The sequence below is a fragment of the Helianthus annuus genome, chromosome 13, assembly GCF_002127325.2.
Source record: "Helianthus annuus cultivar XRQ/B chromosome 13, HanXRQr2.0-SUNRISE, whole genome shotgun sequence".
NCBI lineage: Eukaryota > Viridiplantae > Streptophyta > Magnoliopsida > Asterales > Asteraceae > Helianthus > Helianthus annuus.
The window spans coordinates 44489308-44561396 of NC_035445.2; the positions used below are offsets into that span (position 1 = coordinate 44489308).

Here is a 72089-nt window from a genome sequence, read left to right on the forward strand (position 1 = left end):
TTTTCAAAATGAGTCAGTTAAGTTGTATTTACCAGTGCAAACTGACGTATTTTCCAAAAAGGCTAAGTGCAGGTACTAGACGAAATAGGCTGGCTACTCCAGGCATCAGTACTCAAGTCTCGTAAGCTTTAGATGTCAAAGTCTGTGAACAGTTTTCCTTTTTATTTTGATCCGCCTGTGGATCTGTTTCGACTGTTTTGTGATACTTAATATTACAATTTATTCAGTTGAAATAAATCTATCTCTTTGCTTCCGCTGTGCATTTATATGTTGTGTTGTTTTACTATGATGATATCAATTACGTCACGATACTCCCCATCGGGCCCACCGGTGACACGTGAAAAATAGGGGTGTGACAGGTTGGTATCAGAGCCAAAACTGAGTGAATTAAACACTAGCTTCTTTGTGTTTAATCTCAGTTACACAATTGCACACTCTCGAGTCTAGACAAGAACTTAGGACTAATCCTAATTTGTTTTGTTTTTTATTTGTTTTCCTTTCTTATTTTCCTGATTTGCCCTTGCATGGTAAATCATTTCGGTTAGAAGTCCCGTTCAGGGCAACCATGTACTTGTTTAAAATTTTAAAGAAATAGTTAGATTTAAAATAACATTCCTATTATAAGATCTACCATTGTGATAAAATGGCAAAATCTAAAAAGGACAAGACCTAGCTCAAGTGTCGTTCTAAGACAGGGCCAAGATGGTAGTTCCTCGATTAGATTCAGATCCTTGTTAACATCTCAATTTAGGATTTCTCTGCGTTTAATATTAGAAGAATCTTAAAGGTAAAACTTAGCCTAAATGTCGTTGCAGACATGGCCAAGATGGTAAAACCTAGCCTAATTGTCATTGCAGACATGGTCAAGATGGTAAAACCTAGCCTAATTGTCATTTGCAGACATGGCCAAGATAGTACAACCTATTCAAGAGATTCAAAACCTTGTTCACATTAGAAAGCATGAAATGATATGCTTGACAAATGTGATTCGATAAAATCACATAAGTCATTATTGAAAAGGGATATTCTGAATTCCCTTGTTTATATAATCGTCCTTTAAGGATGAAGTGCCCACGGGCTATGATTAACGTCCTCTGGGACTAAAGACAGTGGTAGCCTACAACTCCCTGTCTAGAAAAGGGAATGAACTTTGATTCAGACCTTAAATATCTCGATTCTGTAAAATCCTGGTTATAAATTAAACTTGTCTACGTGACTAGGCCTTTATGTGCCATTATTAACTTATAACTTAGGATTATGATAAAAATCCTGAATAATTAAATGGGTATTATAAACCACGATTAATAAATCGTTTAAAACGATAAAACTGTATAAGCTTCCGTATAAACCTTGTCCTTGTTTAATTTTATGTAGCAATTAAAGCTACATGGCTAGGTCGGAGGAAGTGAACAGTCATTCTCTGGAAAACCACGATGATAATGATAGGGTTAATATAACCAAAGGAGAGCTCTGTGCCCTGATTGATACAGCTGTATCTAAAGCTGTAGCGGAGCAATTCAAGGAGTTTAGTGGAACTCATAGTAGAGCTCCTTCGGTACCCCACTCTAAGTCTGTTCCTAAGACTCATTCAGAAGCTCATAGTAAACCACCCTCTAAGAAAGATGAACCTAAGAAAGAGGATGTCGAACATTCCTCAAACCAACACAGTATTCCATCCAAAAGGATAGTGTTCGATGATGAACCACCCAAGTCCTGTACTTATAAGTACTTTGTTTCCTGCAAACCCCGGGATTTCACTGGGGAGAAAGGGGCAATTGATTGTATGACTTGGTTGGATGAAATGGTCACTGTTGTTGATATCAGCGGTTGTGCTGAAAGGGATATAGTGAAGTATGTATCCCAATCGTTCAAGGGAGAAGCATTAGCTTGGTGGAAGTCTCTCATTCAAGCTGTTGGGAAGATCCCACTCTACAATATGTCATGGGAGCAGTTTGTTGTTCTCATTAAGGAAAATTATTGTCCACAACATGAATTGGAAAGAATTGAGTCAGATTTCTTATCACTGGTAATGAGGAACCTAGATTGCCAAGCTTATCTTACAAGCTTTAATACCATGTCTAGATTGCTTCCCTATCTTGTGACACCAGAACCCAAGAGGATTGCTCGTTTCATTGGGGGTTTGGCCCCAGAAATCAAAGCCAGTGTTAAGGCTTCAAGACCAGCTACTTTTAGATCAGCAGTTGATCTATCTCTATCCCTCACCTTAGATGCAGTCAGGTTAAGATCGCTCAAGAACTCTGAAGAGAGTAAGAGGAAGCGTGAGGAGGATAGCTCACGAGGGTCGGAGAAGGAGCATAAGGGAAACACTGACTCTAGAAAGTTTGGGTCTGGAAAGAATAGTCAGCAAACTGAAGAAAAGCCAAAATGCACAACTTGCCAAAAACGCCACTTTGGAAAGTGCAGGCTTGAGACCAAGTCTCAATCAGGACCACCTGCATGTGGGTTGTGCAAGTCTAAAGAGCACAAGACTATTGACTGTAAGAAAATCAAAGATGCTACCTGTTTCAATTGCAATGAAAAAGGGCAAATTAAGACTAACTGCCCTAAATACACCAAGAAGCCTGAGGAAACAAAGAAGACTAATGCCAGAGTCTTTCGGATGGATGCACGGGAAGCCGTTCAGGACGACAATGTGATCACAGGTACTTTCCTCATAAATGATGTATATGCTAGAGTATTGTTTGATTTTGGCGCTGATAAGTCGTTCATAGATAATAAGTTTTGTGAATTGTTGAAGTTACCTGTTAAAACCTTAAGTGTGAAGTACGAGGTGGAATTAGCTGATGGTACCTTAGAAACAGCCTCTACCGTGTTAGATGGATGTGTCATATCCATTAGGAACCACTCTTTTCCTCTGTCCTTGCTTCCTTTGAAGTTAACCGGATTTGATATAGTATTGGGCATGGATTGGTTATCGCATAACCAAGCCCAGATCATCTGCAACAAGAAGCAAGTGGTGATTAAGACTCCGTCTGGTGAGTCACTTACCATTCAAGGAGATACCCAGTATGGATTGCCTGAGCAAGTGGCTATGCTCAAGGCATCTAGATGTATGAAGAAGGGTTGTGTTATTTACATGGCACAAGTAATGGTCGACGAGCAGAAACCCAAGGTCGAAGATATTCCAGTCATTTCTGAATACCCTGAAGTCTTTCCTGAAGAACTACCTGGTTTACCACCAGATAGGCGAGTGGAATTCAGAATTGACATCATCCCCGGGGCAGCACCTGTTGCTAGAGCGCCTTATAGGTTGGCACCAACAGAGATGAAGGAATTAAGGACACAGCTAGATGATTTGCTAGCCAAGGGTTTTATTAGACCTAGTTCGTCTCCTTGGGGAGCACCAATCCTATTTGTTAAGAAGAAGGATGGTTCGATGCGTCTGTGCATCGATTACCGAGAACTTAATAAGGTCACTATCAAGAACAAGTATCCCTTGCCCAGGATCGACGATCTATTCGATCAATTACAAGGGGCAAGCTACTTCTCTAAGATCGATTTGAGGTCAGGCTATCATCAACTGATGGTTAAAGATGAAGATGTACATAAGACTGCATTTAGAACTCGCTTTGGTCATTACGAGTTCCTAGTGATGCCTTTTGGGCTCACTAATGCACCTGTCGCATTCATGGATCTCATGAATCGCGTCTGCAAGCCTTATTTGGATAAATTTGTTATCGTCTTCATTGATGACATCCTCATCTACTCGAAGAATCAAGCTGACCATGAGAAGCATCTCCATTGCATTCTGAAACTGCTTCGTCAAAAAAAGCTTTATGCCAAATTTTCTAAGTGTGAATTTTGGCTTCGTGAAGTCCAATTTCTTGGACATGTTGTTAGTGAGCGTGGTATCCAAGTAGATCCCGCTAAGATAGAAGCTATTATGAATTGGCAAGAGCCAAAGACGCCTACGGAGATTCGCAGTTTCCTAGGACTGGCAGGATACTATAGGCGATTTATAGAAAACTTCTCAAGAATTGCAGCACCCCTGACTTTACTCACTCGCAAGAATAGCAAGTTTGACTGGGGGCCTAAGCAGCAAGAATCCTTCGATGTTTTGAAGAAGAAGTTGAGCAATGCTCCTGTGTTGACATTGCCAGATGGGATTGAGGAGTTTGTGGTATATTGTGATGCATCACACACTGGTATGGGTTGTGTGTTAATGCAAAAAGGCAAGGTTATTGCCTATGCTTCACGCCAGTTAAAGGTGCACGAGAAGAATTACACCACCCATGATTTGGAGTTGGGTGCCGTTGTATTTGCACTAAAACTGTGGAGGCATTACCTGTATGGAACTAAGTGTGTGATCTATTCTGATCACAAGAGCCTTCAACATTTGTTTAATCAGAAGGACTTGAATATGAGGCAGCGACGATGGATGGAAACTTTAAACGATTATGATTGTGAAATAAGATACCATCCAGGCAAGGCAAATGTGGTTGCTGATGCCTTAAGCATAAAGGAAAGGGTAAAGCCTATAAAAATCAATGCCAAGAGCATCGAGATAAAGAATAGCTTGAATGAAAGGTTGTTAGCTGCGTAGAAGGAAGCTGTGCTAGAAGCTAACTACCCTGATGAAAAGCTAGGAGTAACTGAGGAGCAGTTATCCTATGGCAAGGACGGAATCCTAAGGTTAAATGGACGAATATGGGTTCCAGTTTATGGAGGACTTCGGTATGTTATCCTGCAGGAAGCCCACAGTTCCAAATATTCCGTTCATCCTGGAGCTGATAAGATGTACCAGGATTTAAAGGCGAATCATTGGTGGATAGGCTTGAAGAAGTCTATAGCTGCCTATGTAGCTAAATGCTTGACGTGTGCTCAAGTCAAAGCTGAGCATCAGAAACCGTCAGGTTTGCTACAACAGCCTGAAATTCCCACTTGGAAATGGGAAATGGTGACGATGGATTTCATCACCAAGTTGCCAAAGACTAAGAAAGGAAATGATACTATTTGGGTGATAGTAGATAGATTGACTAAGTCAGCACATTTCCTACCTATTAAGGAAACTTACAGCTCTGACATGTTAGCCCAGTTGTATGTTGACAAGATTGTATCCTTGCATGGCGTACCAGTATCTACTATCTCTGACAGGGATACTAGATATACATATCATTTTTGGAAAAGTTTCCAACAGTCTTTGGGCATGCAATTGAATTTTAGTACAGCTTACCATCCTCAGTCGGATGGGCAGAGTGAGCGTACTATCCAAACTTTGGAAGACATGCTACGTGCATGTGTAATTGATTTAGGCGGTAGCTGGGATAAGCACCTGCCATTGGTCGAGTTCTCCTACAATAATAGCTACCATACAAGCATTCAGGCTGCGCCTTTTGAGGCATTATATGGTAGGAAATGCAGGACGCCCATCTGTTGGGCAGAAGTAGGAGACACTCAATTATCAGGACCTAAAATAGTTTTCGAGATAGCGGACAAGATTGTCCAGATTTGTGATCGCCTGAAAGCTGCTAGGGATAGGCAGAAAAGCTATGTTGATAAAAGGCGAAAACCCCTCAAGTTCGAGGTTGGTGATAAAGTTTTACGTAAAGTGTCGCCTTGGAAAGGGGTGATGCGATTTGGTAAGAAAGGTAAGTTAAGCCCAAGGTATATAGGACCATTTGAGATCATCGAATGTGTAGGATCAGTGGCTTATAAGTTGAATTTACCTGAAGAGCTCAATGGTATTCACAATGTGTTCCACGTCTGCAATCTGAAGAAATGTCTAGCTGATGAATTGCTAGTCATACCACACACAGATGTGCATATAGATGAGAGCTTGAAATTTGTGGAAAAACCTTTGTCGATTGAGGATCGACAGGTAAAGAATCTTCGAAGGAAGTATATACCTATTGTAAAGGTCAAATGGGATGCCCGTAGAGGTCCCGAATACACGTGGGAGTTAGAATCCACGATGCAAGAAAATTACCCTCATTTATTTCAGTAAATCTCGAGGGCGAGATTTCTTTTAAGGGGGTGAGGATGTAACACCTTGAAAATTCATGTCCAATATTATATCGACACGTGTCATGGACTTTAAATGTATAAAGGACCGAATTAGAAGGGCTAAAGTTGACAAACAAGGAAACTGTGTGAATATAAGGATCCAGAATGTCAACAATGGATAAATATATTTTAAAATAGCCCTACAAGATGTTTATACCTTCAAACGAATAAGTCATGGATCATACGAAGCTAATTGTGAAAGAAAGTGAGGAATTACAAACTACAGGAGCTAAATGTGTCAACATGTTTAAAGTATACCTCTGAGTGATCTTTTAGCAGACCCGAAGTTTTGTAATGATAAATTATACTCACAAGAATGTGTGATAAAAATTTCACAAGGTTTCGATAAAGTATGAGAAAGTTACGACAATATTCGTATACGAGGGGTTAAAAGCGTCAACGTTGAAATTCAAGGCTTTTCGGTGAACGTTTCAGTAACCGGGGACTAAATAAAGTTGGTTTATAACTTGGAGTCCTTAAAAGTCAAGCTTGGGGGTTTATAGTGCAAAAAATGAGCCAAAAATCAAGTTTGGAAGGACCAGGGACTGAAATTGCAATTTTTAAAACTTTGTAACCGGATCAGAGTGCCCAAGCGGGGCGCATAAGATCCTTATGGATCCTTACGCGGGTCGCCTAAGGTCCCCAGATGCTGAAAATATGCACAGCTGCCTGTACAGCCGGTTTAACCGACTTAGAAGCGTGGTTTTTCATTCCTGGAGCTTGTTTGATGGTTTTAAAGGATCTAGGGACACTTGGAATGATCCCATAACATCTATAGACCTTGTTGGCATGATCAAATTGATCCAAGAAACCTATAAAAGGGGCATGAAGTTCATTGTTCAAATGCTCATTCACTTGCAACTTCACAACTTGGTTTCTGGAGCTACCTGGCTTTAGGAGAAGACTTGGAAGTGTAGAAAAGATAGCAAGGACCCTAAGTAAGAGCCTTAATCCCTGCTTAGTCATTTTAATTAGCTTATATTCCTATTAGTCAAACCGTCGTAATTAAGGTTTGACTTCGTCATTAATCTTAATTGCTCCAGTCAATTTTCATTATGAAAGTACCTATGAGTTGGTAATTATGTGGGCATTAGACCCTTAATAGGGCACCCTCTGATTTCCACTCCAACTAGGTCAATTGTCGAGTCAAACTTAGTTACAAAAAGTCAACAGGACACTATTTTATAAATAAATGCATAATTATCAATGTGTAAGCTATGGAACCTGTTTGACACTCATATAACTTGGTAATTAATATAAGAACATGTCAAAACATGTTCAACTCGACAATTTTCGGCTTAGGCTCGGTTCGGGACCGAAAGTCGCGTAGTTTGACTTATGCATTGACTTTCAATTCTGACCCGTTTGAGCATGAATTAGGAATGCCTTAGAGCTTTAATAGGACCAAGTTACCTATAAGTATAATCCTCTGTGATTATACAACTTGGTTCATTGGTTATCCAATTCATATGCATGATTCCGTTAAATGCTTAAATGTTGACTATTATGCCCTTATCACCTTAAAATGTGATTTTTGAAAAAGTGAAAGGATAGAAACCTTCACTACTGATTTATAAACTTGTCCCTAGAATTTGACATCAGTTTGAGGTCTAGATTAAGAGTTATGCTCATTAGCGTAATTAAGAAGCCTTTAAGTGAATAAACCGCATAATTAGCATATAGCCTATTTAAACCTAATTTTTAATACCAAACTTATTACCCACTGATGTAATATAATATTTTGGGATTTTTGAAGATTTTTATTTATTTTTAGGCTGAGCATAACTTAGGATTCTAAGCTTGATTCGGTAATTGCCGGTTTTGCCCTTTTAGGCTATAAAATGAGTTTTACACATCCTTTTGACCCCAAACCTTTTTCTACTAATCTAATATGATAAATAAAGTATTTTGAGCCTTCCGGAATAATAAAATTATCAGCTTTCCTTTGAAAACCCGGAAATGGCTCCAAATCGTCTTTTTAAGCGTTTTTAACGCATAGTATTTATTAAAACCATTTTATAAATATAAGGTTTGATACCTACTGATGTTCTAAGTAAATTTTCATACTTTAGCAGTAAGCAAAAGTCTTAAACTCAGGATTCTAGATTTGACCTTTTAAACCTATGTGAAATTACCAAAATGCCCTTAAGAGGCATAGTTTGGTTATAAGTGATAAATTTCACATATAAGTTATACCCTACTGATATAACTTAGTAAATTGAGTATTTTTACTGATTACATCAGACTCAAAACTCAGAAACGTATTTAAACCCTTTTATAACCTTTTAAATGACCAAAATACCCTTACGAGGTGTAATTTGGGTTTAAAACCATTTTGGGCATAATAGAAGACATCCTACTGATGTCACAACATATTTAAAGCATATTAACTTGTGGAACATGTTCATGACTCTTATGGTTACCCGTTACGCATGTTTCGCGTTCGGATCGGTCTATGTAACTAGTTTACATATATTAGCCGAAATGGGTTAAACCATATCGTTTTTGTCTCAAAATTCAGAATGTGTTTAAGTTACCCATATTAAGCAAGTATACAAGCTTGTCGGGTCAAAACCACATTCTAAGCCGGTCTTCGCTTTATCATGCATTTGAACCGTGCCTTCCTTTGAAAACTAACTGGTCTAAAGCTTAGGCTAAATTAAAGACCCGTTAGGATTCTAATAGGTTATTAAAACCTTCGTTCCAGATTAGGAGCCCAGTAAAAGCTACGTGCACTTGCTGTATTTGAATTATACTTTGCTCAGGTAAATACGTTAACTTATTTTCCCTATACGGGCTTGGGATACGATATATAAAATACCGCTTGGTCGGGTTTGTGTAGTCATTTAAATCGGAATGTGATTAATGTATTTACATGACCCGTTTGATATGTATTATTTGGTGTATGGCCTTTGGGGGTTAAATGACCATGTCCCGGATATCCTTGGCATCATTTATGAAATGGCCACGACCTAAGCACAGGGTGTAGGCGTACACCTGACAGCTGCCTTATGTAAAAACTGGTATCCCACTATAAGGAATCAACCTTGTGGGCACTATACCTGTGGCGTGTCAGTTAACTTAAGTCCGGCCCTACAAACCGGCCCTAATGGACGACAAATGAGTAAATCTGTATACAAGATTATTTTTAAATAATTGTCCCAAGTTATAAAATATTTTTGCCGAAGTGCATCTAAATCAATTTTCAAACTCTTTTCAAAATGAGTCAGTTAAGTTGTATTTACCAGTGCAAACTTACGTATTTTCCAAAAAGGCTAAGTGCAGGTACTAGACGAAATAGGCTGGCTACTCCAGGCATCAGTACTCAAGTCTCGCAAGCTTTAGATGTCAAAGTCTGTGAATAGTTTTCCTTTTTATTTTGATCCGCCTGTGGATCTGTTTCGATTGTTTTGTGATACTTAATATTACAATTTATTCAGTTGAAATAAATCTATCTCTTTGCTTCCGCTGTGCATTTATATGTTGTGTTGTTTTACTATGATGATATCAATTACGTCACGATACTCCCCACCGGGTCCACCGGTTCCACCGGTGACACGTGGAAAATAGGGGTGTGACAGTAGCTTACGGCACCGACTGGCAAATTTTGACCCCCGTAGCCCAGTTCAGGCCCATCGTAGCATTTTTATTACTGTCGTAGCCTACGGCGGGTGCCGTAGGTTACGGCGCTGACCAGCGTGAAACTTGTAACTGCCCCTTTTAATGACTTTTTATGGTGCCTCTTGACTTCCCATCATTCCCATTCGGTTATACATCAGTTTAGGGGCGATTTTTGGAGTACTTCTTGGTTGGAGAACAATTGGAATCATTGTTTTTTCGTTTTGTAACTCCCAGGGTCAAATTAGGGGTGTTCTAAGGTGTTCATGAGTGATCGAAACATGAAGACTTTGTTTTTGATTCCAATGGACAAAGATTTGATTGTGATGATGGTTCATAACACTATGAGCGGCTAGGTTTGCTTGGTGATCGTCTCAGATGTAAGGTTTTATTTGTGACAATTATGTTTGTTCTTTAATTTCTGGAATATTAGACTCTACATGTGTTGTTAGTTTATTATGGTGTTTGATTGGTTGTTTGTAAATTGTTGATGTATGTTTGATCATAGTTCTAAACCATACGTTATTGGTGCCGTTGGCAATCGAGATATCATGGGAGGGATTTGGGTTGGATATATGTTGATTGGTCATCGGGTAACAACCTCGCGATCTAGGAATCCGAGTACTTAGTACCCTTTCATCACAAACAATTGATCTTACATGAGCCATGTCTATGTGGTTCTTTCCAGTTGAACATGAACGTTAGTTGTCACTTAAAACCTGAAACTCGGGATGATCACTACCCTCTTATCCTGTTACAAAACTTGACTTTGATTTGTATTCTAATTTAGTAATTCTAGATAATTAAAACCAATCAACCCAAATATTGAAATTTACTTTTCTGAAATTAGTTTAATCTTAGTTAACTTAGACATACATTGAGATAGCACATATTCCATAAACTCCCTGTGTTCGATACCCACTTACCGTAAGCTAATTAGTTGTAATTGGATTAAATTTAATTGTGACCACGACATCACGTCAGGGAGCAAGATGGTATGGCTAGTTTTGCATGGATGATAGAGAGTGGCGAAGCTTGAGATATCCGACTGGGAGGTCGAAAATGTGTGTATCAAAAAAATTTTATAAAATGGGGGTGAAAAACATATATACTAAAAAATTTATATACGAAAACTACACACTCTCCACTACTAAGCGAAAAGTTTGAGGGGTCAACCGCCCCCTCCCGCCGTGCTATGCTACGCTAGAGAAAAACCCCCAAAAACCTATTTGAGTTTGATAACTGTGCTTCGTTCATAATAAAGTTAGAGGTAAACTTAATGAATGTCCACAGTACTTTGCCACTATTAATCACTAACTTTTTTTGGCCAGATTAATCACTAACTAGTATGCTAAATCAAGCTACCTGAGCAATATATAATCTAATGCAAGTTGTATTCTTTCATTTTTATTTATTTTCATCATGTGATATTCTGTTACTTAATTTATTTATGTATTAAACTAATACTATTAATGTAAACATATAAATGTTTGTTATACATTGTCCTAATTTATCTTTACATCAATCGCTTAAACTTTAAATTTTAATGATTATATTATTTTGGCAAATTGAATTTAAATAATCCTAACTCACTGTTATTGGCCAATAATAATCCTAACTCATTTAATCACCAATAATAATCCGAACTATTCACTTTTGTTTGTAAAATACTCTCAGTTAAAAAAACACTAACTAGGTTAAAAATTGCTGATGTGGCATGCTACGTCACCTGCCACATCAGTTGCCACGTCATCAAAAAATGCCACGTAGACAGCCACATCAGCTGCCACGTCTTCAAAAAATGTCACATTAACTGCCACGTCATCAGATTTGCTGATGTGGCATGCCACGTCAGCAATTTTTTAACCTAGTTTGTGTTTTTTTAACTGTGAGTATTTTACAAAGAAAAGTTAATAGTTCGGATTATTATTGGTGATTAAATGAGTTGGGATTATTATTGGCCAATAACAGTGAGTTGGGATTATTTAAATCCAATTTGCCTATTATTTTATCTTTGTTTTCTTTTTTATTAAAATACTAGGTTAGAACCCCGTGTATTACACGGGTTGAATAAATGTAATTTATATATTAAATAATAAAAAATTATATCTTTTATGAAACTCGCATATTTTACGGGTTAAATAAATGTAACTTTATATATCAAATAGTAAAAAAAAGTTATATCTTTAAAAACCATGTGTATTACACATATTAAATAAATGTAATTTTGTATACTAAATACTAAAATCGTCGTATCTTTAAAAAACCCGTGTATAATCGGGTTGAATAAATCTACCAAATGATAAAAAAAATTACATCATTAAAAACTCCGTAGATTACACGTGTTGAATAGATTTAAAAAAGAGTTATATCTTTAAAAACCATGTGTATTACACAGATTACATAAATGTAATAAATACTAAAAACGCCATACCTTTAAAAAACCCGTGTATAGTCGGGTTGAAAAATCTACCAAATAATAAAAAAATTATATCCTTAAAAATCTCGTGTATTACACATGTTGAATAAATCTAATTTTACGTAGCAAATGATAAAAAAAAAGTTATATCTTTTAAAACTTCGTGTATTACACGGGTTATATAAATGTAACTTTGTATTGTAAATAATAAAAGTTAAATTTTTAAAAACCCCGCGTTTTACACGAGTTGAATAAATATAATTTTGTATACCAAATAATAAAAAAAAGTTATATTTTTAATAAATTAAGATAACATTTAATATTAATTTATTATTTATATATTTAATATAAGATAAGTAGGAAAGAGAGATATTTTTGTTTTAAAAATATATTAAATTAACAATTTAGATTTGAGGATAATATTTTATTAAAGTATGATAAGATTTAATATTAATTTATTATTTATTTATTTATTTAATATAAGATAATTATATATTTGAGGATGCCTTCAATGAATGACACGTGTCCAAAACTTGGTTTCTTTTATTATAGTAGATAGATTTAACTTATAAACACATAAATAATTAAATAAGTATTTAAATTAAGTTTTATATTAAATTAATACTATGTTAATATATCAGATTAATCTCTATATTATTAATTATTGATATATCTAATAATAAATAAATATAAATAATTGTTATACATTATTCCGATTTATTTTTGCGTCAACTTCTTAAACTTTATTTTTTAAAGATTACAATTGTGTCTTTGTTTTCTTTTATTTTCATTAAATATTTAAATTATATAAAGATAAATAATTAAATGAGTATTTAAATTAAATTGATAAATAATTAAATAAGTATTTAAATTAAATTTTATATAATCCTTAACTTATATTTTAATTTATGGTCAATAATAATTAATTTACTTCTAATCACAAAAACACAAAAGAAAAGAAAATATTATATTAAAGTGAAAACCGTTAATTAAATCTATGCTCAAGCTAATATTTAACATTTAGAAGTACTAGCATATTATTCATGTTAGTGTTCTATTTCAAATTATCTATAATTCTAGGTGTCTGTATTTAATAATAATTAGCAATAATTATCCGTTATATATTGGCCTCTTAATATGTGTAAATTTATTTCAAAATTATTATATCTCTCTAAATTTCAAATAAAAAACTTTGACATTTTCTTAATTATGAGAGGTTTTAAGCATTTTTTGTATGATATTTATCAGTGGCGGAGCTTGACAAAAGTTCTGAGAGGGCGGAAAGTCATGAGATCCAATTTACATATTATATAAATATTTAGACAAAATAATTGGGGGGGGGGGGGATCTTAATTTTAAAATTTTCGGACGAAAAATAAAAAATTTTACATTTCTAACCGAAACATTGGAGGGACGGGTGCATCCCCCACTTCACACTAAGCTACGCCCCTGATATTTATCATCATTAACTTACATAAGATATTTTATTTATTCAACCTATGTAATATATGAGTCTATAATCTAATCTCTTTATAAAGGCACACTTTGTTTAACTCGCAATCAAAATATAAAAGTTATCTAAATGTGGTCTTTGGTTGGATAAATAACATATATGGTTAACAGGGGCGGAACCAGAGGGGGGTCAGGAGGGTCCGTTGACCCTCCGATCATCGGAACTTTTTGAATTTTTATTTATAAATTTTGAGTTTTTGAAGAACAAACTTAGAGATGGACCCCCTAATTTGAACCGGTGTAGAATATAAGTTTATGATGACCCCCTAACTAAATAGTTCTGGTTCCGCCACTGATGGTTAACAGTGCTTTGAACAATGATCGTCCATTGCATAATATCAAACTTGGAAAATTGTGGGGAAGAAAGACGACAGTTCACAAGTGTTGGAAATGTTAGGTAATGTTCAACACTGGCTTGTTCATATACATATCACACATGATACTACACCACACGAAACTAACTATATACCATATAAAATAAATAAGAATAATGTATTTTAATAATTTCAGCTATTGTCATTGTCCGGCAACAGTCTCAATACAAAAATGAACACTGATGGTCCATCGTTTAACCTATTGTCCACCAACGGACATTTTCTAACTGAGATCTAACCCAGTTATTTTTTTGTTGATATGGATACTGACGTGATACAAACCTTTGTTATTTGATTAGGCGGTTGCTTATGTGGCACTCTCATCACCACCTCACCTCCACCTCTATCTCACCTCCACCACCACCACCATCAGCCGCCATCAACCACCTTCACCTCAACTCCACCACCCCCATCACCACCCACCTCCACCACCTTCTCCCCACTACAACCAATACCTCAAATTTACCGGCTAAATTTTCAGAGTTGCAGGTTTAGATCTAGCTGGAGATAGTCGTTTCATGTTTGTTTTTGCGACTTAAGGTTTTAACTTGCGAAATTGATCGGAGATCTGATTTTACAAATAGTTGACCAACAAGTGTTTGAAAAACTGAGTTTGTCCGGCGACTAACTGTATTCACTGGTGATTAGCGGCGAGTTATATGAATAGAGAGTTAATCGGAGTTGTTGTTTTGTTGCGGAAGTCCATACAAAGTAAGAGGCATACAACACTTAAAAAAATTTCATCGACCCTTTTTCATCGACATTCCGGTATAAATTTCAAAACATGTGCTAATTATATTTTTGGACATTTCACGACTTTTATAACCTTTTTAGTTATCTCATTCAATTGCTATAAAAGTGTTTCTAAACAGAATAACCCATACCGGCCCTAACTTCTACAGGTTATAGTAGGGATGAACTCTGTACCAACCGATATTGGTATCGAAAATACCGGTAATGAAAATCCTCAAAAATAGATACCGGTACCGAATATACCCGATACTATACCAGTATTTGAGAGTAAAAACCGATAAATACTGATATAAAAAACGACAAAAGTGGGTACCAGATCAGTTCCATACCAGTACCATTTGCTCATCCAACTACAAAGACAATAATAAGCAGCTGATTTTTATTGATCTCCATCATCGCCATGTCTGGTTTTAGGCGCAAAGTTGAGATCGAAGGGGTTGAAACCGAAACAGCAGATTACGACACGGAGAAAGAAGATCTGGGTGGCGATGAATCTAGACCGTCCGATGGAATGGTGACAGAAGATCAGGATCCGTTTGCAGGCGGTAAGGTTCGTCGGAAAGCATCTATGGCGAGAGTTTTCAAAGGTGATTATGTTGATGTTCGATCCAAACCCTACCTCATGAAACTTCTCGATAGACAAGGTAAATCCATTTGATTTCTTTTGTTTTTTTTTTATTTTTTGTATGTTAGTATGAGATTTTAGATGTATGTGAATTAGGGCTCTTAAATTTGTTTAGTGATAATAGAATGTGTGATATTATCTAAGTAGTTAATGCGGTAAAAAATCGGATTATCGCTGCGGGATACCGGTGGGATATAGGGAATATTAATATCATGCCGAATTTATATATATAACAATTTAACACTAACAATTCAGTATGCTCTCCTACCGTTAACAAATTAACCTTTTGCAACTTGCAAAACACTAACAATTGTAGCAAGTAGGAACTTATTAAGACTTTTAAAACACTAACGTTAACACTAACAAATAACAATTAAGACTTAAAACACTAATAGCAGCAATAAGAAGAAAGACAAATGGTAAAACTAAGAAGAAAGGTATATTGAGAAAATAGCTGATATATCGGTACTGATATTCTGACCGATGTTTTGCACTGATATATCACTAAGGGACCGATAACCTATGCAGTTAATGCGGTAAAATATCGGATATCGATCAAGGACCGATATTTGAAATATAGGTTATCTCGGTGAGATATCGGTAATTTTAATATAATGCGGAATTTATATATATAGCAATTTAACACCAACAATTCAGTGATATATCAGTGATATATCGGTTATATCAGTCAAATATTGGTGATATATCGGTTATATCGGTCAAATATCGGTGATATATCGGTTATATCGGTCAATATCGCCGATAATATCGGTACCGATATTTTGACCGATATTTGACACCGATATTTTACTAAGGGACCGATATATCACCGATATTAACTGCATAGCCGATAACCAATATATCAGTGATATATCGGCGATCTTGGTTTTAAAAAGCGAGAGGCGCACAAAAGCGACGAGGTTTAAAACCGAAGAGCGAAGCGCAAAAGCGGCGGACTTTTTGTACCCGAGGCGCAAGCTAATTATATATATTTTTTATATATCACATAGGTTTTTAGCTTTCACTACCCAAAATATAGCTATAAGTAAGGTTTTTGTATGATTTTAGCTGCATGTACAAGCCAGTAAACCCAAGGTACAACAGTTAGATGCATAAAAACGCCTCGGGTACGAGAGGCGCGCGCCTCTGGCCTAAAAAGCCCAGAAAAATCCCAAAAAAGCGCGCCTTTTTGGCGCTTCTTGTAATTACTCTAGGCGCTTAGCGAAAAAGCCCCATGGTGATCGCCTTGTTGAGCCTCGCTTTTTAAAACCAAGTCGGCGATATTAACTACATAGGGTATTATTTTAGTTTGTTATAAGGAGGATTTTGGTTAAAGTAAGCTTCTGATTGTTTATGGCTATGCAATCTTTGGATTGAGCTCGAATGGAGAAGTGAAACGATCGGAAGGATATAAGTTGTTATGGTTTGATGAAAGCAAGTGAATCATCACAGTTGTAAACAAGTTAACATTAGGGGACTAGGGGTGGTTCACTAGTGATAGAATTTATCACTCACAAGCACCAATCAAGTTTCGCCATGTCATTGACCATTTTTCCATCACTCACAAGCATTTTTAGTAGGGGTGGTCATCACTCACCACCACACCCAACAATTTCCCCCCAACCAACAAATACCCTCACAAACCAAAATGATAACGCGTGAAGGAAATAACGGAAAATGGTTTGCGTTAATGTATAACGCGTTATGTAAATGAGGCGGGGTGGAAAAAATGAACTTCCACGCGTTATAGTTTTGCCCATCACGCGTTAAAGATGACCGCCCCGGGTCCTCTTAGTTGTCCTAATCACATCAACCAAACACTAATCCTGATAAATGTCATGTCCTATTTGCCTTTGCAGGTGACAGGGGAGTCCTCTTTGCGGACAAAGTTTTGAAGTTTACAGGATCAGGAAAGATGAAAAGGCAAATTCTACTAATTACTGATCGTGCCATCTATATTATCGATCCGGAGACATATGTGCTTAAAAGGCGGATCACTCTTGCTGCAGTAGAGAGGCTTTGTTTGAGTCAGTTAAGTGATAATTTTGTAGCGGTTATTGTCCCAACCGAATATGATCTTCTGTTGGCTAGTACTAGGAAGACTGAGATTGTAACCGTTTTGGTGGAATCTATGAAGAGTACCTCAAACTATGAGTTGGAAGTTAACCTATCTAACAGGTAATGCAAATATGTTAATAGTTGTACTTTATTATCTTTTTTAAAAAATTTATTTCGGGTATTCACAATATTTGGATATTTAACTCTTGTTTTATATTTGTATACTTTTGCAGTTTTGAGTACCATGCTGCTTCTGATCTTGTTAAAGAAATTCACTTTGAGGAGGTTGAAGGTAAACAAACCTATGTATTTTGAAACAAGTTTTATAAATAGAGTTGTTTAGAAGGTTGCGTGTTTTAAAAATATAATTTTGGTGATTTTCTACGTGTTTCATATGTTTATTTTTAGTCATGTATTCATGAATTACAATATATTGAGCACTATAAGCTTATATTCTTTTCTGATATTTCAGGTGGAACCAAAACAAGAATTGTAAACAAGTAAAGACTGCCCAAGGCTCTGTGATGCACATTGTTGTGATTTTGCTTTTTGCCTCTTTGTTTAAATTTTATTGTAGTTGCATACATTTATTATCAGTTAATTTTGATATTAAATCAAAGTCTCACATACTTTATTATCTCTTGCAATTGCAATTAGACTTGAATCTTATGAATGCAATAAGCTGGGATAATTGTTTTTTAGATGAATTTATTACAACCACTTACGAATTGGTTTGGGTGATGGGTTAAAAGTTAAAACAGAATCGGTTGAATGGTATCTTTATCGGTTCGTATATGTTCGGGTTTGGTGGACCGTTAGTTTTTCTTCGGTCGTTCTTTAAGAACACAGGATAACCGTGTCAAATAAAAAATATGGGGAACACAGGTCAACAGTCAACAGGTCAAATAGTAGTGAAAGTCAAACATCATACCACTCAAGAACACTAGGGAAACAGCCCTAGATTTCTTATTAACTGAAAATTTTAGTGTAACAGTAAGTGATTCTTTCTAATATTAGAGCCGGCGATCACCTGTCCGAATGTTCTCGACCAATTTGGCTACCTCTGCCATTTTAGGCCTCTGCTCCGGCGACTTAGCCACACATTGCATCGCTATCTGCAACATCTCCACCATCTCCTCTTCTATATTCGGGTACCTCAAAAGCTCCATATCAAAAACCTCTGCAGTCCATTCCTCTTGAACCACCGAGCTAACCCATCTAACCAAGTGAACGACCTCGTTGGCGCATGTAGCATGAGTTGGTGACTTCCCGGTTAGAAGCTCAAGAAGTAGAACCCCAAATGAGTAGACATCTGATGCTTGGTAGACCTTCTTAGTGTCAGTTATCTCTGGTGCGTTGTATCCACCACTCTTCGTCAGCGGTGACACCATCACTGCCGCCAGGCCTAGATCACTTACACAACCATACCGTTGCTGGTTCACGAAAGTGTTGGATGCTTTGATGTTTCCATGGACAAACTTTCCGTTAGCTTGTGTGTGGATATGAGCTATCCCTCTTGCTGATCCTACGGCGATCCTTAATCGGCTATCCCAATCTAACGGTGTCCTATTCGCTCCTCTATTTGCTGCAAAATAACATAACAATCCCTCATCTCAAGAAACTTAAATAATGTATTGAATTAGAGGTCCCACGAAAGTACGAAACAACATACCGTGCAACATGGAAGAAACACTTCCTTGACTGAAGTAGTCATACACCAACAACTTTTCATCTTTCGAGTAGTAATACGCCCTTAACGGAACCACATTCTCATGTATGGTCCTTCCAACAATCTCCATTTGTTGCTCAAACTCGCGTCTTGCTACATTTACTACACCCTGTAACCTTTTCACCACAACAGCGTGTGAATCCTCCAATGCCGCTTTATAAGTCGTACCAAAAGTACCCTTATCTAGCACCTCTGCGGAAGCCCGAAACAAATCCTCCAAATCAAATGCAAGGCTACTTCCCTCAAAGAAAACAAGACTTCCGTTTGTGTTCGCGTTCGCATTCCCACTTTGACTGCCCTTGACTTTCTTATCCTTCTTATCCGTCTGCAAATCCTCATTCCTGCTTTCTTTCTTCAAGTGCCAAATAACCGTTAGCAATGCGATTAATCCCAATAGTAACACGCAACCACCGATTACGATACCAAGTCCCAATTTACTGAGTTTTGGTTGTTTCGATGCTCCTTGAATAGGAGAAACAGATGGAAGCGATAAATTTTCGGGAACAAGATCATTTCCCAAAAATGCAGAGCTAGGAAATCTCACTAGAGATCGAGGCACGGTTCCCGTGAGATTGTTATTAGACAGATCAAGAACTTGTAAACTCGCAGTACTAAAATCGGGGATTTCACCAGAAAGTGAGTTGTTTGCAAGACTCAGAGCGGTGAGGTGAGTCAAGTTTAAGATGGAAGGAGAAATGCTTCCGTTAAAAGCGTTGTTGGACAGATTAAGAAACGAAAGATTGTTCCAAACAGATAAATTCGAAGGTAATGGACCAGAGAAACCATTGCATTGGAGATGTAAAGCTGTTAAGTTTCTTAGATTCAAGAAATCAAAAGGAAAAGGACCTGATAAACCGTTGGATCTCAAGCTTAATATCTGAAGATTTGATAATCGACCAAGAGTGTTTGGGGGTATAGAGCCATCAAGGCTAATGGCAGGCAAACGGAGAGCAATGACCGATGTACGATTGTGATTACATGTTACCCCTGTCCAGTTACTACAAGCTGAAGTGTTCATATGCCAGTTAATCACACGAGAATGCGGAATTTTGTCAATGAAATCAAGCAAAACTTTCTTATCTTCTGTAGGTTCAGTGGTAACCAGAGAGAAAACAGACCCAAACAAGACCGCTATAATGAAAATGGACCTATTCTTCATGTTCATCATCTCCATTTCCTCCCAAAATCTACAAAACCTTCCACATCTACATGAAATTTAGCAAATCGAATAAGTATGCATAACACCACACTTCATCACTAACCAAACTGAAGTTAAAATGCATTTCCGTTAAACATAAACATAAACCTAACTTAACTGAGTTTTAATTAGATTTATCCAAACTTTTTATCCGCACTTTTTCAAAATGCAATTGAAGATCAATGTACATAAACCTAATTAAATTTCATTTTCATCAACATAAACCTAATCAAACCTAGCTATAATCGTAAACTCAGAACATATTGAACGTTTTCATGCTCAAGTACGAAACGAAAACAAAATCTGCGCGTTTTTGTGTTTATAAATGCAATTGAAGGTCTCAGCACTCAATAAAAAGTCTTCCTGATTCCATGAGCACAAACCTAACAAATTTTCACTTTCATGAATTTAAACCTAATCAAACCTACTTTTAACCGTAAAATCAACACACATTGAACGTTTTCGTGTTCCTGTGGCAAACGAAACGCAAATCGGTGCATCTTTGTGTGTATAGAAAATTAGAAACGCAATTACAGGTCTCAACACTCATAAACCGTCTTCCTGATTTAATATATACACAAAACTAATTATATCTCACTTTCATGAACTTAAACCTAATGAATCCTAATCGAAACACATTGAACGTTTTCATGCTCCTGTACGAAACGAAAACGAAATCTGTGCATCTTCGTGTGTATAGAAACGCAATTGAAGGTCTCTACACTCAAAAACCGCTTCGTGATACCGTAACAAGCACAAATAATCAAACGAAAACAACAAGTAATGATCTCACCGATTAACGAACAGATTTGAACTCGTTAGCTCCGTAAAACCTCCATCAAAAGCTCATCGATCGCTGTAGAACGATAAACGAACAATGTAACGGCAAAAAAACTCTACTGAAATCGTAACGACTGTAACAGTGTGTGTGTGTGTGTGTGAGAGAGAGAGAGAGAGAGTGAGTGTGTGTGAGTGTTTGTTATGAGAGTTTTGCAGAGATGGCGGGATACCTGGAGTGTGAGCACATGGAGATGGAGTGTAGACGAAGAATTCAACACTCTTTAATCAAAGTTCACTTCAAAGTGGTTTTGTAAAACTAAATGCATCTATAAAGTAACTGACTCCACACTAGTTTATTTATTTATTTATTTGTTTATTTGTTTGTTTTTATTTGACTAAAATAGTATTTTACTTTTAGGTGTCTCACTAAAATATGGAATGTTGATTTATTTGCTTGACTAAAATGGTATTTTACTTTTGGAATTAAGAATGTTGATTTATGTGAATTTGTTTTTTTGTTGTTTTTAAGTGAAATCTTGTAATATAATTATGCACTAACTTAGAATATAATTATGCACTAATATAGTTATCACATGCTTGATGTTGAAAGATGACCGGCTTAGTTTTTTTTTATATAGGAACTACAAAAGCATTCTCTGTCATCCGAATCTATGAGGGAACTTTTTATATTGTGATAATTGATTTTAGGTGGTTGAAAGTGGTTGTGAGTAGAGGAAAGAGAAAATGTTAGTGTTCATCTCTAAATTTGAGGGGACATTGTTCACCCTCTATAATTTTTTAATATATTTTGAAAGTGGTTATGATGGAGGAGAGAAAAGGAAATAACAAAAGTATAAAAAATGTATTATTTAACTGAAAGGAGAGACAAATGTAGTTGTTCTAGTGAAATTATATGATAAAAAATAGAGATGAGCATTTGGTACTGGGTACCGGTACCGAATTTCCCGTACCGGATTTTTTCGGTACCGGTACCGGTACTCATTTTTTGGCATTTTCGGTGTCGATACTTTCGGTACCGGTTCGGTACGGTACCGGTAAAATACCGAATTTACCTTCAAACCGCGACAGCATGTCGGGTATACAGAAGAAGCTGAAAGGGATTTCCGCCTGGCCTACAGGCCAGCGGAAGCTGCGGAGCATTCAAAATTCATCCCGAAAATCGCACTAGCGCCGCTTTCAAGAGAAAAGTTACGTCCGACTGTCGGGAAGTTCAACGGATTGACTGATCCGGATGATCACGTCAGAACTTTCACCAGCGTAGGTTGCTTGGGTGGTTGGAACATGCCTATGTGGTGTCACTTGTTTATTCAAACCCTCACCGGGGCTGCTCGCGCTTGGTTCGACAGCCTTCCACCAGGGAAGATCAAATCATGGGTAGATTTCAAGACACAGTTTTTGAGCTACTTCAGCCAACAACGACGCTACCAGCGCGACACTGCTGAAGTAGAAGATATCTGGCGAAGGGATGGTGAAGGTCTGGAAGATTTCATCACCCGTTTTAACAAGGAATGTTTGGAGATAGGCGGCGTAAGCGAACAACTCATGCGTTGTCATTTCAAGAAAGCCATTCACTGTGATAGTCTCATCAGAACTATCACAGGCAAAGACGGAATGCCAAAAGAATGGGATAAACTCATGGAAGCTGCAAAAATTGTTGCGCAAACCGAAGAATCACTCGCTGGGAACAAAAGTTATCACTCTGAAGATCGATTCTCCAGAGGGAACACGCGCGACAACAACAGGCGCAACAGATACAAGGGTAATGATTGGAAGTCTGGGAGACCAAGGGGCCATGATGAAAGGCCGTGCTATAGGGAGGACGCGCGTGAAACAATAGACCGGATCGGTTACAGGAAAGCAGTTAAAGATGATAATCGTGACAAGCACTGGACTCCGCTCATAAAAACGCCAAAAGATGTATTGATGACGGAGAACCATGATTTCAAGGCTTCCAGACCTATGACAAACAAGAAGGGGCAAGACCCCAACTTGTACTGTGATTTTCATAAAGACTCAGGGCACTTGACCGATGATTGCTATAGTTTGCGCCAAGAGATCGAGAAAGCGCTAAAGAGCGGTAAGCTAAGCCACTTGGTGAAGAACGTGCGCAAAGAAACTCGTCAGCTCCAACGCCACGACGAAGGAAATCACAAGAAAGTCTGACGCTTAGAGACCCACATGGTCAACGGACCGAGATACAGCGCAAAAGAGAAAGGCAAGCACCCCTATGAGCCTTCATGGCAAGAGCAACAGGTCATTTTCCCGGTAGTGCGCGACGGTCCTCGCGCCACACGACCCGTCGTCATTACTGGTATCATCGGCCATTACGAAACGGAGTACATATTCATTGATCCAAGGAGTACAGACGACATCATTTATCAACAGTGTTTTAACCAATTTGATGAAGAAGACAAAGCGAGACTCGAGCCAGTTGATTATCCTTTGTCCGGATTTTGCAACGAGATGGTTTTTCCACTTGGTCAAATCAGCTTCCCCGTCACGCTGTCTGACGGGAAGCATTCAAGAACAACAAGCGTGAATTTCATGGTGATGCCCGTCAAGTCGAGGCATGATGTGTTAATTGGAAGGGAAACCCAAGGCGAGCTGAACATGGTTACTTCAACCCCCCATTCAGCGATAGGGTTCCCAACCAAGACGGGAGTGGCAATCATCTGCGCCAAGAAAGAAGTAATGTCAACTGAAGAATTGCGCCCAGCAAAAGCGGCGAAGGTCTCAGCAACCGAACCTGAAAAATGGGTTTTAAACCGCAAATACCCAGAGCAAACAGTGACAATTGGCCACACCATTTCGTCAGACATCCGAACGCGTTTGAAACAGTTACTGTGCAGAAATATGGATATCTTTGTCTGGACCCCGGCAGACATGACCGGCGTCCCGCGCAACATAACCGAACATTGCTTAAACACTTACCCTTCTGTTGAACCAAAGGTCCAAAGAAGGCGCAGCTTAGGAGCAGACAAAACGAAAGCAATGAATGAACAAGTATGTGAGCTGCTCAAAGCTGGGATTTTGCGAGAAGTGCGTTATCAGAGTTGGGTCGCGAACCCAGTAATGGTGGAAAAGTCGAATGGTGGATGGCGAATATGCGTAGATTATACCGATCTCCACAAGGCATGCCCAAAAGATTGCTATTCTTTGCCCGAGATCGATAAAAAGATAGACTCTCTTGCGCCATATAGATGGAAGTGTTTCTTGGATTGCTACAAGGGTTATCATCAAGTCCAGATGAAACTCGAAGATGAGGACAAGACAGCTTTTAGAACCGATCTTGGAATCTTTTGTTACACAAAGATGCCATTCGGTCTGAATAATGATGGCGCAACATACCAACGCTTGATGGACAAGACCTTCGCGGGGGACATCGGAAAGCACATTGAAGTTTACATTGATGATCTGGTGGTTAAAAGTCACGAAGAGGACCAAATGTTGAAGGACATCGAAAAGACGTTCAATTCATTGCGCAGTGTGAATATGAAGCTAAATCCAGCCAAGTGTTCTTTTGGCATGGAAGAAGGGAAGTTTTTAGGCTTCATAGTCACAAACGGCGGTTTTAAAGTGAACCCAGAGAAAGTCCAGGCCATAGAGCGAATGCCATCACCGCGAACAATCAAAGAGATGCAACGGTTGGCCGGCCGCCTAGCCGCGCTTAACCGTTTTCTTTCCAATTACGCCGCGAAGCCGTACCCCTTTATCAGTACGTTGCGCAACTGTGTAAAGAAACAAGAGTTCAAATGGACCCCCGAGGCAGAGACAACTTTTCAGCAAATGAAGGAATGTTTGATCGAGCTCCCTACCCTGACTGCACCGTTCGAAAAAGAACCACTCATACTGTACTTGTCTTCTTCAGATAAGGCAGTAGGGTCGGTATTGCTGGTAGAGAGAAACGGAGTCCAAACTCCAATTTATTACGTCATCAGGGTACTCACTGACCCGGAAACAAGATATTCCACGATGAAAAATTGGTTCTCGCGCTACTACACGCCTCCCGACGGCTGCGCAGATATTTTACAGGGCATGTAATAACCCTGCTTACCAATTTCCATATCGCCACGATATTGCAGAAACCAGAAACGTCAGGGCGGTTAGCAAAATGGGCCATAGAGCTGGGAGGCCACAACATTTTGTACAGGCCGCGACCAGCCATCAAGGGCCAAATCCTAGCTGACTTCATCACAGAAGTCCCAGTTGATAAAATCAAAGGGTGTGAGCTGATAGAGACCCCTGAAAAAGACGTGACAAATGAGACTTGGATGCTTTATACTGATGGGGCATCAAATGAGGACGGCGCGGGAGCAGGACTGCGCCTTGTGAGCCCTGAGAATCATGAATTTACTTACGCCATCAAGTTGGATTTTAAAAACACCAACAACGAGGCAGAGTACGAAGCATTTCTGGCAGGTTTACGCCTCGCCATCAAAATGGGAGCTAAAAATTTAAAAGCACACGTTGATTCACTCCTGATTGCTAGCCAAGTTAACGGTATATACGATGCAAAGGGCGAGGTTATGGCCCTATATCTTGAGCAAGCGAAAGAATTGCTTCAGCAGTTTCAGTCTCACAAGGTAATCCACATCAATCGCTCTGAAAACAAACTGGCCGATGCCTTGAGCAAGCTTGCTTCAACTTCTTTTCAACACCTTGCCAAAGACGTAAGAATAGAAGTACTCAAGAATCCATCAGTCTTGCTGCGACAAGTAAACGTCATTGAGATGGGGCAACCATCCTGGATGACCCCTATAATCCAATATTTGCAAGAGGGGATACTCCTTGAAAACAGAGCAGAGGCGAGGAAGATTCAGAACAAATCCCTGCATTACGAAATGAATGGCGGTATTCTGTACCGAAAGTCCTTCTTGGGGCCACTACTGCGCTATGTGGACCCCCAAGATGCGAACTACTTGATCAGGGAGATCCATGAAGGGATCTGCGGCATCCATTCAGGACCACGCATGGTTGTCACGAAGATCATGAACGCCGGATATTACTGGACAGGGATGCATGTCGATGCCCTGAAGGAGATCCGCAAGTGTGACTCCTGTCAGCGACATTCTCCAAAAACCCTGCGCCCCAAGAACGACCTTATCCCTGTATCCACCGCATGGCCTTTCCAGCAGTGGGGAATCGACATGGTGGGACCCTTCCCAGAGGCCCCTGTCGCCGTCAAATTTATAATAGTGGTCGTCGATTACTTCATGAAATGGGTGGAGGCCAAAGCTCTCGCGTCAACTACAGCTATGATGGTGCGCAAGTTCATTTGAGAACACATCATCTGCAGATTTGGCCTCCCGCTCAAGATTGTAACCGATAATGGCACTAACTTTGCGTCAGAAGACCTCCAGGATTGGATGAAAGAGATGAAAATCAAACACACTTTCACATCCGTTGCGCATCCTCAAGGCAACGGACAGGTAGAAAGCGTGAACAAATGTATTGTCGAGGGGATAAAGGCCCGACTGGGCACAAGGCGAAGAGGCTGGGTAGATGAGCTCCCGAGCATCTTGTGGGCTCACCGAACCATGCCAAAGACTAGTACCGGCGAAACCCCTTTTAGCCTAGTCTATGGCTCAGAGGCGGTTATCCCGGCTGAAGTTGGCCTACCCTCCCCGCGCCTGACGGCAGTCAACGCAATCGACAATGAGGCAGAGAGACGTCTTGACTTGGATTTGTTAGAAGAAAGGCGCGAAATCGCGCGAAGAAGCCAAGTACAAAACACAACTGGAAAGATACTACAATACAAGAGTCCGCATCTGTACCTTCACTCCAGGAGAATACGTCTTCCGAGACAATGAAGCGTCAAATGCGGAACGTCCAGGAAAACTAGCACCCAAATGGGAAGGCCCATACTTAATCCACGAAGTGCTAGGCAAAGGGGCTTACAAGTTACGCACCCTAGATGGCCACATCTTACCGCGAACGTGGAATGCGCAACAACTGCGCAAATGCTATATGTAATTTACCTCGGCCTTGAGCCTTTAACCGCTACTATAGGCCACGCGCCTTTATACTTTCCTATGTTGGCTATACACCCTTTACAATTAATGTATGTTGGCCTAAGCGCCCGTTTCCAAGTCAATGAAAGCATACGACATGTTTTCTATTACTTCTTTCGTTACAAATGCATGTTAAACTTCTGATTAGCACGAAAACACTCCAACAACTTACAAGCTCTCAAACAAGAACGCCTCCAAGGTCCTCCGCGAACAAAGCGCGAGACCGGGCAGTTCTACTCACTCGAAGAGACTTCCATTTATTCGAGCTAATTTAACCTAAGTTTTTAACAACAGTGCAATAATTGTAACGGGAAAGAACAAGCAACTTTCATTCAATTTAAAAAAGCGCGACCGCGCAACAGTGTACATTCAAAACAAACAAAAAATTACAAGGCACAAAGCCTTTCGACAAAGCCTATTCAAGTTCATCATGTTGATCACCATCATCATCGCCATCATCACCGTTTCCGCCGTCATCACCACCGTCATCACCAGCTGGCTCCTCCTCATCTGATAGTTCAACAGTGACTGGTGGATCGAGAATGGCCTTGAGGCGCTGACACCAGTCGTCTTTCTTTAGAGCCTCCACAACTAAGTCCATTACAGGCAATGTAAGGTTATCATAAGCACTCTCAGCACGCGTCAACTCAGCATTAGCCTGGTCGGTCACCGAACAATGGCTCACGTCAAACTCTTGTCCAAACATCTCCTCGACGTGTTGGGCACATTCAAGATACCCTCCTCGATGACCCACTGCGCGCGCAGCATCTGTCAGAGCAGCAACGGCGCGATCTAGCTCCCCAGCGTTGAGGATAGAGTTGGCAACCTATAACGAAAACCGAATATTAAAGACAACTCCTAGCAAATTAAGCATACAAAAATATATAAGTGCAAAACCTACCAGCACTACTCCGCGACTGTGCACCCACTCGGCCTCAAAGACAAGTGTATCAACGATGCCTTTCGCCTCAGAGTAGTTAGTCTGCGCTACATTAAGGGCGACGGTACTGACAGCGCGCGCCTCTTCAGCAGTGGCAGCCTTAACCTTCTCCGCTTCGAGGTCGATTTCCAAGGACTCGCATCTATCAATCTGGTCATTCAGGCGGCGTCTCAGCTCAGCGATCTCGACATCCTTGGCCTGTAGATCCTTATCTTTGCTGGACAATTGCAACTTCACGTCAGCCAACTCTACCTGAAAGGCGACAAAAGACTTAGGCTATTTTGCAAACAGCATAGAAAGAAAGGAAATAAGTTTTACAAACCTCAATCTGCTGCTTGGCAGCCTGTGCAGCCTGCGCATCCTCAACCTTCGCAGTGAGATCAACAATCTTGGCTTCAAGCTCAACAATCTTGTTGCGAGCCGCGAACGCGCGCTCATTATCTTTCTCACAGATGCGCTTAAACTCGGCCTTCTCCTTGGCCAGTTGCTGTTCGGCAGCTTGGAGTTTATTTTTCAAGCCCTCACGCCCCCATTCCTCCGTTTTCTTATCCGCATCAAACTTGGCCTTCTCTTCATCAAAGGCGGTTTTGGACTTCTCAAAATCACTGATACGCTTCAACATCCACTCGCGATAACTCTCCCAGTCCGCTCGCTCCCTAACCATCGTTCGCCACTCGTGAACTATTTGATGATTAGCGGCGCGAGTATTGGCCTCCCCGATCACATACGTTCGATACAAGCTCTCATGGGTCTTCGCCCTCTGCCGATTAACCTCACCAGGAGTAAAAGAGTTTAAGAACCAATCACAGCAGGGCCCAAATTCTTGAAAAGTGTCCCTTTGCTTCAAACCCCAGGGAGCTAGGTGAGGAGCGCTACCACGTTCTTCCTCGGTATAGCTTTTGTAATAGATATCACCAAGGGTATCCTTCGCCCCAATGACTTGTGGGTTATAGCCCCCAGCCCCACCAGAGCTTGCGCCACTGGAAACATACCGACCAGACCCCTTGGTAGAAACTATCTTTGTGTGATCAAGAACCTCAGGCTCTTTCCTCCTCTCAGGACCCTTGATGATCTCAAAATCCAGAACATTGACAGGCTTTTCCATAGCCTTTTTCTGCTCTCTCTCCTTCTCCACATCAGAGGCTTTTTTCCTTTTCGCCTCTTCAGCCCTCTTCTCTTCCTCAACTTCTTTCCTCTTCGCCTCTTCGGACCTCCTATCTTCCTCAGCTTTCCTCTTTTTCTCTTCCTCAATCTTCTTCCGACGCTCCTCAGCTTTTCTCTGCGCCTCAGCAGCCTTCGCCACATCCTTCTCAGCAACACTTTTCTCCTTAGCAGACTCAACCCCAGCAGTCTGGAAAGATTTAATGGTAATCTTCAGCCTCTTCGGCTCTGGCTCAGTAAATGTAACCCCCTTCTCAAGGGTCTTCTTCTTGATCTCTGCAGAAACCAAGTAATTAAACAAGGGAAATAACAAAAGGGAGAGAAGTCAAGAGCTTACCAGGAGAAAATCTATAGAGAGAGCGCAGGTTGCTCGATTTCCCAACCAAGGGAATCGCACCAACCCTCGATGCGGAAGCCACATCAGTGGTGGTTTCGCTTCTAACTCTTTTTCTGCTGATCAACTGTTCAGCAGCCTCCTCTTCTTCTTCAGCCTCCTCTTCTTCATGCGCGGCAGTGGAAGGAGTCGCACCAGCATCAGGGTTACGAGAACCCGCGCTTCCAGAGCTCCTTGAACCACCCGCCCCAGTCTTCGTCTCAGCTGCGCGCGACAAGCCTTTAAGTGAATCACTAATTACCACATAATCCTTTAAGTCACTCTATCGAAGGCGAAGAGTACCTTTACCAGCAGCACCAGCGGTTGCGCGACCACTACCAGCCCCTTTACTGGTCACCTCGGTATCCAAGTTGGCTTTTTTCATCTTTTTCAAGGGTTTTTTCTTCTTCTCTTCTGGGTCAACCCCCAGGTCGCGCAGCATACCTGCAAAGATGTTAGACCACGGACTTAGCTCGCCGTTTGAAGACCCTACAGACTCCTCGCTGGAAAGATAGAGAACCTCTTTCCCAGCAGAAGTCACAGAGCGCAAAGGACGAGGTTTAGGGAATTGCACACCTTCGGTTGCAGTAGGCGGCGAGGCAAATGCATCAGCAACCGGATACATGAAATTGCCTCAAATCTGCTCATACCAGCTGTCCTCATCCTCGCGCAGCGGGCGCACACCCATAGATCCACCGAAAGTAGCAAAAGCTGCTTGATACAGTTGCGCCTCTACACGTCAAAATACATAAGTAAAATAAAGCATAAAGCATGAAACAAGGGAAAGTAGGAAAATCACTGACCTTGATCACCAATCTTCAAAACCGGCACCTCTTGGCTGTCTGGTGACCACTGGTCACTCATGCGCGCCGCTACCAATACATTTTCCCCAAATACCCGATTGGGGGTAGGAGTTAATTGTTGATACCACTGTTCATGTTTTGGGATCGGAAGATCCTCCTTCAGCACCGGCTCACTCCAATCCCTGAAAGGCATGGCAATCGGAAGCACCTCTTCTCGAATAAAGAAAAATTTGGGTTTCCAATCATGGAAACTCTTCGGTGGGTTTAACAAGATCTTCTTTGCAGCACCACACTTGGCAAAAGAGAAGAAGCCCATCGTCTGTTGAAGCTGATAGAAGGCTCGGAACTTCTCAACAGATGGCTCGATGCCATGAGCTCGGCATAAAAACTCAAAATGACGAACCCTAACCATTCCAGGAGGACTCATCTGGGAAATATGGAAGTTGTAGTGATGCAATATGTTCCCCATGAAGTTCGTCGCCGGCAGCCTAAAGTTGCCTTGAAGAAAAAATTCTTCAAACAACGTGATGTAGCCCGGCGGTGCGTAGGCTGACGTCTGATTTTGAGCCGGGTACCGTGCATCCCACTCCGGTGGAAACCGGAAGCTCCTAACAATTTGCTCAAATAGTCCAAGATCCCACCGAAGAACGGGAACAGGACCCTCTTCCCCAGAAACACCCTCCTGATGTTCTTCAGTCATCGTGAATAAAGATCCAAGTTTCTAGAAAAACTTGAAGATGTGAAGAAAAATCTTGAAGATCTGCTACAAGATTTGAAGATTCAAAGAGACGAAACGAAAGAGATGGAAATAGTAGAAGAAAAGTGAGAACCTCTCACATCTCTTCGGAAATATATACCCATCGCATTTAATGCGATGGGTAAACGTGCCGCTTTCGCCGCTAAGTTGACCAACGAGAGGCTGCCACGTCACGCGTAAAAGCAGGGGTGACGGTTACCACGCGCGCGTGGGCCTCACTCTCCTGACACGAAGTGCAACCGTCGCAGTCAGCATGATGACATCCGTGCGAGGGGTCAACTCAGTCGTCGCAATCAACGACTTATCTCACCAACTTGCCAGAGTTCAAATTTCGAAGTTCTTCCCACCATAAAATTACAATTAGCTTCATGCAAAAGCTACCAAGGCCGCGCAAGTTAACATCGCCTTAACAACACTTCGCGTCTGTTGCAGAGAACCAATGAATCACCTGGAACCTACCTTGGTAGCCGCGCAGCTGAAAACAACAAAGACCACACGCGCCACGCCAACCAAAGGCAAGAGAGCATTTCCTTCAACTTTTATTTTTTCTAAGTCCAGAGCTCCAACCACTTGCGTCGCGCATGGTGCAGCACTGGACTGGGGGGACTTGAAGGGGTATGGTCCCAAAAAGCCGCGCAAACCTCCATCAAGGGTGCGCGGGGAACCATACTCCTTATTTTATTAAACTTCCTACCACGAGCTTTGCGCGAGCTACACCACTTTCCTGCTCTACGTCGCGAGAGGGTTCGCCCACAAGAAGCTCTGATATCAGCACTTAGCATACTAAAGGAGCACACAAGCATACTAACCCGCGCGGGTTAGTCAGACACTCAGCAAGAACCACACAGGGAGGCAGCGCAAGGCTGCCCCCGGTGGTACACAAGGTACAAGTGGCAGTAAAAAGAGTCAATGAGCGTCCAGCAGGCTCTGTTCAATTGTGCGCCACGATCGTCTGACGAGAAGTACTTAAGGACGCCTACGTGGCACCAACCAGAGGACGGAGACATCTGTCCCACGATCTCCACTTGTCTGCTGATGGCAGAAGAACAGCAGGGCCGACAACAATGACACGTGGCTCCAATCAAGGCGCGCCAGCGCCGAAGAACTTCTAGAAGCCACTAAACGGTCGACACTAGTGAGACAAAGAGCATATCGGTTATGTTGTCCATTTCCGACCCAAGGCCCATCAGCCCATAACCTCTTACACCTCTCCGGCTATAAATAGAGACCTCATACCACAGGTTAAACATTCTATTCCCTCTACTCTCACTCTTAACACTTGATTATCCTCAAAAAGCAGTCGCTTATTCTCACGCCGGAGCCCGGTTAAGAGGGAAACCCCCACATTCCCCTCTTGACGAGTAACGGTGTTCTGTTTTGCAGGATTAAACATCAAGTCGGAGCTCAGATATTCATTAGAAGATTAACCACTATGATAGAAACATAAACCAAACTGATTAATCCCCATAGTTAGTTCAGTGTTTCTTCAGTATCGTACCGAATATTTTGATACCGGTAACCAATTTTGAAAATTTTGGTACCGATATTTTTTATACCGGTACCGGTTCGATACAATACCGATACTATGTTCATCCCTAGTAAAAAAAGATGAAAGGGATTTGAATGCTCAAACAATATTTAACGTAAATTAGCATAGACTCTAGGGCTATGCTAAACATATAATATTTAAAGGTTATGTTTAAGAGGCAAATTTTATTGTTTAGGTTTTAATTATTACTATACCAATTTTTTAATCGTTTAAAAATGTTTTGTCTCGGTTTTACCCAAAATTATTATTATAAAAATAAGCAAAACTAAGAAGAATTTAAAGTCCATACACATAAGAGGTTAATATAGAGAAAATGGTTTTCTGATAATATAGAAAAAATGGTTTTCTGATGTTTAATTCTCTATATTGAAAAAAATAACAAATTAATGTTTGTTTGACGGACACAAGCAAACTACTGAAACAAGAAAATGATCGATTGACAAACCACGATCAAAGTAAAACAATCCTTCTTAGACGATACTAAAACTTGTAGACTTTTTTAGTCTTTAAAATGATCCCTATGTGTATAATTCTATTGTAAAGTTGAAAAGCTCTATCAATTATGTTGTCTATTTATCAAGTGAGCCTAGTCAGGGTGTACCTAGCATGTTACTAGAGGTAGCCTCTGCTACCCTTTAACACTCCGGCGGCAGTGTAAATTTTGATAAAATTCGATGTTTTTTCAATTTCATTACCCTTTTTTATATGAAACGTTGCCCCTATAAGTATTTCTAGATCCGTCACTGAGCCTCGTTCAAGATATGAACCAACAACTTATTTGCGATGTAGCAAAATCTCTTATATTGTAAGTTTGTGTTCCAATATCTTTCCGTATTTATGTGATATGTGTTAGCTAATACAAATACAAATCTTCTTAGTCTGACTTGTAGTCTTCACAAAGCTCTGTATGTAACAAAGTAAACTATATCTTTTAATCTTCATTTTCAATTCAAATGTAACAATGTAGACTATATCTTTTAATCTTGATTTTCGATTCAAAGTGTTTGATCTTGGAATAGTTAGCTCGAGAAATTGGTCTTAAACTAACCATCAAATGATCAGTTAATCATTAACTGTGTTTCTTGGAAAATAATCAGTAGTAGTTTGTGAGTACGGTGTCAATTGTGTGTCGAGTTGGCAAAATTTAATTATTAAACCCGAAACATTGTATATACTTGTCAAAACACCCACCTTCACCTGGAAACACTTAAAATCATGCAACTCAATCAACACTAAAAATTTAGTTAGATCAATGGGATGTCAGAAACTAGTCTACACCATAAGAAAACGTTGGGCCTTACCAAAACCCGCTAGACTAACCATATAAGGTCCTGTTCATAAAAAACCCGAAGAAATCGGAGGCCGGCCAAAATAATCAAGTTCTAGGTTTAAACATCTCATATGGTTCTAAAAAAATTGGTTAGTGAATGATGTGAATTTAACAAAAATGTACTAACCCAATCCAATAGATAAAATTAAACTCATATTTGCTTTCCAAGATACAACTCTAGGATTTGATTATTAAGAATCACAATCCATGTTTAGTATATTAATTAAAAGTGAACCATCACTAGTGCTCTAGTGGTAGCCACGGGTATTTAAGTTCCACCTATGGTGGACCCGGGTGAACTTCCCCTCCATGTCTCAAGTTCGAGTCTCCATGATAGAGGTTTCTCATTCAGTGGTTTAAATTGAGGATCTATTGTGCGAGGGGGCTCTCTAGCGCGGACCCGGTTTTATTTGAACAAACTAAACACATACGATCGCCTACTTTTTTGACCCTTAGTTAAATCTCCCTTAAAATGGATGATTTTAATTATTTTTCTCTCAAGTTTTATACCATCAATAACCATTAGATTTCTTTTTGTTTCTCAGTTGCATACCTTCCAAAGAATATTAAAGTATTATTTGCAAATCATACCAACAAATCAGAGTGGCGCAGCGGAAGCGTGGTGGGCCCATAACCCACAGGTCCCAGGATCGAAACCTGGCTCTGATAATAATAGAGTGGCTTCCGTTCACTTTTTTTTAATTCATGCAACGTCGTCGTTTTGGAAAGGAGCACAAAAAATCAACCCACTGGGTTTAATTTTGGATTAAAAAAGTATACTGAAAGGGACTTGCATTCTTTTGTATTTACATGTTTTATGATTAGAGGTAAAATTACAACTTAAATAAGTTCATTCATGTAGGTTGGTTAAAATTATCACCTCTAATACAATCTATACATTTTATAAAGTTTATGTACTTTGTTAACTAGTTTATTTTAGTAATTATAAACTAGACTGATATGGTAATTATGTTCAAGGCGACCCGTGACACCTTAAATCACTTATGTGCATTTTTATTTGGAGCCTTTGCAACCCATCTTCACCAGTGGCGAAGCTTGAGATTTCCGACCGGGAGGTCGAAAACGTATATACCTGAAAAAGTTATAAAACTGGAGGATCGAAAATGTATAGACCTAAAAAATTATATACGAAAACTACATACCAAACACTACTGCCCCCCCCCCCCAATCATGTGCCCGTGATCTTCACAGGTGAGGCCATGTTGGTTGCCCGGCTTTGACCAGGCTTCATTCTCTCTCCTCCCCCTCACAATACATGCTAGCATCTCCTAAAGACCGCTTGGGACAATGTCTCCATCTCCATTCCACTTCCGCATCTATAAGGGTTGATAGACCCCATTGCATGTATTCGTATTCAAAGATCCGCTAACATGGCATTTATGTGATTGGACAAACGTACCCATTATAGGAACTCATAGCAGAGCTATTTGTAGGGTATAGTAAATGTCTGATGAGAGCAAACCTTACCTCTATCCCAAATTATAGAAAGGTTACACCTGTTAGTCATTTCTAAAAATAAGATGTTCAATTTTTAAAACAATTTATCAATAAACCGGGTTAGGACCAAACTCTTTTTTTTTCTCTTTAAAGTCACATCAACTTGCTTTGCGTTGAGATCAACTTTGAACACAATCTGATCACACACAACCCTATATTAGACTTTGTTATTTGATACATATTCAATCACTCAACATAATTAGGGTTCTTGGCATACATAATACATGACAAAAATCAATAATCAAGATAAGTTTGTTAACGAAATGACAATACCACCTTATGTCATGTGTAACCATAAATTTTGTTCACTCGGCTTTCGTGTTTACACCTTCCTGACCTGAATATTATGTGTGGATTGGAACCGCCAGATCGGCTGCCTCCCGCTTTGAACAAGCGCTACCTCATCACCTTCTTTTACCATCCCTTGTTTCTGCACATGCAAAAAAATATATTAATAAAGAATTTTTAAGGATATATATTTTATGATGGTTACTGTGGTGTTCTTTTTTAGTTATTATCACTTATAAAATTATAGATAACTTGCAAATAAAGTAACCATTGTCCTGCCTTTAAGAATCTGATGCATTTATGAACTTTAGTATCAATGGGTCTTTTTGGTTTATGTAATTTTTATCTCTAGCTAGTATTTTAACCCCACCGCGCGTTGTGGCGTCAGTGTTGAAACTTAAAGTAACTCGAATTTTGTACCGTCAGATATATGACTGACTCGTTTCCGAACAAAATTTACGTCAAAATGTAGATTAACTGAAATCACACAAAAATAAGCACGGAAACTTTTAATTGGACCCGACTCATTACCGAGAAAAATTTACATCGAAACGTAAACCACCTTTGATAATACGAAACGTACTTAAAAATAACCCACAAGAAAATATTGTTTTTTAAGTTGAATAATGGTACCACGCGTTGCGGCGGCATCGAAACGTAAAATAACTTGAACTTTTAGCCCCTATTGAAAACGTAGACCAAGTATTATATTTTACCACTTATATAAAAAAAAATAAGTGCTTAAAACTCGAGTGGGTCAAAATAATATTTACAAAACTTTTTAAAAGTAAGCAGGTGTTAGTGTCTATACTAAAAGGTAAATTAAAAAAGAAAAAAATAGCAAAAACAAAAAAAAACACACAACCAAAAGACCAAAAAAAGGAAAAAACATTGATTGACCTTCGCTACACTACTTTTCCTTGTGTGAATTGTTATATTTATAATGTGTAGAAAGTTACCCAAAGTGTAATCTTTTATGCATACAACAAACTAATTATATATAAAAGATAAATAAAAAATTAAATAATATAAAATGTTAAAGCAGATCTCACCTTCAAGGTGCTGAGAGCGTTTTCGAAGGTCTCATCAGCATCATTAGAGAACTCCATATAGATGGGGCAAACTCCTTGATACAAAGCTAACTTCTGTTGCACTCGTTTCCTGCATCGCAAGTATATTAAATATTATTTAAATAATATTTTCTCCAAGAAATATGATAAATTTAAGTTTAATTAGCATAATGGGCTTACTGGTTTGTGAAGGCAAAGATGGTGCCAGTGGGTCGATAATGACTCAATAGAATAGCCATGAAACCGGTTCTAGTAAAAACCACGAGTGAGGTTCCAAGAGTGTTTGACATTGATGTGGCATGAAACGCGAACATTTCACTCATATGGTTCTGAAGAAAACAAGTACTTTATAAGCACAGATATATAACAAGTGTAAAGATCAAATTCAAATGAGGCTTAACATACAAAATGGCCTTAACGTGAGAAGTGCAGGAAACTTTTTTTTTTTTTTTTTTTTTTTCCCATCTACTTAAGAATGATTCGTGATTTTACAATAGCAGAGTAAATGTTGTAGAGTAATTATAATTACTCTACAATACAAAATTACATAATTACTCTACTATTGTAAAATCACGAATTTTTATTTTTATTTTTATTTTCTTTTTTTTGAATTTTGGGACTAAAATACGTGATTAATAAGATGGGAAAAATTCAAAAAAAAAAAAAAAAAATTCCCTCCTTCACCTCTCACATTAAGGGTATTTTGTCTATTAAGACCATTTGTACAATAACTTAACCCTATATAACAATAGGATTAGAATTATTATGGTTATAACAAGTGGCATGTGTAATAAATTAATAATTTAACTAAAAATAAAAGAAAGATAAAAAAAATATATATGAATATAAGATATACACCCACCTTAAAGGCTTGACCAAGATTAGAGGGTGTGACACCACCCGTAATGCTTGCTTCAGTTCGCAACGACACTGTGTGCATAACTTTAACAGCTTTTAAAGGAAACCTGCATCCACAAGAGATCAAACAAGCCAAAACGGATACTATTTTTAAGGCAGTGAGAAACATTAAGAAAAGTCAAAGTCAACATTGAGAAACGACAAAGTCTTACTTTCCATGAGCTGTTTCTCCAGAAAGCATAACCGCATCAGCACCCTCTCTGACAGCAATAGCGATGTCAGATACCTCCGCTCTCGTTGGTGTTGGATGGACTATCATGCTTTCAAGCATGTTCGTTGCAACTATCACCGCTTTCCCCATGCTCCTGCATGTTCTTATGATCTCTTCCTGGTCAAACCAATTACATTCAGAATGGTTGACCAGTATTAGCGAACGCAAGGCTTAATAATATTCTATAGGCAAATTGGATTTAAATAATCCATCCTCGCTGTTTCTGGCCAAAAATAATCCGAACTGAGTTTATTCCCGACAGTGGTCCAACCTTTTTCATTTTGTTTGTATGGTCCACCGTTAAAAATAACTTAACACAGTTAAGTTTTTTTCCGAATTACAAACCGGCTTTTGATCAGAACGAGGATACGAGTCGATTGATGTAAAACTTACCTCGAAACGGTGCTCCAAACGGCTTGATTTTTGTTAATTGGAAGTTTAAACTGAAAGTATTCATGGATTGATATTATTGATTGATTGATAAAGAATACAAGCAAACCCCTATATATAGGGAAGAACCAAGAACCTATACAAGCACCTAATTAGGAACTGATAACAATTCCTAAAATACAAGGATTCCTATCACCAAATATAAACATTCTAGAATAATCTAAATAATAATGATAATAATAATATATACGGTGCTAATATTCCCCCGCACTTTGAGCGGGCGGAGTACAAACGCTTAAACTGGAGCGAAATGACTGAAACAAGTCTCTTGGAAGGCCCTTGGTAAAAATGTCAGCGTATTGATTTGCAGCCGGAACATGAAGCACACGAATGTGGCCAACACGGACTTTCTCACGTACAAAATGAATGTCAATTTCGATGTGCTTTGTTCGTTGGTGCTGCACAGGATTGTCTGATAAGTAGACGGCGGAAACATTATCACAATAAACCACCGTAGCTTTCTTCAAGGGAACATGCAACTCAAACAATAAATGTCGTAACCAAGTAGCTTCTGCAACCGCATTTGCGACCCCACGATATTCCGCTTCGGCACTAGAACGTGAAACAGTAGCTTGTCGTTTAGAGGACCACGAAATTAAATTATCACCCAAGAAAGTACAATAACCACTAGTCGAGCGTCGCGAATCCGGACAGCCACCCCAATCAGCGTCTGAGTATGCAATTAAGTCTTGGGAGGCGCATTTCACGATCCGAATACCATAATCCATTGTTCCCTGAAGATATCGAAAGATGTGCTTCATGAAAGCAAAGTGTGGCTCCCGGGGCTCGTGCATAAAAAGATAAACTTGCTGCACAGCATAAGAAATATCGGGCCGAGTAAACGTTAGATATTGTAAAGCACCCGCTAAGCTTCGGTATAGGGTCGGATCGTCAAAAAACGGACCCTCGGTGGCACTCAACTTAGCCGATAGATCGACCGGTTTGGTGCAAGGCTTGCAAGCAGTCATGGAGGCACGTGTGAGAATATCCTTTGCATACTGAGATTGCGACAGAAACAAGCCATGGGGATTCCGCGAAACTTTGATCCCCAAAAAATAATGTAAGGCTCCCAAATCAGACATAGCAAATTCCCGGGACAGAGTCTGAATAATAGTGTTTAACAAAGTAGTGCTAGATGCGGTAAGAACAATATCATCCACGTATAAAAGCAAATAAGCCGTGTCAGCCCCCTTTGAATAAATAAACAACGAATTATCACAAGCACTATTGCGGAAACCCGTCTGCAAAATATATGAGGCAAACCTAGTGTACCAAGCCCGAGGCGCCTGTTTGAGGCCATATAAAGATTTCTTTAATCGGCAAACAAAGTTAGGACGACGAGTGTCAACAAATCCCGGTGGTTGATGCATGAATACCGTCTCATTTAAATGACCGTGAAGGAAAGCATTCTTCACATCCAATTGATGAATAGGCCATGAACGGTTGACCGCCAAAGCAAGAACCGTTCTGATGGTTGCCGGTTTAACAACCGGACTAAAAGTGTCGTCACAGTCAACCCCCACTGTCTGTGATTTCCCATTAACTACCAATCGGGCCTTGTACCGTTCCAATGACCCATCGGCTTTAAACTTGTGACGAAAGAGCCACATACATCGGATAACCGGCCTGTCGTGAGGTCGTGGAACCAATTCCCATGTTTCGTTTTCCTGTAAAGCATTAAATTCTGTTTGCATGGCATGTACCCAATTAGGGTCGGCAAAGGCTTTAGCATAGGTGGTTGGGACGGGCGAAATAGAGGTGGTCATAAGGGTTGGGTAAAGCGGAGGTTTAATCGAACCGGTTTTGGATCGGGTCGACATTGGGTGGATGTTATTTGAAGAAGCGGGCCGAGGTGTAGGGGTGGCGGATGTTGGTTGGGCTGGGTGTGTGGCGGCTGGAGTAGGTGGGCCGGGTGGGGCGTTAGGGATTGGGGGTGGGCCGGCTGAGGATTGTGGAGGTTGTTGTGGGCCGGTGGCCGGATGGGTTAAGGGGTGAGTGGCAGTGGACCGTGGTCGACGAGAATAGGTAAACGGATAAGGGGCCGTGACATCGGGTTTAGGGGTCGGCGTTTGGCCGAAGGTAAACCCGGTGGGGATTGAGTCGTCCAAAAAAGAGTATGTAGCCGAGGGTATAGGTTGGGAGTATGGAAAGGTCTGCTCATCAAAGGTGACATGGCGGGATATGTGAACCTTTCCTGTGGTAGGGTCGAGGCACCGATACCCACGAAAATCAGCGGGGTAACCTAAAAAGATGCAACGAATTGCACGTGGGTGTAATTTGTGTGGTTGGGTAGCCGAGGTATTCGGGTAACATGCGCACCCGAACACGCGGAGGTGATCATAGGCTGGGTGACGAAGATAAAGGGCAAAAGTGGGTGTAAAAAAATTTAGGCGTTTTGTGGGAAGTATGTTGTGAAGGTATGTGGCGGTATGAAGAGCCTCGGCCCAAAATGCGGGAGGTAAGTGGGCGTGTATGAGAAGGGACCGGATGATGTCGTTTAACCGACGAATCATTCGTTCGGCTTTCCCATTTTGGGAGGATGTCTGAGGGCAAGAGAACCGAAATAGGAGTCCCTGCTAATGAGCAAATTGTTTAAACATGTTGTTGTCAAATTCCCCGCCCAAGTCACATTGGAAGGTTTTTATGGGGCGGTTGAATTGGGTAAGGATAAGACGGTGAAATTTAACAAAGGTGGGGAAAGTCTCAGATTTGTATTTCAAAGGGTAGACCCACACGAAGTGTGAGAAGTTATCTATAAGAACCATGTAATATTTATAACCGGTTTTACTGACGACAGGTGAAGTCCATAAATCACAGTGAATAATGTCGAACGGGGAAAAAGTGAAGGAACTGGACGTATAAAAAGGCAAACGTTTACTATTAGATAGATGGCATGAATTACAAAAAGTAGTAGATATGTCTTTATTACATAAAAAATTAAATTTTCGACTAAGAATATCTAAGACTTGCGCTCCAGGATGCCCAAGTCGATCATGCCATGGTAGATTAGATGTGGTAATGAAGCAGGCTTGTGGCGGAAGTTGTGGTGGTGTGATTGGGTAGACGTCTCCGGTACTATTGTGGCGGGAAAGGTGCTGTCCAGTTTTGAGATCCTTCACAGTGAAACCAAAGGGGTCAAATTCAATAGAGACATTATTATCACGTGTAAAGCGTCTAACTGATATCAAAGTTTTGATAACGGACGGGCTAAAAAGTATGTTAGGTAGGATGTAGGTGTGGTCGAGGATTTTGCAAAAGCCAGTGCCGGACCCTTGTATCGGGAGACATTGCCCGTTGCCTACAAGAATTTTCGGGTTTACAGAAAAAGAATTGGGAATGGAGATTATACCTGAATTCTCGGTAACATGGGAGCCCGCGCCAGTGTCCATTAGTCCCGGGTCCGGTGGTTGCTGATTCATATTCATGGCGTTAAATGCTGCTTGCAACTCTGCTGGGTTAAGTGCGTCGAAACCAACAGGTGGGGCCTGGTGTCCATAGCCGGTTGATTGCTGATCAGCCGTGCCGTGTAGTAGGCAGGTGGGGCCGAAGGGCCTGTGTTTGTCGACCTGTTGGCTGCAGACGGAGGAGTACCTGTGTGGTGAGGTGGTAAGGGCCAGGGTTTGGCCAGGCCGGTTGTGAAGGGTAGGGACATGGTGGAACATTCCACCAGGCCCATGTAGGGTATTGTGGTGGCTGGGTCGGCCAAGGTGAGTAGGATTGGTTGCGGCCTGAACCCCGACCTCCACGGCCTCCCCTGTTTCTGTTCCACGATCCTCGGCCGCGTCCGCGGCTGCGGTGAAAGTTTTGAGGCTGCTGTTGCTGAGAAGACCATGCTGGCGGTTGTTGTTAACTCCAAGATTGCGGCTGTTGCTGGGAGGGCTGCTGTTGTGAAGATCGATTAGAAGGGCCAGTGGCAACCAAGACCGAGGAAGAGTTGGATTTGCGTGCCTCTATGCGGATAAGTTCATCGGTGAGCATGGAACGAGCCTGATCCCAATCAGCGTTAGTAGAGTTGATTAATGAGGCGGTAGTGTCAAATTCTTGAGGCAATCCACGAACCAATTGAAGAACGAGACGTGACTCGGAAATCTGTGGATCAACATCTTCAAGTTGGTTTGCTAAATCCTTCAGCTTTCGACGATAATCATCCAAGGAGGAGCATGCTGCAAGAGTAAGGTTTACGAATTTTGTCTCTAATGCCGCCGCCCGAGCTTTCTTGTTACTCAAGTAAATTTTCTCCAATTTGACCCATGCACCGCGTGCGGTGCCATCCGAATCCATGACTCGAGGCAGGAGGTCGTCAGAGACGGTGCTCCATATCCACTGTAGAACTAAAGCATCAAGTTCGAGCCAAGAATCGTATGTGGGATCAGTTTTTGATGGGGCTGCGGTGCCGTCTATGTGGGCCGAAACTTTGTAGGCAACAGCATGTAATTTAAATATCTTGACCCATGCTGAATAGGTGACCGTTGTGCCATCTAGTGTACGAATTTTTGACTGAATGTTCGTAACGGAATAAGCAGGGTGCAACAGGTTTGGTTTCGAACTGGAATCCGAGGATTCAGGTTTGTCGGTGCCGGGCATGATGACCAGAACCGAGAAAAGAAATCGGCTGGAAAAGAAATCGAACTAAGGGAATCGGCTGGGTTATTTGGGATTTCAGAACCGAGGCTCTGATACCATGAAAGTATTCATGGATTGATATTATTGATTGATTGATAAAGAATACAAGCAAACCCCTATATATAGGGAAGAACCAAGAACCTATACAAGCACCTAATTAGGAACTGATAACAATTCCTAAAATACAAGGATTCCTATCACCAAATATAAACATTCTAGAATAATCTAAATAATAATGATAATAATAATATATACGGTGCTAATATAAACACCCGAATTGAAGCACCATTTTCGTCGTTTGGAGCATTGTTTCAAGGTAAGTTTTACATCAATCGAAACATCCATTTGTAATTCGGAAAAAAAAAAAAAAAAAAACCTTAACTCCGTTATGTTTTTTAGCGGCGGACCATTATACAAACAAAATGAAAAAGGTTGGACCACTGTCAGGAATAAACTCAGTTGGGATTATTATTACTGGCCAAAAACAGCCTGATCGGATATTTAAATCCAATTTGCCTATCCTATATTAACGAATATATCAACTAAAAAAAGAAAAAAGAAATAGAAAGTTACCTGCAACAGTGGAACCTCTTCAATAGGCAGCTCTGCACCAAGATCTCCTCTTGCAACCATTGCCTGATAAAAGTGACGTGAAGCAACAACGTTAGTATGAGTCAGCAAAATATCAAATGTGAAAGGTAAGTAAAATGAAATAAAAACAAACTTACACCGTCTGATGCTGTGATAATTGAATGTAAGTTCGGTATCGAGTCTGCACTTTCAATTTTTGGAATTACTTGGATATTTGCACCGCAGCCTGCCAAAAACGTTTCAAGTTCGCAATGAAGTTTAAACTGATAAAATCTGTTAGTAATATTTTTATAAATACATATATACGATTCACTGATTCCTATGTGTTGGCATTACTATCCTTACTTTTGAGGTAATTCTTTAACTCATGAATGACTTCCGCATCTTTAACAAAGGAGACCGCGTAGAAATCAACTTCATTGTCCACTCCAAATTTGATATCATCCCAATCTTTTTCTGTTGCAGAAGAATATTCACCATTAAGTCAGTTTAAAATCTTATCATCTTATGCAGTCATAAAAATTACTGTTGTTGAGTCGAACCAGTGATGGATGGCAAAGTTGCACTTTTTCCTCTAACATTTAAGTGGCGTCTCGATTTGAGCTCTCCGCCATCGACAACTTCACATGTTACTGAATCTTCGGTCTTGGATTTCACCAACAATGACATCATACCACCTAAAGGTACACACGAGTTTGCAAAATATTACGATTTCTGTTTTCAAACTATTGTTGGTATGGAATATAAGGTTAGAGAAAAATACACGGATGGTCCCTGTGGTTAGCCAAAATTTTGGATTTAGTCCCCAACATTTTTAGAGTACCCTGATGGTCCCTGTGGCTTGCACTTTGTAATGCATTTAGTCCTCAACTCTTCCCAAAAGTACATGGACGGTCCCTGTGGTATGCACTTTGAAACGCATTTAGTCACTAAACGTTGGGACTAAATGCTTTACAAAGTGCAAACCACAGGGACCATCTGTGTACTTTTGGCAAAAGTTGGGGACCAAATACGTTACAAAGTGCAAACCACAGGACCATCTATGTACTTTTGAAAAACTAGGGACTAAATCCAAAATTTTGGTTAACCACAATGACCATCTGTGTACTTTAGTCAAAAGGTTATCATAACATACCATCAACCAGAAGCATGTCACCAGCTTCCACGTCATTCACAAAATCATCATAGTTAACGCTTACACACTCCGATGTGCCAACGCCCCGTTTGATCGTGAACGTGAATTCTTGGCCACTTACTAAATTAACCGGCTGAGGCAAGTCTCCACTCCTGACTTCGGGCCCCTGTCATATTTATATTAACTACTTATTATGAAAGATTAAACAAATGATACATGTACAATACAATATAATCAACGAAGCCTACCTTTGTGTCGAGCATAATTGCAATAACGTTATCTTTAGATTGAGCGTTGTATTCCTTAACAAGGTCGATAACTTTCTGATGGGACGCGTGGTCTCCGTGGGACATGTTTAACCTTGCTACGTTCATCCCCGCCTCAGCCAGTTTCCATATCATTTCCTTGGTGTTTGTGGATGGACCGATTGTGCAAACGATTTTTGTTTTGCGCTTCACTAAGGGCCTTGACCACATGCTTACCGATCTGTCCCCCTGCTGCAAAACTTCCGGTGTATCATAATCTGGCTCTGCAATCTGATCAAGCAAATGAAATTAGTCTCGGTTAACATGTGGCGTGATAGAATGAAAGGAGAGAAACGGGACAATAATTGGATAAAAATATTTTTTATACATAGATTAACTTCTACAAAGAGATTATAACCAGATAATTATAAAAGTAAATATATAAATATAATACTGCAATCGTTTTCAAATATATCTCTAATATACCCCAGCTAGCAAATCGAGCATATGAGAAACCTTTGGCGGTGTGGTCCATTTTTTTTTGTATTCTCTTCCTTCAGGTTATTCTTCTGCCTGTGTCTACATTTTGTTCCGGTTTTTAGAACTTAGGGCCGATGCCTAAATCTTGTAAATCGTTGCCACCCATAGTTGTTAATGGCAAAAGCGACAAGGTACCTATATGCTACATACTGAATAGTGATAAATGGTGGCTATTTTATAAATAGCGATACACTAGAAAACAAAACTAATATTTTTATATGTATATTATTATTATATCAAAATACCCTGGTATATATGTTATTTTACACGTATACTTAACAAAAACCTAAAATCCAGCTATAATTGCTATTTATATTAAAAAATATAAAAATAAACTGTCCTATTATCGCTATCTATCGCTACAACCCTAATAGCGAGCCTAGATCTATACGCTACGTAGCGCGCTATAGCAATCGCTACGCTCGCTATTGACAACTATGTTGCCGCCTATGTTGTCAAAAGCCCTTTGGGCGCGTCTCTAGGCCCTCAGGCAAGGCGAAGCGACAGAAAAACGCTTTGCTACTATCTAGGCGCTCCGGCGACCTTTATGCGAGATTTCGGCCGCCAAATCCTGTAAATTCCGACGAAATGCGGTCAAACTGGTCTGAAACATCCAAAAATAAAGCGAATTCAAACAGAAAAGCAGAATGATTTGGTCCTCTTTATATAAAGATTACGGCCGGATAACTATAAAGCAACATATAAACAGTGTTGTAAAAATCGTGACTAGTCGGCGATTAATCGCTAGTCAGCCAGTAACCGACTAATTTTTCGTTAATCAGTCCACTAATCGTTAGTCGGACCTAGTCGGCCAGCCAAAAAATCGGCGATTCCGGCCAGATTCCAGCAAAAAACCTGTATATTCCGGCCAAAACCTCTAAATTCTGGCCAATTCCCAACCAAACCATGTGAATTCTAACAATTAATCTTGTATCCTTAAAAAAATGAGTTGAGTAAAAGTTAAAATCTAGCTACTTAAAATATTTACTTATAAAAAATGTGTATATGTATACATAAAACTGAAAATTACATATAAAAAACCCGATCCGATTAATCGCTAGTCCCCACCTAGCGACTAGCGAGTTCTCCAACCTTGCATATAAATCAAACTACAAAAATACAGTATTATCATAAACCAGTAGTAAATTCAATAATAAACGAAGGAATGAATGAATATAGACGAAGCAATTAAATGAAAAGACAACCTTAGGTACGTCTTCAGGTGTAACCGGAACAACAACTTGGAGCTCTTGTTGTCTCCTTGAAGTGACGCTAACAACAACACAACGATGTTTGTAAGTCAGTCTGGTTTGATCTTGTTCATTGTTACCAATCACAGCTTTAGAACCAAAACCACTAGGTTGTTTGATCTTCTGAATCTGGTTTTTGGAAGAATTAGGGCATGCAAAGGAACTGTGTGTCAGCTTCGAAGCAACCACTTGCGCCGCCATTGATCGTTAGAATCTGAACAAGGAGGAGCAGATCAGATCAGGTGGAAATGAATGTGAGAGATGATGATATATGCAGAGAGATCAATGGAGGTTGCTGCGACTTCTCGTTTGTATCGAAGAGGCAGCACAACATCAGTGACTTGGTAGTTGATGGAGGGTTCCGCTAAATATTTTATTTCAAATTCTTTTTTTCTTTTTCTCTAAAACTATCTATGTTTTTTTTTTTTTTTCTTAACAGCAAATTTGAATTATTGGCGGAGCACTGGGATATCAACGTGTCACAAGCGGAATCGTCTGATCATATCTATCTCCAATAACTCTGGGAAAAAATCCCTCTTGTGTGAATCAAACCCAAAATCTAGTGATCTGTAAGCCTTATCACACATCCAAGATGCAACTAAGCTATAATGTCATGGGCGTTTATTTTTTTGGAGTTTACGATTAGCTTGTGTTAAAAAAAAATTGTTACATTTTGTGTAGAATGACTATTTTATCCTTTTACTATTATACCACATGACCAATTATGTAAATAACTATATTCAAGTAGGGTTGTTCATGAGCCGAGCTACGGCAAGCTCGGGCTCGGCTCAATTATAAACCGAGCTGGCTCGGCTATGTTCGGATTCGAAACCGAGTTGAAAATAAAAGCTCAGGCTCGGCTTGGTTTTAACCCGAGCTGTCTCGGCTCAGCTTGGTTTGGCTCGATTTTAAAAATAAAAATTAGTACATAGCTCTAAAAATTTAGTAGTATAAAATATTATTCAATACTTCAAAAAAAGATATCCAAAATAAGTTCAACCTAATACATCACAAGCCAAAATCAAGTTAAACAACACAAAATAAGTTTTAAACCTCGACGAAATACAATATTAGTTCATTAGCATGGTAATCGACATTCAAATAAGTTATAAATATAAAATTACAAACCTAAATACATGTAAATAATAGAGTAAACTGCTAAAACCATCCCTGAGGTTTGACTCAAATTGCTAGATCAGTCCAAAATCAACTTTTTTTGCTAAAACAGTCCCTGAGCCTAGTTTCTGTTGCTATTTCAGTCCAATAAATTAACACCGTTAGAACCTCCGTTAATGAATGGGTAAAACTGTTAAATTCGTCCCTAAGGTTTGATTCAAGTTGATAGATCAATCCAAAATCAAGTTTTTTGAATTTGTTAATTATAAACTTATTTAGGTATATAATTTTTCTAGACTTGCATTAATTTTTTGAATTTGTTAATTATAAACTTATGTAGATTATAAACTTATTTAGGTATATAATTTTTCTAGACTTGCATTAATTTTTTGAATAAGTTTATAATTAACAAATTCAAAAAATTAATGCAAGTTTAGAAAAATTATATACCTAAATAAGTTTATAATCTACATAAGTTTATAATTAACAAATTCAAAAAAATAATGCAAGTCTAGAAAAATTATATACCTAAATAAGTTTATAATTAACAAATTCAAAAAACTTGATTTTGGACTGATCTAGCAACTTGAATCAAACTTCGGGGACGAATTTAGCAGTTTTACCCATTCATTAACGGAGGTTCTAACGGTTTAATTTACTGGACTGAAATAGCAACAGAAACTAGGCTCAGGGACTGTTTTAGCAAAAAAAGTTGATTTTGGACTGATCTAGCAATTTGAGTCAAACCTCAGGGATGATTTTAGCAGTTTACTCTAAATAATAATTGTTTTTTGTAATATATTAAAATGTATATAAAACTAGAATATATTATAAGTAAAATGATCCGAGCTAAGTCGAGTCAAGCTAACAAGCGTGCCAAACCGAGCCAATCCGGCTCGTTACGAGCCAAACCGAGCTAGACTCACTTTCTAACTGAGCCGAGCTAGCTCGGCTCATTTTCAAACCGAGTTATATCGAGCGAGCTTTTTCTGAGTCACGAGCTTTGTGAACAGCCCTATATTCAAGGACTATTTATGAAATTAAAAAAAAAACATGAATGAACCGACACATATTCAACAATTTGGTTGAATTTGATAGAAATTGTATGTTTGAGATAGATAAACTAATTCGGTAATAAACGTGAATGAACCGACATAGATTCATTAATATCGAAATAGTTTACATCACTGTTGTCAAACACGCACAGTCATACTCTCAATTGCTCACACACTCTCAAAGATCTGACTCTCAAAATTTACCATAAAGGTTGTAAGAAAATGCAAATGATTGGGTTTATATAGTGATTGCTAAACAATTAGCCTAATCACTTACCATTGGCCTAATTGTTTACATCCCCAAACAATTGCCTAATCATTTGCCCTCAATCTCACTATTTAGCACACAACCAGTCCAACCTATAACCTATTCGAACAGCGAGACATACCAAAATGCACTAATAAATTCCTCTTCAATGGGCACGATTGCGGCAGTAAAAAATCTACAAATGACGATGGGTTTTAAAATGTGGGGAATGGTTCATGATTACACAAGAAGCTATAGTGGTTACTAACTTATTGTTTATTTTACGTTTGACATAGTCCATACATGTTAGCATAACATATAATTAGTGTTATATAATTAGTGTTCTAGATAAATTTTGATGTAAGTATGGTAGCGATCTATATGGTGATTGCTTCATTTGAGGTGATAGCATGTGGTACCCACGGTGATTACTTTGTTTGAGGTTTTGGGGAAAAGAAACATGATTGTCTAAAGTACATAAAAATTGCAGGAAAAATAACTACCGGAAGATAGAAATAACATATAGTCAAAAAAGGTCGGGGAAGGGGGATTGTTTTTTTTATTTAAATTCTATTAATTTACAAAAGTAGCTCGGAATAAAGTTTATTACATAAATTGTCCATGTAAGGGTAAAATAGTCCTTTTACATAAAATTTTACAAATTGTTTGTAATGACGGTTAATCTTAGACCTAAACATGTTATAAGATTGAAGCCAAATAACCCAAACTTACAACTTTAAACACGTAGACTTCAAAATTGTGATTTAAAGAAAACCACATGGTCCCATGTATGTAATTAGCTTTAAACTAAACAAATTATTGTTAAAGTGTATGGTAGCATCCCTCATTTGAAAAATTGCTATTGATATTCACATTTGCACCCTTTTTTGGAAAATAAACTTTTACGTAGAAACACTAAAGAGTAATTAATAAAATGGTCATGCTTGTTCTTGTAACCCAACACTATGATAAAAAAATCTTTATAAATTGTTATATAAAAAAACACGTTATATTTTGAATGAGTGTGTAAAAAATCTTTATAAATCTTCCTATACTAATAAATAAAAATCTTTTTGTACACATGTCACTCTCTGGTGCCTCCTCCCTTTTAATAATAGTATTACATATTAATTTTTATACACAAAATATAATATAATATTAATTAATATAGTTAGAGATATAAATGTATAAATTCAAATTTAATTAATAATTATCTATAACAAATATAAATGTATCAAATAATTTAATAAGTATAATACTATTATGGGGCAATTGCATATCTCCCCTTAAAAAACTCTTTAATTGCATATTTACCCAACTAAAAAATGTAATTGCATATATCCCCTTTCTTAACTAATAAAATTGCAAATTTGCTCATTTTGATTTATTTTATTAAAAATAAATTATATATTAACTATTTTACCCTTAATTTACTAAAACTTAAAAAAATTATATAATTACTATTTTTTTAATAGTTTTTGTGTTTTGTTCACAATTTTTTTAATAGTATAATGTGATATTCAAACTTCTACTGTATTGTAATAAAACGTAAACATATTTTGAATATTAAAAACTTATTACTTTGCTTTCAAATTTTAAGAAAACTAGAGTTACCACCCGTCGAAATGCGGCAAGGATTCATTAGTTATATATCATATTAGACGAATGTCAAATGTTTCTTACATGACCGTGAACCCGTGTGTAAAACATAGAAAAGAATAACTAAGTTGATCCCTGTCTCGTGCGTTGCGACAGACTTATCAAAAGGGGGAAAATAGACACGCTGCGAGAGGCCTGTCAAACGGGAAAAAATAGATGAAACGGGGGAAAATAGACGCGCTGCCACACACACGTTGCGGCATGTTAACTCGAAAAATTTAGAACGAAACGTTAAACGGAAAACTTGCAAAAGATGAAAACTACAAGGAATCAAAGTTGAAAGTTAAATAGTGTTGGGGTTAAATTGCAAATGATGAAAAACTTTGGGTTAAAAGTAAAAATCATTTATTAAACTTAATTGTCAAAGATTTAAACTTTAGAGTTAAAAAGGAAAAATCTTTTTTTTTTTTTTTTTGAAAAACTCCCAAAACGAATGGTACAACTACCATATGCATATCCATGTTGCTTATTTATAGTTTATAATCATAATCATTGTCTACAATTAATGACTTTTATATGAAAATGGCACCAGTCTGATAAGAAGAGAAAAAGAATACAAAGTGGTATCTGATAGCTAACCCACTCGAAAATTGCAGCCTTCATCGTGTTATATACTTCATTGCCATAAGAATACAACCTGATAATCTTCCATAAACACAAAAAATTGAAAATAAATATAAACATAAACATCTATCAATTCTATGTTGAACCAAACAATGACCATCGTTTGAACCAAACTGATAATCGCAATCTGAAACCTTGGTATCCGAGGTCGTTTGAACCGCCGGGGAAGGAGGAACCGGAGAGTCGTTCTTTTGCAGAGCAATTTGATAACCCCTTCTTTTGTGTAGCTGGTAAAAGATCTTTTAATATTGAAAGGGGGTAATTTAGTCATTTTATTTAAAAGGGGAAATATGCAATTTAAATTTGTGATTTGGGTAAATATGCAATTAAGAAGCAAAAGAGGGGGAAATATGCAATTCTCTCTATTATTTAATATAGTTAGAAATCAAACGTATAATTTCAAATTTAATTAATAGTAAATTACTTTTTGAGTCCCTATGTTTTAGTGGTTTTAACCACTTGAATTCAAAATCAAAAAGTTTAACATTCTGAGTCTCTAACCGTTCATTCACACCCCCTGTAAAAAATTCAAAAAACCTTTTGTGAGGCCGTGTTCTCTAAGTTCTCACAACTTGTATAAATTTTCATTTTACCCTAACCATATATATTTGTTAAGATAAAATATATTGTTTGGATATAAACAATAATTACTAATATAGTATCAAATCACATGTACAAGTATTTATAGTATATAACTTAGAAGACTAAAATTACAAGCGGATTATCTAAATAGAGTACCAAAGTATCTTTAAAGCGAACAGTAAATGGTTTTTAAAAGACATATTTTTTTTTTGCTATTAAGTATATAACATTATATTTACTTAAGCCGTGTAATACACATGTTCAATATTTTCTTCCAATTCTAAATTTATGTTACTATCAATATGTTTTCATCTTAAAAAATGGTCCAACTTCCTAATAAAATTGAGTTTTAAATATTAAACTTAATTTCAATCATATTACGCAACTAAAGACATTATCATCATGCTAAATAAATACATTATATAATATTATAAAAATTTTATTTTGAATATTTAAATGTCAACTGCTAATTAAAAAGTTGTTGTAGACGCTCAAGTTTATAGTTTAAAAACTTTAGTCCTATTTTTTTAAACGTATACTTTATTTTTAGTATGGTTTTTTTAATATGTAATATTTTCTATACAATGATAATATTCGTATCTTGTCTCATGATCCATATATCTAAAAATAGTATTTATATCAAAGTATTTATTATATCATTTATATACATAGTAGAATTTAATTACAATTCATTTACCATAACCTCATAACTTATAATTATTTTTAAAAATACTTACGATTTTATGATCATTATTTTTTTATTTTTTAGTGTTACTTCTTTTTAAGACATAATAAAATGGATTGTATTATTTCAAAAGAGAAGTGAAAACTTAGAAGATTATTTAGAATAGCGAAAATTAACGGTTCTTTTGTTTTACTATTTTATCTAAATAAGTCATTTCATTAATAAGGATTATATACAAGTTTATAATTTATATTTTTTTCGTCATTTAACCCGTGTAATACACGGGGTTGTAAGCTAGTTTGTTATATAAACAAATACGTTATATTTTGGATGAGTGTGTTTCGGTAAAGATCACATATACACTTTAGAGAAAAATGCAATTTGCGTCCCTGTTGTTTGTGTGAAACATCAACCTGAGCCCCTAAATTCATTTTTTAGTTTTTTGAGCCCCTGAGCTTATGAATTCATAACACTTTGAGTCCCTCCGTCACACTTCCGTCTGTTTGACTGTTTGAGCCAGGGGTAAGATCGTCTTTTGGCATATGTTCATAACACTTTGCATCCCTGTGGTATGAGTGAAACATCAACCTGAGCCCCTAAATTTTTTTCTTGCTTTTTTGTTAAGAAATCATTGATTTAATAATTCAAATTAACTCTTTTTTAAATAAATGCAATCTAATAATTAAATGGTTTCATTATGGATCACATAAATGGAATATATAAAACATTATTCAATTTTATAAATAATTTTATTTCTACGTTTATATTAATTGCATTCATTTTTCAAACAGTTCAATTGTATAATTAATATAAACTTATATACTTGTTAAGAAATCATTAATTTAACAATTCAATTAACTACTCTTTAAATAAATGCAATCTAATAATTAAATGGTTTCATTTTGTATCATATAAATGGAATATATAACAAATATTCCATTTTATATATGCTACATTAGTACTGCAATTCTTTTACACCAACTAATTTTGAATTTATAAAAAAAACATGTTAAAAAAAGTAGTCATATGTATGTCTAATAACTATGTCTCAAAGTATGTCTATTTCATTTGATACTTGATACAAGACTTACAAATGTTTTACTTTCTTTTTATTTTATCCAATGTATTGTAAGACTAATTAAAGGGTGTGTAAACAGTTAAACAATAAACGGTATTAAATACATGCATTTCAAAATTAAAAAAAAAGAATTTATCTTGGAGATACTTTAGTTTCCAGTAAAAAAATTATTAAAATAATGATAAAAGCCAAACAATTTTGTTAAAAAAATTTGTATGAGTTGAGTAAATTTAATTTTATATATTAAAAAGCTATATCTTGTTATATCTTTATAAACCCTGTAATTTTATATACCAATCAATAAAAAGCTATATCTTGTTATGTCTTTATAAACCCTGTGTATTATAAAACCTTTGGACTAAACCAACAAAATTGCCTAAACCACAAGGATTAAAATGACATTTAACTCTTTACATTATATTAATTTATATTTAGTGTATGTCTTTTGTTAATTTCAAGATAAATAATTTTGAAATCTAATAAATATTTCGAAAGACTATATTATCTCCTATACGAATTGTTTAAATTTATATTAAATTCTATTTTATTTTATAATTATCTTTTTATTAATATTATTATAATTAAGTAGGAGATAGAGATGAGAAAACTAAAAAATAGATAGCTCCAATAAATGACATGTGTCCACTTATTAGTTTCTTTTATTATATAATTTAGATATGTATTATTTACTTTACACATATGTAAATTAGTTATTATACATAAACAATTTGGTTTTTCATATATATAATCATAAAAATACATATAATAAATGATAGAAGGATCCTTAAATAATGTTAAACATATAAATAATGCCAAACAAGCAAAAAAAAGAATTTAGGGGCTCAAGTTGATGTTTCATCCATACCACAGGGACGCAAAGTGTTATGAATATATGCCAAAAGACGGTCTTACCCCTAGCTCAAACAGTCAAACAGACGGAAGTGTGACGGAGGGACTCAAACTGTTATGAATTCATAAGCTCAGGGGCTCAAAAAACCAAAAAAATGAATTTAGGGGCTCAGGTTAATGTTTCACACATACCACAGGGACGCAAATTGCATTTTTCTCTACACTTTATTTGTCAACTTCAATACAAATTTGCTTCTATTTTTTCAATGTATTAAAACCCTAACTATAAGTTTCACATGCAACTTTAGGGTGTAAGGATCACTCCATCGAATTCGAGTGGGGTATCTTAGCCAATTATACTCTGTCATGTCAACTTTCTTTCCACTTACACTCAAACATAAAAGGTACTCCTCTCTCCACTCAAACGATGTCCAACGGTCAAAAAAAAAAAAAAACAAAACAAAACAAAAAAAAACAAACCTCGCATACGGTGAATCCTCCCTGGGTTTCAAGGTTTACCGTATCATTTCTAGGGTTGGAGGCGGTTCTACCGCGCGATGAACGGTCACCGCCCACCTTCCCTGCACTCCACTCCGTACACTCTTTCATGCCAATTTACCTTTTACATCAAGATTATCTTAGTGACGGTGACAGATGCAACCATTTGTTGACTGCATTACCCCTACTACCTTAAATAGTGTTGATACTTCCATAATTTAATGTATTATTGTTTTTTTTGTTAGTCGAGAAAGTATGGATACTAATATTACATGTTAGTTCCAATTATTTTATATATCTTGGAGGTGTGATAGGACTTAGTGATCATTAGGTCCTGTGTTTGATTTATACAAGGAGTTTTTCTCAGATTTATTGGGTTTCCTTGATGACATTACATCTTAGTGGAGATGGATATGATCGGTGGTTTCGTTGATGGCATGATGACAATCCAATTGTCCATCAGTGATCCAAATTTGCCTTTAAAAAATAAAATAAAATAATATGGTATTTAGAAAACCAGTCATACCATCCGTAATAGGGGTTTTTGGGCGTCCCCCCCCCCAAAAAAAAAAAACGCCCCATAACACCCAAGGACCGCCCCAAGAAGCGTTTTTTTTCAAAAAAATCCTCCAAGGTGTGCTTTTATCAACGTCTTTCTTCAAATTGTTTTGCCAATAAGATTATTTCAAATCAAATATCATTAGTTTTAAGTTAAAAAAAACAAGAAAATAATAATTGGGTAATCATTGATGGGACATTATTGGGCATTATTCCACTACGCCCATTTGTGAAAAAAAAAACGTCCTATAATGCCTCTTTGCTTACTGAGATGACACGTGTCACAAAATGTCCATGGATGAATAGATTATTCATGTGTACCACTACACGTGGTCTCAAGAAATAGAAGCATGAGATTTAGGTCTTTTCCTTTTACGATCTCCAATTTATTTTCTAACTCGTTTAGTCTTAAATCTCAATGGAAAATTATGCATTTCGATTTGGATATAAATTAACTAGGTTAGAACCCCGTGTATTACACGGGTTAAATAAATGTAATTTTATATATTAAATAATAAAAAAGTTATATATTTATGAAACTCGCATATTGTACGGGTTAAATAAATGTAATTTTATATATCAAATAATAAAAGAATTTATATCTTTAAAAACCATGTGTATTACACAGATTAAATAAATGTAATTTTGTATACTAAATACTAAAAACGTCATATCTTTAAAAAAAAAACCGTGTATAATCGGGTTGAATAAATCTACCAAATGATAAAAAAACATTACATCCTTAAAAACCCCGTATATTACACGTGTTGAATAGATCTAAAAAATAGTTATATCTTTAAAAACTATGTGTATTACACAGATTAAATAAATGTAATTTTGTATATTAAATACTAAAAACGTCGTATCTTTAAAAAACCCGTATATAGTCGGGTTGAAAAATCTACCAAATAATAAAAAAAATTATATAACGTGTTGAATAAATCTAATTTTACATAGCAAATGATAAAAAAGTTATATCTTTAAAAACTTCGTGTATTACACGGGTTATATAAATGTAACTTTGTATAGTAAATAATAAAAATTAAATTTTTAAAAACCTCGCGTTTTACACGAGTTGAATAAATATAATTTTGTATACCAAATAATAAAAAAAGTTATATTTTTAATAAATTAGGATAACATTTAATATTAATTTATTATTTATATATTTAATATAAGATAACTAGGAGAGAGAGATATTTATTTTAAAAATATATTAAATTAGATTTGACGATAATATTTTATTAAAGTATGATAAGATTTAATATTAATTTATTATTTATTTATTTAATTAATATAAGATAAGTACTAGGTGTAGTACCGTGTAACCACACGGGTAGGTTTAGTAATGATCGAAATCAAATACTAAAAAACAGATTATAATATATCATTTAAAGTTTGGTCTTTATTTCTATATCTTTATAAAGTAATGTTGAAGACAGTATGTGTGACCACACGGGTAGTTTTAATAACCATCGAAATAGAATATGATACATCATTTAAATTGTTTGTGTTTAGTTCATGTTTGATATAGAAATTAGCTAACTAACTCAAAATTTCTTGTCTAAACTGAAAGCATGACCTAATTTTATATTGTCTAATAATTAAAGCCTGACCTAATTCAAATAACCAAATGTTATTAAACAGTTCAATAAAGCCCCTTATATTTGATCCAATTAAGCTTACTAATGGATTAGATTTTGTAGGCCCGTTAAAACCCTTCTATCAAATATGGATTAGATTTGTTAAAGACATGTATGAAATGTCCTTAATACCCTTATCCCTTAATATTCCTTAATACCCTTATCCCTTAATACCCGTAACATAGGCAGATTTACATCAGATTATAATATACCATTTAAATTTTGGTCTTTTGTTCTATTTATACTATATTACACCATGTTTTATAGATAAGTATTATTTTAGTTTAATCTTTTCTAATTAATTTATATATAATCCTCCTACTAAATATTATTTAGCTTAATTCCTTATGGATAATTATTTTTTAGTTTAATCTCCTTGTCATCATCACACTTCTCCAAAAATGCAACTTGATTGTTATAAGTTGTATGAAATGACTAACATCATCACTGATCATTAAAATCATCACACTTCTCCAAAAATCTTCAAATATCTCTCTCAACTCTCAACAGTCAACACAGATCTTCATCATCTTCATCCAGCTTCATCATCTTCATCCATCTTCATCTTGAAAACAAAGGTTTGAATCATCATCTTATCTATATATATTTTTGATATTTGTGATGTTTTTTGTAAAAAACAGAGGGTTGATTTGGGTATTTTGTTTCAGTTTTTGATAATGATAATCTGAATGCCGCATGATGATGATGATAATCAGTTTTTTGTGAATGTTTTTTTGAAAAAACAGAGGGTTGATTTGGGTATTTAGGTTTCAGTTTTTGGATGTCCGGATGTATTCAGAAATAAAAAAATGTTCTTAAAAAATGTAACAAAACGGAGATTGGGAAAACTAAACGAAATAAACCAGTCAAATATAAATTACCCTGCCACTTCCTAATCCTCGCATGCTGAATGACAGCCATCAAAGTCTCATTCGGAGAGTTTTGAGACAAAAAATCATTATATTTGTGAATCAGTTTTTGATAATCAGTTTTTTGTAATCAGTTCTTTGATAATCAGTTTTTGATAATCAGTTCTTTGATAATCTGAATGCCGTATGATGATGATAATCACTTATTTGTGAATGGGTTGATTTGGGTATTTTGGTTTCAGTTTTTCAGGTTTGTTTGTTCTGTTTTTGTTCTGTTTTGGTTCTGTTTTGTTCTGTTCTGTTTGTTTTGTTTTTGTTCTGCTTTGTTATGTTTGTTTGTTTTGCTTTGAAAAACAAAGGGTTGATTTGTTTTGCTTTGTTCAGGCTTGTTTGTGATGTTTTTTTGTGAAAATTTTGTATAGAATGGCTGTGGATGTAAAGATACGCAAAACACCAACTACGAAGGCGAGAACACTTGACAACCTCCTAGAAGATAGTACGGTGCACATAAGGAAGTGATTGATCAAAATGATCAATTGCATATGAATGAATACAACCCCAGTGGTAGATATGTAATTAGCGAGCTCTGGAATTTCAAGGAAAATCTAAGAGCTACACTGGCGTTATATTCATTCATATGAATGAATATAACCCAAGTGGCAGATATGTAATTAGCTACACTAGGGTTATATTCATTCATATCTGCTACATTCCGAAGTGCACCGTAAGTAAAGATCCACAATTGCTTGTGGTGGTATGACGTTTTGTATCTGTATTGTATGTTACAGTCTTTTGTTATCTAGTCTGTAAGTTCCGTCAAGTCTACGAAGTTGGTATGACGTTTTGTCTCTGTATTGTATGTATTAAAACTTTACATTTAATATACAATTTAGGCTTTAATAATTTGTTATAAAAAATATTAACAATGCCAATACAACTTTCATCAACAACTCTCCTTAAATATCACGTTATGTGAATGATATGAGAGAACCAACTGGATCAACTTTTTCTGCAATAAGCAACTCTTCTGGAAGATGTCCTCCTTTCATCAGTTACAATAGATAAATCAACATTCAATGAATGATTAATAGTTATAAGAAAACTCTATAGAGAATACAGTTTGTAATATTTGTTAATGGGCTGCTCTCAATGTTATGATTTGACGATTCAAGTTGTGTGACCATTGAAGATACAAACAATGATAGATTGGTGAATTATACTTACTGTTGTTAAATAACTATTTTGAAAACACTTTTGGCTTAAAACATTGGTTTCAAACACCGTCCTTAAATCAACAGTAGTTTCAAACAGTGTTAACCCAAAAATGGTTTCAAAACATATCATTAACAACACTATTTTAACCGAACAGTGACAAACTAAACTACTGCTTCTTCCTTCCATTGTTGCATGTCAAGCACTGATGTTTGACATTCAGTGGTTTCCTCAAAGTTGATCAGTCCTTGAGTAGGCACTACTTTAATCAACAGCAGTACTTATATAGCATCAGTAGATTGAACCAGCAGTGTTTAATCCTTAACAGTCTTCAGGGCTTCATCAGCAGTTTGAAGGACAACAACTGTTGTATAGAGACAGTGGATAGAGGACATCAGATGTTATAAACACTTTCAAGGGGAAAGCCTGGTGTAAACTACTGCTTATGATGAATGATTAATAGTAATAAGAAAACTCTATACACCATACAGTTACTGAATTTAGGCACAAGTTATCAAATCCACCTGAGAAGGTTTCCACGACAGCGCCAAAAAATATCATTAACAACACTATTTTAACCGAACAGTGGTTTCAAACACTGCTAACCTTAACCACTGATTCTATACAATATAAGTGACAAACTAAACTACTGCTTTTTCCTTCCATTGTTGCATGTCAAGCACTGATGTTTGACACCCAGTGGTTTCTTCAAAGTTGATCAGTCCTTAAGTGGGCAGTACTTTAATCAATAGCAGTACTTAGATAGCATCAGTAGATTGAACCACCAGTGTTTAATCCTTAACAGTCTTCAGGACTTCATCAGCAGTTTGAAGGACAGCAACTGTTGTATAGAGACAGTGGATAGAGGACATCAGATGTTATAAACACTTTCAAGGGGAAAGCCTGGTGTAAACTACTGCTTATGATAAATCCACTGTTGTGAACCAGTTTTGGCTTTAATTATCTGTTCCTCTAATAGGGTTCAATCCCAATAATCTTTAGATTATTTTTCAGTACTGTAAAACTTATCAAAGTTTGAATTTTCTTCATTCATTCAATAATAAACCATAGTATTACAAAATTATGATTTTGAAAAATAACAAAAATTAAAAATTAAACATTACAATTAACACTTCCTAGAATATCTCGTTCTCTCGCCTTCTTCCATCCAATTTCATTTTTTGTTTTAATTTGCAGATCAGCTAGCATATCACAGGTCTTCTGATCCTGTTTCAGCAAATTTGTGATAAACTCTTCCGCTTTTTCTTTAAATTCTGTTGGAGTAGAAGAGGCAACTTCATCTAGTAGTGCAATGCTACTCCAGGTTTTCTTATAATATTTATCACTAACCATACCAACTTTTTTGTTGAGTTCTTCAGCGTTTCTCTGTTCTTGAAGTGACCATGTTGAAAATTCGATTTTAAGATCAATAGTATCCGACCAGTGGTAGAAGGTTTTCCTTGCCATTTAGGAAGAATGTGAGTGTTTTTGGACGGTTTGCTTTAGGATGAACGTTTTTTTTTAAATTGAAGTGTTGATGTTTTCAAGTAAACTAATAATGATCCTTTATAGTGTTTAAAATGTTTGATAGGATAACTGAAGAGACGTCTCCTAATTATGATAACCTTTTTTTGAAGGTTTCAATTTTGTTCTTTGGTTTTCTAGATATTTAATTTTACTTGTTTTCCCATGAAAACTCATTTTCAAAGGTTTTGCATTAAAATGTTTGATAGGGTGACTGAACAGGCATCTGCCATATACACGTTTTTTACTGTTAAATCATTAAATGTACATGGTTTTTAAGTATAAATGTTTATTTAATGATTGCATTTAAATCTGACCTTTGGCCTGTTTACATATATTCTATATAATAGCATTGCTAATAAAAAGTTTTTTCATCAAAACAGATTCATTCAGTGAAACAGAAGAGCAACTATTATTATTTTGCCTTAATTCTTATAAATATACTAAAATGGAGTCATATACTTCTGCAAAATCTGACGATTTCAAGCAACATTTTATTAAACAAATCGAAGACCAAGTTTTGGCTGATAGGTATACTCTTCAAGAGTTGAAGAGGTGTTTTAACGGTCTGGAAGTTGGTCTGCTGACAAGAGACCAGGTTTCGAGGGACTTGAGGGTGATGCCGACTACTTCCGTTCGTGACCTGTGTGTTGCGAGTAATATAGAATGTGGAGAAAGAGACCTGGAGTTCATGAGAAAGATCAATGGGATACATCGAGAGGTTCAGCGCTCCATGGAGTTGAAGTTAAAGTTTCTTGATTCTTGTTATTAGAGTTAGACTTATCTGATTAGTTTTCTTTTTTGTATGTAATTGCTACTTTCTTAATACTTCATATTTTAATCGTATTAATTTGTCAGCAGTTTTTACATTCCACTGCTTCATTCCAAGCAGGGCTTTGCTCTTTAGCAGCACTAAGTAGCAGCACCTTGTCTTCAGCAGTTGTTGTACACAATCAGTACTTAATGGACAGTAGTTGTAGTATACAAATAATGGATAAGGGCCATCAGATGTTATAACCACTTTCAAGGGGATAGTCTAATGCAATGTAACACCCCAAAAATGGGTTTGGTAATCAAACCACGTTAATAGTGATAACGGGTAAAACACCGTTAGTGGTAAAAAAAATTAACGTGGTAAATATTAGAATTTAAATAAATAAACTTGATGTTAATTAAAAGAGGATAAATACTTTGAGAAAACAAAAGTATATAGAAGGCCCGAGATAACAGGACTTAAAATAAAACGGGTTATGACTTCCCGAACCTATTAAGTTAACTAGGAATGTTTAACCTAGTTAATAAGGGGAATATTACTAGAAATAGGTGGGTTATAGTCTACTTAATGACTAACTAAACTAGAGGGACCTAAGTTGCCAAAAAGGAGACTTGAATTATAAAAACTAAAAAATTAAAACACAACACACATTGTGTGTGTGTGCGTGCGTACGCCCAGGAGCAAGAACAAGGGGCTCCAAACCCTAGTTCAACAAATTGATCAAATTGAAGCCCAAATCAAGAGCCAAATCAATGCATGAACACAAATTAGTGATCACCTCAGTGAAATGATCATAAGGTATGTGAAATTTCGTTGAATGATTCCAATTGAAATTCTGAATCAATACTTGAAACTCGAAATTCATGATGCATGATAGTTGCTTGGATGAAATAAGAATGAGATAGTGATTAGGGATAAACCCTAGCCAATTACTTGTTGAAATTTTGCTTAATTCTTGTTAATTCACAATCACCATTGAAGGTGATAAGTGGGTTTTGTAAGAATATGTTAAACACTAGAATTTTGATTGTTGTTGTAGTGTAATTTGAGCTCTAGGAAGTGAATTCAGATTTTGTTAATGTGAAAATTGATATGAACATGCTTACTTGGTGTTAAGCTTGGCTAAATAACTAGTTATGAAAATTGATTGTTGATTTTATAGAATATGCCCACAAGGTGTTTGTTAAAATGCCTAAGTGAATATCCATATTTTGAATTTACGAATGAAACGCGTAATTGCCTTGTTTGACTAATTACGTGAAAGATGGGGTAAAGCGGGTTCTAATCATAATGTTGATTCGAATTAATTGCGTAAACCATGTGATCAAAAATTAGTTAACTTTTGATAAGCTAAGTTAACTAACCATGAAGTCGAATAGTAGCTTCGGCATAGAAAATAAGTGAGGTGGAATAGTCGTGATTTTTATGACTAATTTAACCGCCTCGTAAATGATTTAAAATAGTTTGACGCCTAACGAGATAGGTGGAGGCTTGGGAAAGGAAGCGGGTCAAACAAATCAAGAATGGAGGAAAAGCATAATTCGGATGTAAGGTAAGTATAGCTTACACTAGTCATATATTTTGGAATATTCTTTGTCGTATTGATTAAGAATAAGACTAATACCTAATTGAGTTATGGTGTTCTGGCGTGTAGTCGTACGGAATAAGGAAATCAAATATGATAAGAAACCATACTGATGGCTAAAAATGAGTTAAATCGGTAATTCGATCATATTATGACGAATGAAACATGTACTTTTAAGGGTTACCATATAAGGTAAGTCATAATAACCAATAATGGTAAAATTGTAATTTGGTCACTCGTTGACAATAGCTGTTGGTTTTGAAAGGTACTTTATTTCGATAGCCTTGATAGGCCAAAAAGCGTTAAGAAGTGATTTATAATTAAAATGACCGCGCAATGAAAACTGGAGCGAGTCGTGTAGGCGAGATGGCAATGAGCTTCATCTCGCCAATATAATCGGTCAATTAAAACAAACGGGTCAAAAGGGTGAAAATATCACCTTTTGACAATATCGACTAATGGCTTGTCGAGTTGTATGATTTCAGGAATAAATATCAAATGGATACTTACATCGCTATTACTTAGCGGGTACTAAGGCAAGGTATCGAAACGGGTCAATATATATATTGATCCGAGCCAGGTATGTATAATATAGATTAACTACTCAATAGGAATTAGAGGCTCCTTGATAGTTAAATGCAGTCATAAAGACATTTGGTTTCTTTACTAAGCAAACCGAATGATTCGTATGATGATCGTTGTGTTTTGAAAACATAATGACTTTTCGAATTCAAATGCATAGTTTAAAACAGGGCTTTTGGGTCGAAAATGCTTTTAAAAGCCCCTTGTCTCAATTAAAGGACTAAATGGACCAAAATGCCCTTGTAAGCTAAATCGAGCGAACGACCCATAAGGTTGGTTCGGAAAAGAGTAGTATGCATAATTAAATACTTAGGACGAGTATAGAAGTTGAAAGATGTGATACGTTAGTCAAATGGCTCTATTTGAGTCCTTGCCGTAAAATAATGAGTCGAGGGGTAAAACTCGGTTTATATAGATTACCATAGTAAACCCACCATAAATACAGTTGTGGTGGGAAATTATATGATAAGAAACGTGGTAACGTAATGCTAGAAGCAATCGAAAGCGATTTTAAGCTAGAAGGTGCTTAAATACTCTTAATGGGTCAAAATAAGAACTTGAGCGTAAACGGGTTTTATTATGAAAGAAACCCGTGATTTGAGATTAATATGATAGGAGGTATGGAAATTATGAATTTCATGAGTTAAGGATCATATAAACATGTTTTTGTTTGACTTATGCATGAACGGGTCAAAACAGCAAAGCATGAGGAACATACAGCAGCTACCGTAAGTTACGGTAGCCACCGTAACTTACGGTAGCAACTAAAGCTGTTACGGTGGTCTTCTACTGCCTTACGGCAGACCTGTGTTGCTCAGTGGCTACCGTAACTTACGGTGGCTACCGTAAGTTACGGTAGAGCCCAGTTAATCTTGTTAAGTTTGTTTCGCGAATCCTTTTGAACAAGCTTTAAACCGCGTATGACTAAAATCATTTCATGTTTTATGAAATGTAGGTACATTTCGGATGCCGTAAGACGATCAAGCATCAATGAAGAACCGAACACGATAGAGTTGCATGCTTCCGCACATTGCCTCGTCGTAAATTTTTAAACGACGAATTCAATTATGTTATGTTGAATAACTAATGATTAGTAAAAAGTTCAAAATACCCGTATTTTGTGCATGAATGTTTAAATACATGTACTCATTAATTTGTAATTATATACGGAAATCGCTAAATAATAACATGGTTGTTACAAGTTGGTATCAGAGCCCTGGTTTAAGAGATTCAAGTATGGTGAGGAAAACCATGCTTGGACTTAAACCTTATGCTCTTGATAAAGATTGGTGTTTGGTTCGAGGCTTGATCGCAAATCCGGTAAGTACATGCATGTTAATGGTTTAGCGTGTTAAAGTGTTGTAAACAACACATAGGGTTATCGTGTAATACATGTTACCCTAATTAAAATGATTGATATAGTTGACGAAAATACGCGCGTTGACGCGTATAGTAGAAAAGGCCTTGTATTATAATACGGGTGATTATTGAAGTTGATATTATTAACTCTTGTAAATGTTTCAGTTGAAGGACACTCGCATCTAAAGATAGCGGGAGTCTAACAAATTGCAGACTTGACGGAGGAACGGTCCAAAGTACGACAAGTAGAACATGCTCACCAAGGACCTAAATCGCGTAACGATCGCGAACAAGGCTAATGGAAAGAGAAGCCTGTCAGGGCAAGCATTCCCAGGTGCACATTTTAAATTTAATTACACAAATAGTAATATGCAACAAATACGTAGAGATTAAAAGTTGCGTATGTAGATTGAAAACTTGGAAAAACCCGAATAGAAAACCTATCCGGGATATTGTTTCCAAGAGAAACAAATAGAGGCATTACTTACATGGGGTGTAATGTGAAAATTATAAAAAGGTCATGTATACCAGGTGTTGATCGCTTACTCTGGCCAAGTAAGTGGTGAGCATGTGGTATCATGAACTTTTTATGATGGACACGCTTACACCCGATGTAGTAAGGATGGGGTGAGTGGGACAATTTAAAAAGTACCCAAATGAATCAGATAAGCAAAATATTTGATCATAATGTAAACGCACAGCCGAGTGACGGAAGCGTATTATATTTGTATAATGAGCCCGAGAGAAGGGAAAAAGAAACATGTAAAATGATGTAGACATGTATTGGGAGGGGGTGTACTTACACTCGAACCCGAAGAATATAAACATGTAAAATGATGTAGACATGTATTGGGAGGGGGTGTACTTACACTCGAACCCGAAGAATATAAACATGTAGACATGGAAACATGTAAAATGATGTAGACATGTATTGGGAGGGGGTGTACTTACACTCGAACCCGAAGAATATAAACATGTAGACATGGAAACATGTAAAATGATGTAGACATGTATTGGGAGGGGGTGTACTTACACTCGAACCCGAAGAATATAAACATGTAGACATGGAAAAATGTAAAATGATGTAGACATATATTGGGAGGGGGTGTACTTACACTCGAACCCGAAGAATATAAACATGTAGAATGATCAAGAAATGCACTGGGAGGGGGTGTACTTACACTCGAACCCGGAAAATGCGAATATGTCTCTAAATGGGTCGTTTTTGTAAAACGCCAAACTCGAGGACAAAGTCGGAATATAAAGATGAAGCGAGATCTTAATGCATACCGGGAGGGTTGCAATAATAACGACTTCGGTAAAACACCCGGTTGATGGGTAGGAATTAAACACATGCGTAGACCGAGAAACGGGAACACGGATGGAAAGTTAAAAGACTCGGGTTTTAGGGTCATAACTAAAAGATGACAAGATAATGTAAATAGAGTTGTGAATAAATTATGTTCAACTATTTTAAAGTTGAACGGGTCGAATATAATATCATGCCGGACGGCATGAGTAAACGCAAGCGGGATAATAGTAGCGTTAAAAGCAAAAGAATAATGAGCCCGGTAATGGGACATAATCAAATACGAATGTATGTAAACTGGATAATGGTGAGCATAAGATAAACCGATGCATAAATGACGTGAGTAGTCATAAAGTCAGAAAAATTTGTCCGAAAGGAAACGAATGTAGCCTTAGACTAAGTCAAGGTCAAAGGAAACACCAAGGCGAAAATAAATGATTTTAAACAAAAAACAGGATGCCTTGACACCAAACATGTATTTTAAGAATGACATAAGTAAGGAATGATCTACAGGATCAACCTAACCTTTGGGGTTATAAACAATGGAAAGGTCTACGAGACTAAAACGACCCACGAGTCATGACTAGAAAGAGATAGATTATAAGGACCTCGCCTTAAAGAGGTGAAGGTCTAATAAAATAGCCCATAGACTAAGTGATAAAACCTACGGGTTAATAAGACAAAGCGAGGGAATAAATGGAGAATCCTCGCATAAGTCAAAGACTAAAAAGGAATAAATTTTGGACTGTCAATATTCCGGTATGGATAATTGACAAAAGTTAAAGATAAGACGCTAAACTAAAACTTCGGTTTTGGTAAGAAATAACGTTTCTACAAAAAAAATGAGTTATGATAGATGTATAAACAGTAAACATGTAAAATATAAGTCTTGACACTGATAGGTGCAAGACGATATATTCGAAAAGTGATAATTCTGAAAATAGAAAGTTGATGTAAAATTTGGCATGACGTGACATGATCACGATCAAGAAGTGTAATGTGAAGTATAATCACATTAGAGCCGAGTGACGAATATTAGAGCCAAGTGATGAATATTGCTAAGTTAATTAAACTAGTGGAAATAACGAGATTACGTTATTTCAAGTTGCATTATGTCAGATAAGATACGTAGATGATTAAAAACTAAAAAGATATTACCATACTTTTCTGATAATACTAACAATCAGTTAAAATATGAGCAATGCTCAATTGATTAACGAGATCAAATGCATGGAGTTAAACTCGAAATCATGTAAGAAAAAGGTTTCTAGGACGAAACCTCTTTAGGGGGTAGACTTGTAACACCCCAAAAATGGGTTTGGTAATCAAACCACGTTAATAGTGATAACGGGTAAAACACTGTTAGTGGTAAAAAAATTAACGTGGTAAATATTAGAATTTAAATAAATAAAGTTGATGTTAATTAAAAGAGGATAAATACTTTGAGAAAACAAAAGTATATAGAAGGCCCGAGATAACGGGACTTAAAATAAAACGGGTTATGACTTCCCGAACCCATTAAGTTAACTAGGAATGTTTAACCTAGTTAATAAGGGGAATATTACTAGAAATAGGTGGGTTATGGTCTACTTAATGACTAACTAAACTAGAGGGACCTAAGTTGCCAAAAAGGATACTTGAATTATAAAAACTAAAAAATTAAAACACAACACACATTGTGTGTGTGTGTGTGCGTACGCCCAGGAGCAAGAACAAGGGGCTCCAAACCCTAGTTCAACAAATTGATCAAATTGAAGCCCAAATCAAGAGCCAAATCAATGCATGAACACAAATTAGTGATCACCTCAGTGAAATGATCATAAGGTATGTGAAATTTCGTTGAATGATTCCAATTGAAATTCTGAAACAATACTTAAAACTCGAAATTCATGATGCATGATAGTTGCTTGGATGAAATAAGAATGAGATAGTGATTAGGGATAAACCCTAGCCAATTACTTGTTGAAATTTTGCTTAATTCTTGTTAATTCACAATCACCATTGAAGGTGATAAGTGGGTTTTGTAAGAATATGTTAAACACTAGAATTTTGATTGTTGTTCTAGTGTAATTTGAGCTCTAGGAAGTGAATTCAGATTTTGTTAATGTGAAAATTGATATGAACATGCTTACTTGGTGTTAAGCTTGGCTAAATAACTAGTTATGAAAATTGATTGTTGATTTTATAGAATATGCCCACAAGGTGTTTGTTAAAATGCCTAAGTGAATATCCATATTTTGAATTTACGAATGAAACGCGTAATTGCCTTGTTTGACTAATTACGTGAAAGATAGGGTAAAGCGGGTTCTAATCATAATGTTGATTCGACTTAATTGCGTAAACCATGTGATCAAAAATTAGTTAACTTTTGATAAGCTAAGTTAACTAACCATGAAGTCGAATAGTAGCTTCGGCATAGAAAATAAGTGAGGTGGAATAGTCGTGATTTTTATGACTAATTTAACCGCCTCGTAAATGATTTAAAATAGTTTGACGCCTAACGAGCTAGGTGGAGGCTTGGGAAATGAAGCGGGTCAAACAAATCAAGAATGGAGGAAAAGCATAATTCGGATGTAAGGTAAGTATAGCTTACACTAGTCATATATTTTGGAATATTCTTTGTCGTATTGATTAAGAATAAGACTAATACCTAATTGAGTTATGGTGTTCTGGCGTGTAGTCGTACGGAATAAGGAAATCAAATATGATAAGAAACCATACTGATGGCTAAAAATGAGTTAAATCGGTAATTCGATCATATTATGACGAATGAAACATGTACTTTTAAGGGTTACCATATAAGGTAAGTCATAATAACCAATAATGGTAAAATTGTAATTTGGACACTCGTTGACAATAGCTGTTGGTTTTGAAAGGTACTTTATTTCGAAAGCCTTGATAGGCCAAAAAGCGTTAAGAAGTGATTTATAATTAAAATGACCGCGCAATGAAAACTGGAGCGAGTCGTGTAGGCGAGATGGCAATGAGCTTCATCTCGCCAATATAATCGGTCAATTAAAACAAACGGGTCAAAAGGGTGAAAATATCACCTTTTGACAATATCGACTAATGGCTTGTCGAGTTGTATGATTTCAGGAATAAATATCAAATGGGTACTTACATCGCTATTACTTAGCGGGTACTAAGGCAAGGTATCGAAACGGGTCAATATATATATTGATCCGAGCCAGGTATGTATAATATAGATTAACTACTCAATAGGAATTAGAGGCTCCTTGATAGTTAAATGCAGTCATAAAGACATTTGGTTTCTTTACTAAGCAAACCGAATGATTCGTATGATGATCGTTGTGTTTTGAAAACATAATGACTTTTCGAATTCAAATGCATAGTTTAAAACAGGGCTTTTGGGTCGAAAATGCTTTTAAAAGCCCCTTGTCTCAATTAAAGGACTAAATGGACCAAAATGCCCTTGTAAGCTAAATCGAGCGAACGACCCATAAGGTTGGTTCGGAAAAGAGTAGTATGCATAATTAAATACTTAGGACGAGTATAGAAGTTGAAAGATGTGATACGTTAGTCAAATGGCTCTATTTGAGTCCTTGCCGTAAAATAATGAGTCGAGGGGTAAAACTCGGTTTATATAGATTACCATAGTAAACCCACCATAAATACAGTTGTGGTGGGAAATTATATGATAAGAAACGTGGTAACGTAATGCTAGAAGCAATCGAAAGCGATTTTAAGCTAGAAGGTGCTTAAATACTCTTAATGGGTCAAAATAAGAACTTGAGCGTAAACGGGTTTTATTATGAAAGAAACCCGTGATTTGAGATTAATATGATAGGAGGTATGGAAATTATGAATTTCATGAGTTAAGGATCATATAAACATGTTTTTGTTTGACTTATGCATGAACGGGTCAAAACAGCAAAGCATGAGGAACATACAGCAGCTACCGTAAGTTACGGTAGCCACCGTAACTTACGGTAGCAACTAAAGCTGTTACGGTGGTCTTCTACTGCCTTACGGCAGACCTGTGTTGCTCAGTGGCTACCGTAACTTACGGTGGCTACCGTAAGTTACGGTAGAGCCCAGTTAATCTTGTTAAGTTTGTTTCGCGAATCCTTTTGAACAAGCTTTAAACCGCGTATGACTAAAATCATTTCATGTTTTATGAAATGTAGGTACATTTCGGATGCCGGAAGACGATCAAGCATCAACGAAGAACCGAACACGATAGAGTTGCATGCTTCCGCACATTGCCTCGTCGTAAATTTTTAAACGACGAATTCAATTATGTTATGTTGAATAACTAATGATTAGTAAAAAGTTCAAAATACCCGTATTTTGTGCATGAATGTTTAAATACATGTACTCATTAATTTGTAATTATATACGGAAATCGCTAAATAATAACATGGTTGTTACATGCAAACAGCTGCTTATGATGAATCCACTGATGTGAACCAGTTTTGGCTCTTATTATCTATTCCTCTGATATGGTTCAATCCCAACAAAAGAGGCGTGTACAAAAGAGGTGCATCAAATATATCTTTATAAAATAATGTTAAATACAGTATGTATTAGTATTATAATAACCATAATGATAAAAGTTTTTATCTATGTAAACTATCATGTGAACAAATATTTGATGAATTGACATTCGCACAAACTTTCATTAAAAGCAGTCTTATTTGGACCAAACAAAACTTGTTCTTAGTTAAGTGTAACAAACGGATTTTCTTTAGTGGATAAGATCAAAATACATCTAACATTCTATAAAAAAATGTCATTAACAACACTATCTCGATGGTTAATAAAAATATTATGATATTGAAAAATAAGATGGTGGTACCTCTTCTTCTAATTTGAAAACTTTAATATTGAATTGCTGATGAAATTGTTCTTTTGCATAATTAATATAAAACTGCTATATTAGCCATAACATAAGAACAAATACACCCCATATAGAACAAAAGCAACAAACAAACTACACAGAAGCCTATACAAAATCCAAGTTTTACAAAATTGTTCCAGCTATCTAAGGTGAGATCCGCATTTTTTCTACTTTTAACCATCCACCGGTATGATTTCATTCTGCATTTATACTTTCCAGGAGATGTGTTGATGCACCCATATACTTTAGTTCAAAAACCCTCTCTTCTCGGTTCTTCCAATAAAGCTCTAAAAACATTTCATAAATTCAGCCAATTTCACTACATAAAAATAGAAAAAAACGTAAATGGAAAGAACTACATTGATATGAAACCACCAAATCACAAAACCACTTTATTACCCTTCGCTTCCACACTTTCAACACATCCAAACACTTTCAACACACATCTAAACAGTGGTTTCAACCACTGTTTTAACCCAACAATGGTTTCAAACCTCCGTTTTAACCGAACAGTAGTTTCAAGCAGTGGTTTGAACAAATATTAT

The 72089-nt window shown here is 37.1% G+C and overlaps 5 protein-coding genes and 1 non-coding gene across 7 annotated transcripts; 4 read left to right on the top strand and 2 right to left on the bottom strand.

The window, feature by feature from the left end:
- The first annotated feature begins 15004 nt into the window (after window positions 1-15004).
- LOC110897755 (myosin heavy chain IB) lies at window positions 15005-18084 on the top strand. Its single transcript, XM_022144483.2, has 4 exons — window positions 15005-15344; window positions 17185-17503; window positions 17617-17675; window positions 17856-18084. Exons 1-4 carry the CDS (start codon window positions 15101-15103, stop codon window positions 17885-17887), a joined length of 654 nt encoding a protein of 217 aa, XP_022000175.1. The 5' UTR covers window positions 15005-15100; the 3' UTR covers window positions 17888-18084.
- A 164-nt stretch (window positions 18085-18248) lies between these two features.
- LOC110897756 (probable inactive receptor kinase At4g23740) lies at window positions 18249-21453 on the bottom strand. 2 transcript variants are annotated; one of them, XM_022144484.2, is made up of 4 exons: window positions 21321-21453; window positions 21104-21166; window positions 19056-20317; window positions 18249-18968 (listed from the first exon to the last, which is right to left on the bottom strand). In XM_022144484.2, the coding sequence occupies exons 3-4, from the start codon at window positions 20284-20286 to the stop codon at window positions 18397-18399; spliced, it is 1803 nt and encodes a 600-aa protein (XP_022000176.1). In that variant the 5' UTR covers window positions 20287-20317; window positions 21104-21166; window positions 21321-21453; the 3' UTR covers window positions 18249-18396. The 2 variants fall into 2 exon arrangements, with proteins under 2 accessions (XP_022000176.1, XP_022000177.1); XM_022144485.2 differs by lacking the exon at window positions 21321-21453 and having other exon boundaries at window positions 21104-21295.
- Window positions 21454-22392: 939 nt separating this feature from the next.
- Window positions 22393-23274, top strand: LOC110900764. Its single transcript, XM_022147630.1, has one exon. The coding sequence runs from the start codon at window positions 22393-22395 to the stop codon at window positions 23272-23274; it is 882 nt and encodes a 293-aa protein (XP_022003322.1).
- A 15-nt stretch (window positions 23275-23289) lies between these two features.
- On the top strand, window positions 23290-26390 carry LOC118485749. The gene is made up of 3 exons (XM_035982182.1): window positions 23290-24597; window positions 25194-25477; window positions 25601-26390. The coding sequence occupies exons 1-3, from the start codon at window positions 23290-23292 to the stop codon at window positions 26388-26390; spliced, it is 2382 nt and encodes a 793-aa protein (XP_035838075.1).
- An 8242-nt stretch (window positions 26391-34632) lies between these two features.
- TRNAM-CAU lies at window positions 34633-34704 on the top strand. The gene has a single exon. It is a non-coding gene; the product is annotated as a tRNA-Met (tRNA).
- A 909-nt stretch (window positions 34705-35613) lies between these two features.
- On the bottom strand, window positions 35614-47252 carry LOC110897757 (plastidial pyruvate kinase 2). Its single transcript, XM_022144487.2, has 12 exons — window positions 46830-47252; window positions 45088-45375; window positions 44840-45005; window positions 44247-44381; window positions 44050-44160; window positions 43842-43930; window positions 43687-43749; window positions 37982-38157; window positions 37774-37876; window positions 37092-37240; window positions 36894-37002; window positions 35614-35983 (listed from the first exon to the last, which is right to left on the bottom strand). Exons 1-12 carry the CDS (start codon window positions 47073-47075, stop codon window positions 35876-35878), a joined length of 1743 nt encoding a protein of 580 aa, XP_022000179.1. The 5' UTR covers window positions 47076-47252; the 3' UTR covers window positions 35614-35875.
- Between the last annotated feature and the right edge of the window lie 24837 nt (window positions 47253-72089).

Coding starts and splice junctions, on each gene's coding strand:
- LOC118485749 (XM_035982182.1), top strand. CDS start 23,290: ATGGTCAACGGACCGAGATACAGCGCAAAAGAGAAAGGCAAGCACCCC. Junction 24,598..25,193: donor CGTTCAATTCATTGCGCAGT/GTGAATATGAAG, acceptor ACGATATTGCAG/AAACCAGAAACGTCAGGGCG. Junction 25,478..25,600: donor GAATTTACTTACGCCATCAA/GTTGGATTTTAA, acceptor CCTGATTGCTAG/CCAAGTTAACGGTATATACG.
- LOC110897757 (XM_022144487.2), bottom strand. CDS start 47,075: ATGGCGGCGCAAGTGGTTGCTTCGAAGCTGACACACAGTTCCTTTGCA. Junction 45,006..45,087: donor CAATTATGCTCGACACAAAG/GTAGGCTTCGTT, acceptor TAAATATGACAG/GGGCCCGAAGTCAGGAGTGG. Junction 37,877..37,981: donor GGAGAAACAGCTCATGGAAA/GTAAGACTTTGT, acceptor TTGTGGATGCAG/GTTTCCTTTAAAAGCTGTTA.
- LOC110897755 (XM_022144483.2), top strand. CDS start 15,101: ATGTCTGGTTTTAGGCGCAAAGTTGAGATCGAAGGGGTTGAAACCGAA. Junction 17,504..17,616: donor GAAGTTAACCTATCTAACAG/GTAATGCAAATA, acceptor ATACTTTTGCAG/TTTTGAGTACCATGCTGCTT. Junction 17,676..17,855: donor TCACTTTGAGGAGGTTGAAG/GTAAACAAACCT, acceptor CTGATATTTCAG/GTGGAACCAAAACAAGAATT.
- LOC110897756 (XM_022144484.2), bottom strand. CDS start 20,286: ATGGAGATGATGAACATGAAGAATAGGTCCATTTTCATTATAGCGGTC. Junction 18,969..19,055: donor TGTTTCTTCCATGTTGCACG/GTATGTTGTTTC, acceptor GTTATTTTGCAG/CAAATAGAGGAGCGAATAGG.
- LOC110900764 (XM_022147630.1), top strand. CDS start 22,393: ATGCCTATGTGGTGTCACTTGTTTATTCAAACCCTCACCGGGGCTGCT.